This window comes from Sciurus vulgaris (genome assembly GCF_902686455.1).
Source record: "Sciurus vulgaris genome assembly, chromosome: 8".
Lineage (NCBI taxonomy): Eukaryota > Metazoa > Chordata > Mammalia > Rodentia > Sciuridae > Sciurus > Sciurus vulgaris.
Window position 1 is genome coordinate 86,517,424 of NC_136468.1, and position 72,089 is coordinate 86,589,512.

The 72,089-nt window shown below is 36.9% G+C and overlaps 3 protein-coding genes across 3 annotated transcripts; 1 reads left to right on the forward strand and 2 right to left on the reverse strand.

Moving 5' to 3' along the window:
* Positions 1–1,416: 1,416 nt before the first annotated feature.
* LOC306668601 (sperm-associated microtubule inner protein 4-like) lies at positions 1,417–32,076 on the reverse strand. The gene is given in 11 exon segments (XM_079152117.1): positions 1,417–2,217; positions 2,220–2,421; positions 2,423–2,542; positions 5,679–5,770; positions 6,064–6,238; positions 9,099–9,187; positions 12,253–12,434; positions 16,249–16,278; positions 18,891–18,962; positions 23,643–23,819; positions 31,309–32,076. Coding segments are annotated over 11 exon segments (1,770 nt in total). The 5' UTR covers positions 31,443–32,076; the 3' UTR covers positions 1,417–1,720.
* Positions 32,077–53,355: 21,279 nt separating this feature from the next.
* NPVF (neuropeptide VF precursor) lies at positions 53,356–55,951 on the reverse strand. The gene is made up of 2 exons (XM_079149770.1): positions 55,568–55,951; positions 53,356–54,074 (listed from the first exon to the last, which is right to left on the reverse strand). Exons 1-2 carry the CDS (start codon positions 55,703–55,705, stop codon positions 53,670–53,672), a joined length of 543 nt encoding a protein of 180 aa, XP_079005896.1. The 5' UTR covers positions 55,706–55,951; the 3' UTR covers positions 53,356–53,669.
* Positions 55,952–60,969: 5,018 nt separating this feature from the next.
* LOC306667927 (ER membrane protein complex subunit 5-like) lies at positions 60,970–61,427 on the forward strand. The gene has a single exon (XM_079150829.1). The coding sequence runs from the start codon at positions 60,985–60,987 to the stop codon at positions 61,378–61,380; it is 396 nt and encodes a 131-aa protein (XP_079006955.1). The 5' UTR covers positions 60,970–60,984; the 3' UTR covers positions 61,381–61,427.
* Positions 61,428–72,089: the final 10,662 nt, after the last annotated feature.

The following is a 72,089-nucleotide window of genomic DNA, read 5'->3' on the forward strand; positions in this document are numbered from 1 at the left end:
TCACCTCATACCTCTCGGAACAGGTAATGTCAAAAAGCAAAAGTTAACCAGTGTGGCAAGAATGTGGAGAAAATAAACAGTAACAAAACACGTGTGTTTATTTAGAGTAAGTGAAATTAGATGCATAGATTCAATCTACCTTAACCTGGAAGCCTCCATTAATACTTTCAAGATGGAACTTTGATGAGCTTACTTGGGGGAGTGTGGGTATTCTGTCAACAATAAGGCCAAATCCATTAGTTTTGACAATCAGTGGAGACAGGAATAGGGCTGACTTCCTCTTAAGAGAGTTGAAGAGGATGGCAGTCACAACATCTGAAGAGAAGACTGCCACCCTGTATGTTGACGGGGTGGGTGATGAACACCGAAGTTACAAAACAAATCTACACCCCTGCGACCCAAAGAAATGTACAAAACTCCAAGTTCCTATTCTTCAGAGTTGCATCTTCCAAAGTTTGGGAAATCAGCATTAAGACATGTGTTTACTATATCCCCTTATTGTAGACGTCTTGTTTTTTCTTGTTGCTTTTTTGTTTTCTTTCTTTTTTTGCAGTGCAGGGGATGGAACCCAGGGCCTCAGGCATGCCAGGCAAGGGCTATACCACTAAACTACACTCCCAGCCCTGTATTACATATTGAAAATGATGGAGAACCCAGGGAATAAGTTATGTGATTGACTTACTTCCAGTTTTCATCATTATTATATTACCTTGCACATTTTTACCTCCCATAATACCTAATATAGCTATTTTGTATAGTGTAGAGTTTGGAAAAAATTTCCTAATTATAGCCCAGAATAATTTTAAGGAGGTGTAACTGAATGACATGTGGGTGATAAAAAATTAAATTTATACAAAATACTTACATTCCTCATGAACTTTTCATGATAAACTATGTTTAAAATGTACCTGTTGGTATTGTCTTGCCTTTGGAAGATATTTTAAAAAATGATGTTGGGCTCTAGAATAACATATCAAGCTGTTCTTTCTTGCCACAATTAGAAAACACCAGTAACTAATTAAAGCCATCGGTAGATCTTCATAATATAATTTTATCTGCATAAAAAGTAGTTATCAGAATGTGAAAGGGAAGGAAACATGCAACTTGTATGCATGTAGAACATTTGGGTTTCATCTTTTCCATTGACTTATTTTGTCCACATGCTTACATACATAAGCAAGGTTCATATATTGACTTTATTACAGTAATATGGTTTGTAGAGATGTCCATTCCTCAGTTAACCAGGGATTTGAGTTTCGTCTTTTTCTACTTGTTATTTTGTGCAAACATTTCATAAAAGGACAGGATTCATATATTTATTTTATTAAGGTACAACAGATTGAATCATCTCTCAATTCTTGAGCATTTTCAGTTTTTTTCAAATTTGTACTTTCTGGAAAATGATGATGTAACTTTGTTGAACACATTGCTTTTCATGAAATTTTGGAAAACTTCTTTATAATTTGAAGATAAGACTAGAGTATACATTTTTCTGGTAGTAATATTTTATTGCCAAATTATTCAAAACTTTTCAAGAAGTCAGAACATCACCTTTTGCTGGTTCCCCTTCTAGGTCCTAACTTAAATTCCTGAAAACATAAACCTCATTAATGAGGTCATTATGGCTTACTCTAGAAACATGCCAGCAAAATGAAGGAAATTCTGTAATATTTTTTCTTTTCTTGCAAGAAGCTGGGTTTTGAAGGGAAGAAGGAATACTTCAATTATAGAAATAATAGGAATTATGGCCATAGAATTGGTGTTTCATCCCTGAATTCAACTTATCCCTGAGGTCTTTATGGTCTTCTAGAATTGATTTATAGAAACGTTTTCGTGCACCAGTTTTTGAGAAAGAGTTCTTAAGATCCAGCAGGTTGGTCTGAGGCTTGGCCACTCCAGCTCTAGGAATCCAACCCAGAATAGGTCTTATTTCTTCGTTGTTTTCCATGTTCAAGCCCAGCTGTTCTTCTGGTTTACTTAAATAATGTTCTAAATTGAATGCTTCCATGTCTGGTTTATTTTGTAAAATACTAGGTTTAGTAAGGCTAACCCGGTTTTGACACATACTATATGGATCATGTAAGGCAGATTTAGAATGTTCATAGGGAATGTATTCACTTGATTTACAGTAAGATATAGGTCGGGGTTTTAATGACAGCTGTCTCCAGTACAAATCTTCTGTCTTTTTAGTATCTGTGATTTTTGGAAATGATTTATGTCATAAATACTCGTCAAATCCTTTGTTGAATAAGAAGGACGGAGTGGGTAGTTAGATAGTAATCTTTGTTCTTCCTTCAGCTTCTCTTCAATATCCTGGTTTTTATGGGTCATGCCAGCTGGTATATTATCACTTAGTGCCATCATTTCTGTAGAACTGGGTACAAAGGTATGAAAAGTACACAAAACATTAGGGGTACAATCTTGGACAGGAACGTGGTCTTTGCTGGATAATAGCCTCCAGGGGACGTCGGTTCTGAGTAAGTCGGGCGATTCGCCCTTCCAAGGGTCTGGAGGGTTTTAAGACGGGGTGGAATTTTTCTTGCTGTAGTGATGGAAGAGAAAGGAGAAAATTAATTGCTTAGTATTAATAAATGGCAGAACAACAGTCATATCCCATTTCCACTGAGTAAAAGTGAGATGGGTGTAGGAATGCACATGGCAAAAATATTTAAGATTTATTTAAAGATATTTCAGTAGCTGTTGCTAGCAAAACAATAAAACTTCTTTTTCCTTTTTCTCAAAAAGGACATTGAAATAAACACATTTTTCTCCTTTACTGACTTTAGATAATATAGAAAGGACATATTTTTATTTGGCTGTACAGAAACACTTCTGTGTGGGAACTCTGCTTTCCAACTTTCAAAAATATAAAGGAATCACTGGAATATAACTTCTGACCATTACCAACAGATGGCATTAGTAGTTGTGTGTAGCTATTAAAATATCAGTTAAAATCTTCTTTATTTAGTCTAAGATAAGGATTTCTTAAACCTTGACTGAATCAGAATCACCTTCAAAGGTGGCAGAAAGTGAAATTCCTAACCTGGGCCTTCTAAAATTGTGATTCAGAAGGTCTACTCAGGAATCTAAATTTTTTGTGGGGGAGGTGCTGGGTATTGAACCCAGGGCCTCAGGGATGCTAAGTACATGCTCTTACCATTGAGCTGTACACCCGTGTATGAATCTAGATTTTAAACAAGCATCTCCAGTGCTGCTAAGGCTGGTAACATGCCATGCTTTGAGAAGCACTGGTCTGAGGTGTTATGTCTGTGCCTGGTTATTTATTTATTGATTGATTGATTGATTGATTGGTGCTGGGGGTCTGAACCCAGGCTCTTGTCCATGCTCTGTCACTGTACACCTGAGTCTATCTGTGCTTATTTTTGAAATGTGTTAAGAAGTCTATGATTCTTTTTGAGATGTGTTATAAATACTATGAACTCAGTCATGACTAGAAACTTCAAAAGTAGGGAGTATATTCAAAGTGCTATTAATAGAGATGTGTCTGGTGGCATGAAGGAACTTTCTGGGATGTTGATAGTTTTCTATATTGTGATAGGAGTCTGGATTACAAAGGTATATACATTCATCAAAACTCAAATGTGTAGATTTGTGCAATTTCAACTAATATATTTCACTTTCAAAGAAAAAAATCTGCAAACAAATACTGAAATCTGGTTAATGAAATGCCTGTCAAATGTTTAGGGGTGAAATATACTATACTAATATCTACAATTTTCTCTAAAACATGTTAAAAATAATAAAGTATATTGATGGATGGCTAGAGGTATGGAAAGATGGGTAGATTATATAATAGAGCAAGTATAGTAAAGTGTTAATGGTAGACTCTGCATGGTTAAGTATATGGCTGTTAACTAAATTTTTAAACTTTTCTGTATGTTTTAAAAATTTATAGTAATATACTGAAGAAAAAGTAAAGACTATATATGATGATGGAATTGACAAGAGAATAAAAATGAGAATGTTGAGAAAATAATAACTGTAGCTTGGACTTAAAAGAATGGGCTTAGGATCATCCTTTTGAAACTAATCTGTTTATAGTTGGAGAATTTCCATACTGAGTTACTAACAATTTTTTTTTTTTTTTAACTTTTAACTAATCAACTTTGAGTAAATATACTATGGGTTTTTTTTGGTGGAGGGAGGAGTATACCAGGGATTGAACTCAGGGGCACTTGACCACTGAGCCACATCCTCAGCCCTATTTTGCATTTCATTTAGAAACAGGGTCTCAGCGAGTTGCTTAGTGCCTCACTTTTATTGAGATCCTCTGCCTCAGCCTCCTGAGCCACTGGGATTACAGGCATGCTCCACTGTGCCTGGCTTGAGTAAATACACTACAAAGAAAAATTCCAGCTGACATGCTTTCTTAAATTTGTCATTAAAAAGCAGGCTTATATGAGACTGACAGTATCCCTTATGCCACAAGCAGTTTTTAATACCTTTATTTTATTCTATACAAAAAAAGTTCATACCATATCTAAAACATGCTTTCCCAGAGTCTATTGTTTATATTTTAGTTATAAGCCAGTAAGATTTCACTGAAACTTTCTTTTAAATTTCCAATGACTTTATATATATATTTTATCTTGTTATTGATATTTGTTGATTTACTTGCACATTTTGTGCTCAGTATACTTCACAAGCATCCTTTGTATAACTGTACATGTGTTTCTCTGTAAAAATGATAAAGTTGCTTGTTGAGGGGCTAAACCCAACAGGGTCACATGGAAATCTGGACAGTTGTTGAACACACCTGATAGTGTCAGCGTATACGTATATTGTCTAGCTATAGAGAATCCACGTTGCAAGAGAAAAATCAAGACAATTAAAAGCTATTTGGTGAATGATAGAAGTGTACAGACCCATTTCTAGTGTTATGATTCTGTATCACTTCCGTAAATGCTGAAGCTAATGTAAAGTGAATGTGCATCTTAGTCTAGAGTTCATTCTGAAACAATCTAATAGTCATCTTGTATGCGTCTTCCATAGTTGACATCTTTGATAATATTAATTTTGTTTTTAAAATTTCTAGCTGTAGAGGAAAAAAATTAAGTTCTCAAATAAAATCACATATGCATACTAATAGGTCATTTCATTTTTTAATGTAATGAAGTCAATGGATTATACCTCCTATTATGAAAGAACTTGATCTTTTCTTCCAGGCCATTTCACATAATCAACTAAGAAGTCTCTATTGATATAGGTAGAGAATTTATTGGCTTTTGATTGTAATTCAGCCAACTCTCAATTATTGTGGATATCAGGAAGAAGTCTTTACTTCCTTAAAAGCAATGATAATGTACAAGATATACAAATGTACAAAGATCCAGAATTTACTAAGAATCTCATTGAATTACTAGCTAAACTCTATTCTTTTGTAAACCAATTGCTTTGTAAGTAATATTTTAGCAATAGTAGCACAGTAGAAAGTCTGTTAAAAAAAATAGCAATGTGAAGAAAAGAAACTTTGTTTTTCCACATAGGGTATTCAAATCAGTTCCAAACAGTTCAGAATTAACTTCTAAAATTACTTAAATTTTCTCTTTGCTAGGTTGGCCACTAGTACTCATGACAGAAATAAAAGGTGGGCAAAGCAGGAAGTCCAACACTAGATGTTCTCCCTTTAAATAACAGAGTTGACTGCAATTACTTACAGGCTGTGGGTCAAATCCTGTCTGTCCCGTTAATTCTGCTACTTCCTTTTCATGGTAATCATCCAGTTCAAGGGGGTTTGTGGGCCCCAGACCTTAAAGGAAACACTGGCTTATTATTTTGGTAGAGTAAATGAAGAATGATAATTAAATTACTCTAGGTAGTTACATACCCATCTCCTTCATAATATAATTAAAACCAATTAAATGGAAGAAACCAACCCTACCTCTCCCAGCTACCCCTTAGGAGAAACTTACCACCCTTCTTAATTAATATTAGTACTTAGATTGAGAAACAGGGAAAATATAAGATGAAAATGTATAAAAAGCATTTGTTGAATACCCCATTTTTGTTCTCATTTTTACCTGAATTAATGAGAACTCATACCTGTGAAATCATGATTGTATGAAGAGAGCCAATGGGACCTTTCAAGATTTCTTCGTATGTTGGCTTCTCTTATGGACTTAAGAGCATCCCATGAGTTTAATGAAGTGTTGGGAGCAAAAGTTTTAGGAGGTTTTGGGTAGAATGTTGGCTTATTTTTCTCAACACATTTAGGAAACTAGAATATGAACATAAAGATTATTGCTATTAATGTCATCTAGGAGAGTAAGGGCAGACTCACTATTTCTGCAGGAAAGGGACAAAGGAAATTCTAGGCTGAAGCCAGATACTTAAAAAAAAAATCATTAATTACTAATACTCAAGGCTAGGCAAGGTGGCTGTAACTGTAACTATATTTAGACTTAAACATTTTATCAAAAAATGGGAAGGTCTTTTCTAAAAGCCTCTGATAACGTATATTAGGGACATATTCCTGGATACTCTACCACCAAGGAAATTTTGTTAGATACAAAAGGTTCTGAGGTACTCTTTTGGCTGAGATTAGGTAAAATTGTGTGCCTTCTACTTTCTTCCTTGCTTGACATGAAACCATATGATGACTTTTATGACTTTTTGAAGAAGGTAAGTCATTCAAATGCAAATACAATTTTTATTCTTTGGACACATGAGTTTTTGTATTTTAAAAAAGAGGTATGCATGTAAACATAATAGAACGAGTTTCATTGCAGTGTTTCTGGTTACTTAGAAATTCATCTTTTCTAAGATTGATGACACTCTGTAAACATTTTTTGAGCACCTATGTGTACACAGTAGTGGAAAGAAACAAGGACAGGTCAGAAATAAATCCAGCCATCCAGGAGTATATTGGCTACTAGAGGATAACAAATGAGTGTAAGTAGCTCTTTGCTATAAAATAAGTTAAAACAAAATGACTTTGAAGTTCAGAAGAGGAAGGGATTGAATCTAGCTGAATCAAGAAGCAGGGTAGGGAGTGGGAATGGAAGGAGGAGACCAAGGGCCATGTTCTGTCATACCATAGGAACTGGACCTTGAATGACAATACAGAACTGGAATAGCAGGAACAGAGGTCTGGATGTGGCAACAGTATGAAACTAACATTTCTTGAACATTATGCCACTCACTGCCCTCACAGCCAAGCCCACCCTTAACATTTGCAGAGTCTGGAGCTAAAGTACAAATGGAAGTCCATATTCCATTTGTCTAAATAGTTTAAGTCACGTAAGTAAACTGATATATAAACTATGTTCCATTCTCCTGTTCAAACAAAATATCTTTTTAACCTTAGAAGAACAGGTTCAAATTTAGACCACTAAATGGTGATCCAGGAAGAGCCAACTGCAGCCTCTGGCCTCAGTACCCCTCACTGCTCTTTTCTACCCTCCCATCATCCCTACTTCCAGACAACAACCATCTCTGGTTACCCCTCTGGCCTTGATAAATATACTAGCTCAGGAACACTGTTAACCCTTGGGAGGATGTGTCTGAGGAAGAGTCAGGCCAAAGGGCAATTCTGGGTCTGGGTGGGAAAGAGGTACTTAGAGATCTGTCAATCCTGAATGCACAGGCTTCATACATATATAATGCAGAAGGATGAAGCCAAGATAGCATTTAAAAATATTTTGTTAAAATTAAGCCACTGGGGACTGAAATGGAGCAAATTAAATTTCATGCATGTATGATCATGTCAAAATGAACCCTACTATTATGTATAATTATAATTCACTCATAAAAAGTATTAAATAAAGCATTAAATAAATAAAAACTAAGCCCAGTACTTAAATTTTTTTTTTTTTTCCTGTGGTGCTGGGGTTTGAACCCAGGGCCTTGTGCTTGTGAGGCAAGCACTCTACCAACTGAGCTATATCCCCAGCCTCCAGTAATTAAATTTTAAAAGGTTAAACCATCTTATTTGGAACATTCTTCTTTCCAGGGTTATCTATTTCTTAATGTTGCTAGGTCAACCAAGTATTATAATCATTGAAATAATAATGCTGATAGCAGTTAAAATTTATTATGAGCTTACTATGTAATAATCTGCTGCTAGGTACTTTTATATGGATTTCATTCCTAGGACAACAGTTTTACTACCAATCCTGTTTTATCTACTAGGAAACTGAGGTATTAAATGATTAAATATATTACCCAGTTCACAGAATTGATAAGGCTGAACCACTTTAAAATTCACACTTTACTAATACGTTATACATATTTTCTTATTGATTTGGATGGAAAAAAATACTAAAGTACAGTTTCTAGAGTTTTCTCTTTTGTAGCCAGGTGACACATGTTAGGGATTGCTTATCAGGTTATCTGTCTTTTCTCTTCCCCTGGGCATAGGATGGAGAAGGAGAGACAAGACTATTTGTCCACAAATATGAGTTACAAATCTTCGAACAGGAATTCTTGCTATGCATTCTACTCTCAGAGGAATTATCTAATGGATGTGGGTTGAAGCTAGTTAGGGTACAGAGGTTAACAGCATAGATTAGAGTCTCACAAACATGAATTATGTGATCATGACATAATCACAAACTCTCTGAGCCTCAGTTTCCTTATCTATAAAATGGAATTGATTATACTAATCTTATGAGATTTTTATAAGAAGTAAATGACATATCTAAAACACTTAGTGTATAGCAATTTCTCAGTAAATGGTAGCTCTTGTTTTAGTTTATTTTAAGTGTACTAATAATGAGGGGACAATAATAGTTCATAAATCGTTCTGAAAATCTCCCATTTACTCTGCATATTTTGAATAGCTTGATATATTATGAATTGTAAGAACAGGTTTAAGGGTGTGAAACATAATGTGTGTGAAACACAGTTCTTCCCCACCATCTTTCTGGGGAGAACCTTTTTTGTTTTATAACCAAGGATATGTTCCATAACAAAAGTATGTGAAATCAGCTAATAAAATTGGAAAACGTGAGCCATAGTCAAAATCTCAAAATTTTCACACAAACAGCAAATAAATTCATCTTTTGGAGTTTTTGAAACTATTGGGTAAAAATATATTGTACTTTCTCTTAAAACACACATTTTGAAAGATAACTTACATCATAATACACACCCTGACCTGGCCACGTCAATGCTTTCTTCTTTGAATCCGTGGGAAAATCAAGCAGTTCATATCTGTAAGGATTACCTGAAATTTTCAAGAAAAACACCGTTAAAATACTTAAGAACAGTCTTTTAACAAATGGGTTTATGGATGAAGCAAATAAAAATAGTACAGGTTAGAGATGATTTCTGGTGTACAATACAGCTATACAGTATAGCTTTTTAGAATTTTGGTACTGGGGATTGAACTCAGGGCCTTGCATATGTTGAGGGTCTACACTCCTATCCCTTCCTTGTAACTTTCAAGATGCAGCCTACTCTTTAATTCTTGAGCCCTAATATGAGCAGCATGTGGGCCAGAGTGAGAATGAGTCTCTAACCTTAGTGTTCTCAGCAAGGATAGAGGGCATGCCTACGTAATAATTCTTCCTGGATCTTCTTTCTCGTCTCTGGAGGCTCAGCAAATACATTTCTTTACTACCTGTTTTGGCTTTTCTCAATCCAAATATCAAAAGTTTTAAAAAAATGGAATTGTACTTGCTAACCAAAGAGGTAGTGAAAGAGAACATTTTATTTATTTATTTATTCATTCGTTTATTTATTTTTATGTGGTGCCGAGGATCGAACCCAGTGCCTCACACATGCTAGGCAAGTCTCTACCACTGAGCCACAACCCCAGCCCGAAAGAGAACATTTGAAAGAATACAGCTTCTTAGGTTTTGTTTTGTATTTAATAAGCATTACCAATTACAGCATGGCTGCCTCTGGTCTCATCCTAAATTTCAAGCTAAAGAATGCTCTGAACACCCATTATTATTATTTTTTTCCTGTGGTATTGGGGATTGAACTCACAGTCTTGCACATGCTAGGCAAGCACTCTACCATTGAGCTACATCCCCAGTCTGTTTTATTTTGAGATGGTCTAATTGCCCAGGCTTGCTGTGAACTTGTGATCCTCTTGCCTCAGCTTCCTGAATAGCTGGGGTTATAGGCATGCACCCAATTCCCAGCTCCATTCTCATATATAATAAGAACAAAGGCTGGCATTTATTGAACACTTATTATGTGCCAGCCACTGGACTGTTTTTTTTAATATATTGTCACATGCATTTTTATAACATTATTATGAGAAAGATACTTTTATTCCCACTTCAGTGAATAAAAGAAACTGAGGCACAGAAAGAATAGGCAATTTATGCAAATTCACATAGTAGGTGGAATTCAAACTCAGGCAATCTGATTATAGAATACACACTCTTACCTCACATGCTATTTTTTCCTAATAAGAAGGGATTAAAATGAGTGTAAGATCAGAAACCCAATACAGTACTAGTTCACAGAAATATCTTCCAATATTTATTAAAGCGTATTCATCTTAAAGTCCCCTAAGAGAGTGACTGGTCAGAAAGAGGCAGATGCTTGCAAGAGCAGAAAATGAAGAAGGCAACTTGTTTCTTCAGTCCCTGAAAGGTGTTTTATGAGTTCAACACATGTTTCTGTGACTTCTTGCTAACTATGCACAAAATATAATTTCAGAAATTATCTAATTCAGGATTGAAAATAATTAATTTTGATAATTTCCCTAATAAGATCATAAAATTTCTATTGTTTAGACACATATCTTGGGTTAGTTTTACACAGCACTCATTCTTTTCACTCCCCCAGTATAACTAAGCATAGCCTCAACACTAAACAGACAATGTTCTAGAGACAGCCTGCACTGCCTGTTATCAATACTGACTGGTCTAGAGGTATTGGAAAAGTTCATCATGGTGTACACATATTGGAGTCATTGTATGACAGCAAACAATAAAGATCATAACTTATCACTTATCTCTGCTATCTATGAAGTTGGCACTAAGACTCCCATTTTAGAGATTAGGCAGTGAATTTTCAGAAGTTAAGAAACATCACTATGGTTCACAGTAAGTGGCAAGGCCAGAATTCTACACTTCTACTCTGACTCCAGAGTCCTTGCCTCTGGACTTGGGGTGTGGTTCAGTGGCAGAGCACTTGCCTAGTATGTGTGAGTTTCTGGATTTAATCCTTAGCACTGACTTAAAAAAAAATCCATGCACTTAAGTCCTCTGCTACACATTTTTTCAAAACTCAAAACATAACTGCCTGCTAACAAGGTGCTGAGGTTGTTATTGATGATCCTTGCATTTTGGTACAAATATTCATTTACAGAAGACAGTTGTTATAGGACAATTCTTGAGTCTTATTTACCTCACAGCTTAAATTAACTCACCAAATATTTACTTTTTCTTGTCATGTACCTTTTCTGTCACCTTCAGTTACCCCCTCTTTAGCATCTTCAGTCTTTCTGCAGAGGTCTTGTCTGTTTTCACACATGTGAAACTCCTCAGCAAAGACTGGGGTGTCTAATGTGGGTGAGACTCAATGAGGGGTCCAGAGGATACTGCCCTCTCTAATAAAATACATCCACACAGATGCCCCAGGGTGTCAAGAGGATGTGAATAAACTGCTCCCATTAGTTTCTGAGACTTATTCTAAATGTTAAGCTTTCAAATTAATCACCACTGCTGCCTTGCCCCTTGTGGTCATCATCTAAGCGAGGATGAAATTTTTTTTTTTTTTTTGTACCAGAGATTGAACTCGGGGGCACTTGACCTCTGAGCCACATCCCCAGCCCTATTTTGTATTTTATTTAGAGAAAGGGTTTCAGTGAGTTGCTTAGCTCCTCACTTTTGCTGAGGCTGTCTTTGAACTCATGATCCTCCTGCCTCAGCCTCCTGAGCCACTGGGATTACAGGCATGTGCCATGGAACTCAGCTAGGATGGAATTTTTAAAAGCTGAACCATAAGAGAGAGTGGGAAGGAAATAAAAACAAAATAAGTAGAACAAAGATAATCAATTCTATAGTTCCGGTTTCTGATTCTACCATGGGAGGCCGTGTGTGAAGTAGAAGGATCAGAAGCACCTGAAGAGTCTGGTTTAATTGGTCTGCAGTGGGGTCCCTGCTGAATGTGGGGCACGGCCACAGTCAGGAACAACTTTCTTAATCCACTGAAGGGTCACATATCTGTGTTTTCAGTCCTTCATGTTCCTTGCTTTCTTTAATTTGTTATTGAATAAATTCCAATAATAACAACAATTAATAGTTTTGATTTTAAGTCACATTTTACCTCTTGTCTTCAAAACTGTTGAATCATAGGTCTTGGTTGGCACTGTGGGAGCAAATGGCTGTTGGGTGCAGGCTTTAATGCCATTGTAGAGCTCCTTAGGTGACGTAAAGGTCGGGAACATGGCTCCACGAGAGATGTGTGTATGGTAGGGGTGTTCAATTGGATATGGTAAGCAGATTTCGCTAAGATTTATCGAGCAAATAAAACAGAAGAAAAAGAAGTGCAATGAAAAAATTAATCATCAAATATTATTGGGACTCTTTGTAATGGCAGTTAGTGTTCTAATCTCTGAAGGTAAGACAGTAACTCAGAGCAAATAATCATGGAGTTGGCATTCTGTGGAATATCTACCATAACATATATGAAATTTTCTTAATTTTGCTAGACAAAACTAAATTTAATTTTAAAAAATAAATCATACCTAATTATCATGAATAACTTCCATAGCTGGTATCATATAAAGTAGACAATATATGAATCTTTTAGTTTTCAGACTATGTAGGAAGAATTTCTAGTTGCTTTTAATTCCTGCTTCTTGTTTAAAAAAGGTTATTTTATGAGATAATTTTGGATATTTAGCTCAGCACTACACTTATCTTGGATTGAACTTTCAACCCAGGTATCTGTTTTCTTTAACAAAATATACTGCCTGTTTATGTATACGATGTTTTGAAATAAAAGAGCCAAAAATAGACCACTGAAGGAAAAAATAAATGAAAAAGGCCACAATGATATAATTTTCCTATCATATGGAGAACTGGCAGAGGTTAAGGGAAAATAAAAAAAAAAAAAAACTGTCTAAACCAGAAGAAAATTGAGATCAGAAAGTTCACAGAATAGAAAAATGGTATTTATAATTAGAAAATTAGGTAGAAAAAGTCCAGTGACAGGGGTTGAATTATGTCTCTCCCCCAAATCCATACATTAAAGTCCTAATTCCAAAGGCATTATGTTATGTCCTAATTTGGAAGTAGGGTTGTTCACACATAACTGGATAAGAGGGGTCATACTGAAGAAGGGTGGGTCCTTAATCCAATGAACCTGATATATCCGTATAAAAAAGGGAAACTTGGACTCAGATGAGCACACGAGAATGCTGTGTGAAGATGAAGGCAGAGATCAGGGTGACATATCTGCAAGCCAAGGAATGCCAAGGACTCGAGCAAGCCACCAGAAGCCAGGTGCTGGGCAGGGAGTAGGTTTTCTCACAGTCTCCAGAAGGAACCAAGCCCACCAACACCTTGTTCTTGGACTTCTAGCCTCCCACTTTGAAATGTATCAAGCTATAAATAGAACCATGAATCCAATAAATGGAGCCCAGACAAAAGGGCTTTTCTTGTCATACTTCTTATGAAGAAAACTAGAAAAGTCCAAAACAAGGGTTCTATACATAATTTGTTTTTTAAACAAAGTCCCTTAAAACCTAAACCTTGATTTATTTATTTAAAAAATTAAAAAAAAATTTTTTTGGTACTGGGAATTTAACCCGGGGCACTTTAACCACTGAACTACATCCCAGCCCTTTTTTATATTTTATTTAGAGACAGGGTCTTGTGAGTTGTTTAAAGCTAAGTTGCTGAAGCTGGCTTTGAACTCACAATCCTCTTGCCTCAGCCTCCGGAGCTGCTGGGATTACAGGCATGTGCCACCATGCCTAGCTAAATCTTGATTTTAATAGCTTTTTGAGTAGTTCTTTGCGGAAACACAGTTTTACAATGTCTGCTTAGTATTTTCAGTAAAGATAGATAGGGGCTTTGTATCATACTCATACCAAAACTACCAAAGGACACGTCAAGGAAAGAAAACTACAGACCAGTATACCTGATGAACATAGATGCAAATATACTTTGTAAAATATTAGCAAATCATGTTCAACAACCTATTAAGACTGTACATCACAACCAAGTTGGTTTTATTACAGAGATGAAAGGATGGTTTAGCATATGTAAATCAATAAATGTAATTCGTCATATAAACAGAATTAAGGACAAAAATCACTTGGTTATCTCAGTAGATGCAGAGAAGGCCTTTGACAAAACTCGGCCCCCATTCATGATAAAAACAGATGAAATCTACCTCAACGACAAAGACTGAAAAAACCAAAGCCAACATCATAGTAAATGGGGAAAAATTGGAAATATTTTCTTTAAAATCTGGAACAAGATAAGGATGTCTACTCTCATCACTCCTATTTAATTCAGTTGTAGAAATCCTAAGCAGAGCAATTAGGATGAATGGATAAAGAAAATGTGGTGTGTATACACAATGGAATTTCATTCAGCCATACAGAAAAATGAAATTATGTCATTTGTAGGAAAGCGGATGGAATCAGAGATGACTATGTTAAGCAAAATAAATCAAGTCCAGAAGGTCAAGGGTTGTATGTTTTCTCTCATTTGTGGAAGCTAGAAAGGAAAAGGAAAAGAAAAGGGGGGATTTCATGAAAATCAAAGGGAGATCAGTAGAGGAAAGGGATGGGGTGGGGGTGAGGAGGGATGGATAAAGTGCTGGGGAGTGATATTGCTAAATTATATTGTTATATTGTGTGCATGTATGAATATGAAACAACAAATCCCATTATTATGTACAAATATAATGCATGAATAAAAAAGTATAGAAAAAAAAGGGAGGGGGTGCAAATTGTTTCTTATACCAGTGACCAATAAAAGGAAAAAAGGGTTCCTTGGAGTTCTGGCTCATTCTAGGAGTGGGGCAGGAAATATACAAGATAATCCAGAAGCATCTTATAGTGCCCAAAAGTAAGGAACTGCTAAAAGAAAGAAAGAAAAAAAAAGCACCCTCCAAATCCCCACAAGAATGAGGAAAATGTCAAAAGAATACAGAAGAGAATTAGAAGAATTTCTTATGGCCAATGTGAGTAATAAAATAAAGGGGTACTATATTACTGCCTAAGACCAAAAAATCAAATATCCCCAAGTCAATACTGAAAATAAGTGGTTCCATAAATAAATGGAAAGGAATAACCATGCAGAAGAATGCCAAAAGTTTAAGCAGGTGCTTTGCTCTTGGAAGGTGGAGCCTGATGCCAGATGCCTACCATGCACAGTGACTTTCTTTTTAAGGGAACAGTGTGGATGGGAGGAGAATAAAAGAAAGTAACTGTACAGTAATGAATCCTGAAAATCGCTGCCTCTGCCAGGTGATCAAGGCCAACATCAGAGAAATCAGGTATACAGCATGCACCCTTCATAGGCAGTGATGAAAGTGGTGATTTACCTCTGTGGTCCTTCTCCCCAAAACAATGCCCCAGTTTAATCATTGAAAAACACTAGCTAAAATCCATTTGGGAGCATTCTACAAAATATCATCTATAATTCTCAAAATAGTCAAGGTCAAGGAAAGCCTGTGAAAATGTCATAACAAAAAGGCATCTAAGGAGACATGAAGACTAAATGTAATGTAGTATCCTGGATAGGATCCTGAAACAGAAAAAGGACAGTAGGTAAAAACTAAGGAAATTTGAATAAAGTACAGACTTCAGTTAAACTAATGCATTGATACTTGTTCATTAATTGTGACAAATGTGCTATATTAATGTGGTCATATTAATATGGCAATAGTAGGGGAAACTGGTTGGAGGGTATGTAAGAACTTGCTGTACTAACTTCCTTATAATTCTATAAATCTAAAACTATACTAAAATAAAACTTATTTAAAAAGAGATTGGCAATGGGCTGGAGATTGAACTCAGTGTAGAGGGCTTGCCTAGCATGTGCAAGGCCCTGGGTTCAATCCTTAGGACTACCAAACAAACAGAGGGGGGTGGGGGAGGAGAGAGAGGGGCAGGGGATATAACTGGGGAGAAAAAAAAATAATGGCACCTGGATTGAACCTGCCTCTCCTTCCATTTGTTAAAAAATAGCTTTCATCAAAAGTCTCACTTCTCTCACCTGTCTTAAGTGGTATGTATAGAATGCCAGTATTTTTTTTTTTTCTGATTATAACAAGGGAGGAAAATATAAGTTTTGTACTTACTCTAATGTTGAATTAGATGGTTTGGGCAACCTAGAATTAAAACAGAAAACAAGTCCTAATTTAAATTAAGGGCTTTTAAAGGCTTGTATTATTATTAGAAACTTGCTTAAGACTAAAGATATACACCATTTTCAAACTATATTGTCACTGAGATACTTTTTATTAACTTTCTGGAACTGGGCATATTGACAGGATAGAGAAATATATTTTCATATCTGTTGTCTATTGATCAGTTTTTCCATTCCATGTATTCTTACTTCAGTCCTAATCACCCTTTTGCATTTCTTATTTGCAGTAAAGGTACAGGGGCTGATGGGCAGCTTCTAATAAGAGAGCTCTGGTTCTTATTGACCTTGACTCTCATAATCAGGTAGTAGCCAAAGAGCCCTCAGGAAGCCTGACATCACATATGTGGTGCAATTACATGACCTGAAGCAACCCAAATATGGCCTTGTTGGGAGGATATGTAGGTTATGGGTATACTTTGTTCCTTTACCCAGAGTTGCTGATCTCTCATGATAGTAAATGTTGCTATGAGAGGACAGAACAAAACTGATCAAGTTCCTGGAGGTTTGCCTTTCCATACCAGTTCATTGCAAGGTTGTATGTTTAATTATTTGGAACCCTGATTTCCAAGAAATAATACTATAGTCCGATTTCAGACATGAAAAATAAACAGAATGCCATCAATTTGATAGTAAAAGTTGGTAAAACTGAATACACTTCAAATTTTCAGATGTTTTTACATATTCACTAGAAAGTGGCATATAAGTCATAGAATTTTATTACTCTAGCATATGTTATAAATACACAATTCTCATGAACCATAAATGTTTATATCTTAAGTATGTGGGCGTGGAACTAAAAAAAATATTTCCTCTTTTCTAGTTATATTGTTGAGTTGGAGATGGGGGTGAACAATGAATATATGAATCCAAGGGATCTGGAGTTACAATTTCCTACGTACAAAATGTTAAGTTGGCATCTAAAATTGCTCTCATGTGACAAATTTTTCTGTGATGTTGATAAGTATATGACTAAAATTGATTTGATTCAAAATGAAAAAAATAAATTTTAAACTAAAAGGAAATCTTTTTAAAAAATTCAAAATTAAAGAAAATGAAAGTAAAATGAAATTCGCAGAGATGCCACTTGCTTGATCCAAACCAGTTAATTAATCCTATGGCCATATTCCATATCTGCTTTGCAAAGTTAAACCCAAAGGGTTAAAACCCAAGCAAACACCAATTTTATCTTTTTGGCTCCCTCTAGTGGCTAAAATCTATACTGCACCATCTTTTGGGCTTTTTTGTTCTATTTAGTCATACATGACAGCAGAATGCATTCTGATTCATTGTACACAAATGGAGTACAACTTTTCATTTCTCTGGCTGTACATCTTCTTAATCTATAAACAACTAACAAATCTTAATAAAGGTCAAGAAATAGTATGCTAACTTTAAGTCCTTTGGATATAAACCGAGGAGTGGGATAACTGGATCAAATGGTGGGTCCATTCCAAGTTTTCTGAGGATTCTCCACACTGCTTTCCAGAGTGGCTGCACCAATTTGCAACTCCACCAGCAATGTATATGTGTGCCTTTCCCCCCACATCCACGCCAACATCTACTATTGTTTGTGCTCTTGATAATAGTCATTCTAATTGGAGTAAGATGAAATCTTAAGAGTTGTTTTAATTTGCATTTCTCTAATTACTAGAGATGTTGAACACTTTTTCATATATTTATTAATTGCCTGTATGTCTCCTTCTGTAAAGTGTCTGTCCACTTCCTTGGTTACTCTTCCAGCACTTGTTCCTATTCCTGTGATAGACTTATCACATGGATTATGACTATTTGTCTTTCTCCCCCAATAGATTATACCTATGGACCTGGACAATATATACTCCATGATAAGTCCTTAACTTCTTGCATAATGACTGACAAATTATAGGAGGGCAATTCAGAAATATTTGCCCCATTAAACAGAATGAAGAAGTCTGATGTTCTAAAAACTGTAAATAAAGAACAGGTGGTAAAACAAAAAAAAAAAAAAATATATTTTCATTGTTACTTCAGTACTGTCAATATTTTATTCTTATTTGACAAAAAATAAAAATGTATGAATTTAATATACATGACAAACCATTTTAAAGAGTGAAGATAATTTAATATACTAGAACATAATACCTTTAAGCAAAGGGTAAATTAATAAATATTAATTATCCAATTATTTAGTAATTTTTTAAAGAGTTACTTGTAGATAACCATAAGAAACCTCTCATGAAATATCAATTCAAAAATCTGTTGAGGGCCACTATGGCATTTTCTGTCTATTTTTCATCAAATATAATTAGATTGAGTAAGTAGGTCTAAGGTAGGGATGACCTGTAAGAATCCCTTTGAACTTCACTATTCATTACTTCTTACTCTTTGTTGACTTGTTTAAATGCTACAAACCATTGCTTTTGGTTTATTTGCTTCTAGGATTTCTAGTATTAATGATGTCTATTTTAATAAAAAGGAAGAATTTTTTTTTCTCTAAAAGGCTCCCTGTGAGGACTTTTTTATTTCTCATATGACTCATTTCTACTTAAAATATTATTTGATCCCATGTAAGGGGAAGGGGGACCTCAGACTTACAAGGAATCATTTCCATAGATGTCACTTTTTTTGTTCCGTGTCAAATAATAGAATTGTTCAATAGGAAGTTTTCTAAAAAGAAAGAAAATATTAAATTGAACATCTTTTTAAATTAACATAGTATAATGGGGAGATTGTAAAAGACAAGTAGATTAAGACAAACAATATATAGAAATTCAGTATATAAAAAGGTGATACTTTAAATTAGTATAAAAGTATGTATATTTCAATAAACAGTACAGGAAAAATTCACTACCCATTTGGAAAATAGTACATCTCTTCACTAGTCAAAAAGATAATTCAGATAGATTAAAAATCTAAAGAATTGAGGATAAGTCTACAAATATTAAAAAAGAAAATGTATAGGTATATGTTTTTTTCTTAGCTGATAAAGAGGGCCTTTTAAATAAGATTTTTCTTTCAAAAGTTAAAAGCCAAAAGAACATTTGATAAGACAAAGGACATTACAAAAAGCCTAATAAAACAAAAGTTGGAAGAAATAAAGATAACATATAAGGGATTGTTGATACCTAGGACATCTACTAATTCTACTAAATTAAAAAATTTGTATTTTGAATATTTTATATTATGACCCAGAACTTCCACTTAGGATATGCCCTAGAGAAACATTTGTGCATGAGTCCAAAGCCCTCTACAAGGAGGTTCATAGGTTCATTACAGTAAGTTAAAAAAACAAAAAGGATCAAAGAACTATGAGTGGCTAATTCACACTGAATTATCCATATTGTGGAATATTATGAGAAATTAAAAATAATAAAGTAAGTCTGTATTTACTGACATAGGACTAGATTGTAGGGGGAAAAAACACCCAAGTTTCTTAGCACTGTGTATCAAATGATTTCACACATAAACAAAATTTCCCATAAAATTTCAGTGGGCACATGTATAACTGTGTAAATAGATAACAGAAGGTATGGAAGGAGACACACCAAATTGGTAACTGTGGTTCCTTCTAGGAAGGGAAGTGGGGTTAGGAAGTGGTGGTCAAAGGAGGCTGGCCTCATCTGGAATGTTTTCAGACGTGTTGTAGTGCTCACTTGTCACTGTGGTTGCCCTGTATCTTTTGAATGCCCTCTCTGTTTTTATAGTGAGTTGGTACTGTGAATCTCATCTACCCAACATAGTTACTCACCGGCAAATCAGTATCTACTGCAGATGTGGGTGATCGGCAGAACTTTTGTGCACACATTTGCACCCTGGATGCTAGGGAGGCTGTGAAGTGGATTTCTGGATCTTACTTGGTCAAGTGGGATGTTCCAAATGTGGGAAACTAGCAAAACACAGAGACGGTATTGCACCTTTCACGTACCTCAGTGCCAATACCTATGACTACATTTTTAAAATGAAGAAAATAAAGGGATGCTGGTGAGCACTGAATCCATTCAGATGATTGGGAAAATTATTGATCTGCAATAGAACAATAATGTACAACAATAATTTTTCCAGTCACTGTCTGCCCTTTTGTCTGTCTCAAGATTTTTCCCCCTACTAACAGGATGATCTACTCTTTTAATCTCTTTAAAGTAAAGTAGAGAATTGCAGAGTTTTGTAGGCTCACCTTGTCTTAGTTGGAATGTAGGGGTTGGGTTAGGTATAATGATTCTCTAACAATCATGCTGTTTCCCCTTGGGCCCCAACAGGGAGAGTATGGGAATATATGGGGTGGTTTTATTTTAGTTGTCACAATGAATTCAGGATGCTACTAGTATTTCCAGGTCAAGAGCCAAAGATGCTAAACACCTTGCAATATATGGGACAAAGAACTGTTCTGCTCCAAATGCATTCTTGGGAAACAATGTTAGGGCCTGGAATAATCTCCATAAAGTTTTCTTTCCTCGTCTGCCACTTACTAAAATGAATGGCATAGGTTGTTTGCCTTTCATTGGTGACTGACTGCTGATAAAATTTGTACTTGTCTAATCTTTTATGAAGGAGAGATTTTGCTTTGTGAAGTCATTTATAATACCTTTCAGTATTATTAAAGATTACTAGAAAAATCAGAGTACCCAGGAAATTCAAAGTACTTTTAGTTCACAGAGCACTACAGCTGTATTTTAAGAGCTTTTAACCAGTAGCTTAAAGGAAGAATTTCCTTTTCCAAAATGAACAATTTTACCACTTTACCAAACTTTAAGCAATGTTTATGGAAGTGAAAACTAAGTTATACACTTTCATTACTTTGTGATTTGATTCTGTCAGTAACTGATGCCAAATTAGGTGATAACTGATCTCACTTAGAATTTCTGAAACTTGCATATTGTGAGTAAGTATTACTAAAGCTCCTTTATGATACTTTGCTATGCTATTTTATGTCAGGAAAACTCCGAGGGGCAGTGATGCTCCATGTGGCATAACATGGATGTTGCACTGGAACATGTGTACAGAAACATTTTCTGTAGTAAGAAATGCTCTTTTTTATTTCTTAACCCCAGATGACATACTTTAGGATGTCTCATCTTAACCTTCCAAAGGAGTAGGTACTTTAAGTTTCCAAAGGCACAGGACAGAGGATTTGGTGAGGCAAAAGAGTGATCCTGTTTCCCACAAAACCCCCACTGAAACACCTCCTGCCAAAGGAGGTGGCAGGGTGTGGTTGCCAGAGAAAACCTTTTTTTTTAAATTTTATTTTTTATGAACTAAATGAGGCTTCACCCATGAGAAAGCTGTAAAACTGTTATTCTGTATAAAAGGCTCTTTTTAGGGAGAAAGAAAAATATTGTAATAGAAGTTATTCCTTGTTAGGAAACAAGGTAAATTCTATTCTGTAGTTGTTTGCCAAGCAATTTGCATTAAACATGAAGACAGGACTTTGTCCTAAATATATTTTTAAGAGATGAACATGCTAAAGTGATAATATTTGACATAAAGGGACATGAAGGGACCTTAACCTACATTTGTGAGTCAGAGATGACAAATAAGTGAAACAAATATTTCTTCTCCCAGTATCTTGGGGCTGCATTCAGTAAGACCAACACAAACCTTTCACTTCAACTAGATTCTCTCAAGAAACGAGTATTTGTCTTTCTTTTTTACACACTGAAATTATATGCAAACACTTCTAATTATTTTAGAATTCTGTGCATTTTTTAATATTCAAATTTTGGAGGACAATAGCTATAACTCCATAAAGAGTTGTAACTCCCAGGTCTGCAAAACCATACTTTCTATACTTAAATTACTGAATAGATAAATGAATAAATGGATGAGTTTTATGGTTTATATATTAGGTGCCCCAAAACCTCATGTGTGAGACCATGCAAGAAAGTCTTAACTTAATCAGTGCATTATCCCCCAGAGGGATTAACTGGGTAGTAACTGTGGGCAGGAAAGGTGTGGCTGGAGGTGGTGGGTCACTAAGGGCATGCCTTTGGGTTTTTGTCCCTGGTGAGTGGAGTGCTCTCTCTGCTTTCTGGTGCCATGTGCCTATCTGCTTTCCTTGGTCACACTCTTCCCCATGATATCCTGCCTCACCTTGGGCCTTGAGGAATGCAGCTGGCCATTTATGGACTGAGATCTCTGAAACTGTAAGCCCCCAAATAAACTTTTCCTCATCTAAAAAGGTTCTTGTCAGGTCTTTTGGTCATAGCAGCAAAAAAGTTGACTAAAACAATGAGTGAATAAAATGAACAGGTGAAAACAACTTGGATTTTGTAGTCAAACAAACCTGAACTCAATATCCTTGTTCTACTACTTTATAACTGACCCAATGGAAGGTAATGAAACTCCTGGTTCTCTGTCTATTCATGGTAAAACCAGGATGATACCATCCATTTTACAAAGATATAATTCTCTATTACATTAAAAAGTTAAACTTAAAAACCTGTTGAATGAGTGAGTGAACTTGAGGTCCTTACTTCTACAATGTGCTGATCTCTAGATCTTCCCAATTGGCTCTGACTATTGGCCTTTTCATCTGTCAGTTTTTTACAGTTTTACTGAGGTATTGATAAGATTATCAGCTGCACAGGTCACTATTTTAATGTTTCTCTTTGCTATGGCTTGTCTTACCTATTTATTTCTTTTGCATGTTATATAACAAAACCACTAGCTAACTAGATTGTCAGTGCAGGTAATCAAAATTGTTAGATAAATAAGAAGAAAAGTAATCTTTGTGCCATGGTTTGGTGGATTCTTCTCTGAATTTCATAACTAAAATTAATCTTTAGTAAATATTTAATTTGAAATTTAATTTATTCTTCAAAGTTTTTGCTTTATATTGTTTTAACTTGTGTTTTGAATAGAGTTGCTGAAAGTGACTTTAACGTTTATAAGTTATTATTGAAGTACGTAAATATTTGAAAACATTGCCTGCAAATTTTAATGACTATAAAGATTGGTGAAAAAATTACAAATCAAAAGTTCCAAAAACCAAGAACATCTGTACAAATTAGGCCAAATCTTTGCTCAGACAAAAACATGTTTAATTTAATATCCTTTTTTCCTCTCTCATATTCTCATTTAACTTTAAATAAGATGTGGTAAGTGAGGGAATTAAGTTAATCAGAATTTTTTTAGAATACTTTATCATCTCTAAGGACATAAAAATATTTAATAAACAGGCTTTTTTTATTTCATGATTAGAAATCATATAATGAGTTTTTCTATCTGTGTCTTTTTATACATAGTAAAAGAAATTAGTTTGGAGGCATATTTAAGTTAACAAAAGGTTCAACAGAAATAGAGAAAATGGATAACAACAATCTTTATGTGACTAGCATCAAGTTTAGTTACCTTGGCCAGGTTTCTCCACCAAATCCATAATGCTGATGTCCTTTGCCCATGACACGAGAAGGTTCATATTTTGGCCTGTGTTCCTCAGGCAGTGAAAGCGGTATAATCCCACCATATTCCCTTTCAGCGCCCCATGGAAGCTTACACTGTTGGAGTGACTTCCTTAATTCCTGATACCTGTGGGAATAGAAAGACTTTTGAAATTGTTCAGCAACAACTAAAATTCCTATTGCTTCATAAGTATTTTTAGATAGAATAGAGAATTCTTGGTAATGGATATATTATGATAGTTTCTGGGTAGATAGGCATCATGGTACTGCTGAAGAACTGCAGTTTGATTCCTAAATTCCGACAGATTATCTACCCGCCCCCAAACAGTGGTAGTATATTTATCTAAAATAACATTGAGAAATAACTCACAAGATATAGAATTCATCAACTTACAGTATAATTCAATGGCTTTTTAGTTTATTCACAGATATGAATGTTCAACTTTAGAACATTATCATCTAAAAAAAAAAATCCTGTACTCTTTAAATCTTCACCCACTATACACTTCACCCTTTCAGCCCTGAGCAACTATTAATCTACTTTCTTGTGCTATAGGTTTGCCTATTTTGGACATCTCATATGAACTGAATTATATATACTGAATTATATAATTACATGTTAAATTATACAATATGTGGTCTTCTCTGATGGGCTTTTTTTTCTCTTTTGGTCCTGGGGATTAAACTCAGGGGTGCTTAACCACTGAGCCACATCCACAGCTCTTTTTTTTTTCTTTGTATTTTATTTAGAGACAGGGTTTCACTGAGTTGCCTAGGGCCTTGCTAAGTTGCTGAGGCTGGCTTTGAACTTGCAATCCTCTTGCTTCAGCCTCTGAACCCACTGGGATTACAGGTGTGTATTACTGCACCCAGCTTCTGATGGGCTTTTTAACATAACAGTTTCAAGGTTCATCCGTGTTGCAGCACGTGTCTGTACTTTGTTCTTTTTAATAGCCACATAACACTCTAATATGTGGATAATACCACATTTTGTTTAGCTGTTCATCAGTTGCTGGATAATTCACTCTTAGGAACAATGCTGCTGTGAATACTCATGTCCAAGTTTTTGTGTGAATACTTTTTTTTAATTTAATTGGGAATACATAAGGGAGCTAAATGGCTGAGTTATATGGTAATTCTGTGTTTGTTAAGGAACTGCCAAACTGTTTTCAATTGCAGGTGCTTTATTTTTACATTTCCACCAGTACTGTATAAGGGTTTCAATTTTTCCACATTCTTGCCAACAGTTGTTATTGTGTTTAAAAAGAACAATATTATTATAGCCCATTTAATGAGTGTGGTGTTATTTTGGTTTTGATTTGTTTTTCCAAATGATTAATGATATTGGGAGTTTTTTCATGTTACTAATGGCCATTTGAATATCTTCTTTGGAGAAATGTCTATTTGGATCCTTTGCATTTTTTTTTTTTTTTTTTTTTTTTTTGTAGTGCTGGGGATTGAACCCAGGGCCTTGTGCTTGCGAGGCCAGCACAGTACCAACTGAGCTATATCCCCAGCCCTCCTTTGTATTTTTTAATCAGGTCATTTGCTTTATTTTTGAGTTATAAGAGTTTTTTTTTTTTTTTTTTTTACAAAGTTAAATTGTCTTTATTTGCAGTTGCTATGATTTTTTTTTTTTTTTTTTTTTTTTTACTTTGTATTTTTATTGCCTTGGTCTACTGGTAAGTCCTCTCGTGCCTTGTGCATTTTTTTTTTTTTATTGTAAACAAATGGGATACATGTTGTTTCTGTTTGTACATGGCATAAAGGCATACCATTTGTGTAATCATAAATTTACATAGGGTAATGTTGTTTGATTCATTCTGTTATTTTTTCCCTTCCCCCCACCCCTCCCCTCCCACCCCTCTTTTCCCTCTATATAGTCCTTCCTTCCTCCATTCTTGCCCCCCTCCCTAACCCTAACTCTAACCCTAACATTAACCCCTTCCTCCCTCCATAAGAGTTCTTTATATGTCCTAGATACAAGTCTTGATTACATATGATGTGCAAATATTTTCTCCTGGTATGCATTTCCTTTTTGCTTACCTGCTAGTGTCCTATGAAACACAAAAATTTTTAATTATCACAATATTCAATTTATGTTTCCCTGTTTTGCTTGGCTTTGGATGTAATACCTAAGAATACATTGCCAAATCCAAGATCATGATTTATTCCTGTTTTCTTCTAAGGGTTTTATAGATTTAGCTCTTAAATTTAGGTTGATTTGATTCATGACAAGTTAATTTTTATACATGGTATGAAATAAAGATCCAATTTATTCTTTTGCCTGTAGAAACCCAGTTGTTCCAGCACCATTTGTGGAAGAGAGTTCATTGTCTTGTCTACAGATTATCTTTTTTTTTTTTTAAATGGAGAATACTGTAAAATAATAGTACAAATATTTATAAAGGATATATTTGTTACTCAACAATTCAGTGAAGTTCACCACGCTCACAAATGCTCTGTCTGGATGAGGATTTGGAGGAAACTGAGGAATGATTTTCGAGAAAATTGAGGAATTAAGTTTTGCCCCTGGGTCAATATGTTGCTGAATAGGAATAGCCCAAGTGGAACCAGGAACCAAAAGTTAGATGGGACAAGACTCTAACATGCTACCCCATCTTCATCCTAGGAATCTGGATAAAGTTTGAGGAATTCCCCAAGGCTTCAATTTGTAAAGACTTGAGCAGAACTCATTCAGATCTCGAGGGCTGTGAAACTAGGGTTGAATTTTGGACTATATTGAGCTAATGTGAAGTTCAGGAACTTAGGGCACAGTAGAGAAGAGCCATGGTGAGAGGTGAAGCACGAGAGGGTAATATCCTATGGGGCCTCATAAGCCTTTGGACTGCCCTGTAAGATCTATGGAGAGCCAGTCAGAGACACGGAAGGGGAGTTCAGAGAGTCAGGGTTGTGCCATGTTTTTCTTTGTGCCAGTACAGTGCTTGGCTTAATGCAATCTCCCTATAAAAAAGTACTGAATGGAATAAAGAAATAACATGTAGCACTGCATTGTTTTAAGAAGTCACTGGATCAAAGACTGTTGAACTATGGTCTATAGGGTAAATCCAGCCCACTACCTGTTTTTATAAGTAAGTATTTTATTGGAATGCAACCAAAGCCATTCTTTTATGCACTATCTATGGTGTTCGGCTGCTTTTGCACTATAATGGTAGAGTTGAGTAGTTGTGCCAGTAGTCGTAAAGGCTAAAATATCTTTCTGGTTCTTTGGTTCTTTAAAGAAAAAGTTTACCTACCCCTACTACTAGCTAGTCAGGGAGAGTCTTGGTGACTATGGATTTTGGGTGCTGTAGAAGGGATGCTGGCATTCAGCTGTCAGACCTCAAAGGCCCCATCAGCTCTCTGACTATGATCAACAGACATGGTTTGGGGGACATGACAAGTGAAAAATATTTAAATACATGTGATTAATGACAATCTAAGCTTTAATATTTAGCTCTGTAAAAGTTAAATTTAAATCATAAAATGAATTCATTTCTCAACATTTGACCCCCATATATTACATTGTCCCAGAGGATGAGCCAGGGGAAAATGTTAATCAATCATGTGGGCTGGCATCCACCTAAAGGTGATAAGTTGCAAATAACCATTTAAAAATAAAGGACAGGGCTGGGAACATAGCTCAGTTGGTAGAGTGCTTCCTATCATGCACAAGTTCCTAGGTTCAATCCCCAGCACCACCAAAAAAATAAAAATAAAAATAAAAGGACAATGCCCAATAAGTCATGTTTCTCTTTTATTTTAGGGTCTCATGGTCTCCCACCCCACCCTATAATGCTTTAACATTATATAGGAGGAACCAATTAAAAGTAAAAAATGAGGTTTTCAGATGAAAATAATTTCAAAGTTTACACAAAACACATCTCCATAACAAAAATGATAATGATCAAATAACGGATACTGTAATCTACAGCCAAATAAAATTGTGTTTACTTATTTTGAGGAAAGATGCATTCTCTGTTGATGAACCAGTGTTTCATTCTGAAGTACTGTATAGCATTTTAAGTAACATATTCCATATCAAAAGGGCTAAATTTAGTCACAAATTAATGGAAGGCAGGATTAAAGGAAAACTCAGAACAAAGTAACTCTCATTTTTTTTTTTTTGTTAGCAGAGTGCTAATCATAAAAAAAAAAAACAGTTAAAGAATCAGAAAACAAAGTAAATTCAGAACCTATAATGAAAAACTAAGCAAATTTCAAGGCACTTCTTTAAGTAATATGTTTGTTTGCCTGATGAGCTTGATAACTTGTAAGAGGTAAGAAGTCAGGTGAATGGAAAACGGGATAGGAATCTGTGATGATTTTTGGTAGCTGTCCCTGCCACTGTTAAATTTTCAATGGAAGAAATACAAAATACACTACCTGCTTATTTACTTAATATTCTTTAGGGAGATCAAGTGAGGCTGTATGAAATAGTGTCTACTATAATTGTTCTAAAATATACAAGTGAGTAAATTAATTGAAGTACTGGTATAAAGATTAGCTTGCTCTTGGTCTTGGGTAAGCCAGAAACAGAATCCAAACAGAATCTTGGTTTTCTTGCTGTCTTCAGTGTTTTCTGCTAGCCCAGTCATTCTCAAAATAAGCTAAAACTTTTAAAAAATACGGACCACCTTGCTCTACCTCAGACCTAGTGAGCCAGAATACATGTAGATCAAGCCTGGGAATGAGTATTTTTAGAAAGATCCTTGGGTGATTTTGAGGTGCCCTTGTTTGCAAACCAGTCCTGGGTAACAACACAGCTAGATGGTATTGTCTATTATAAAAAGAAAGAGGTGGCTAATGTGAAAACCATTTTACATAACTATTAGAATTGCCAAGTTTGTTCAAAATACACATTTTAAAAGGGTTAATAAGTTTACCTGTTTAGAAAATTGAGCTGCTGAGAGCTAATGTAGGCTAGGACTAAGGTTCACCCTTATCATTAGGAAGGGTATTCCAGGAGCTTTTTGCTTTGTATTGTTTTGCTTACAAGAAATCCTGTGGTTTGAGTTGGGAGCCACAGACCCAGAATTTGGTCTGAAGAAATAAACCACAGCAATGAGAGAGCAGGTGCCACTGTTACACTGATGATACTTTCCAGAGAAGTTCAGAAGTAACATTTAGGGAAAAGAGAATCTTATGTAAGCTGTCTGGCTGCCTTTTAAGAGGGAGTTAAGATAGTTTCTGGGAATACATGATCATCCTGGCTTTCTCAATCACGGGACTGTGAAAGGAAAGAATTCGCATGAAAAAGGAAAATAAGTTTTAGTTATTAGGAGCCAAGCAGATAGTTAATATCTAGATATTGTTTCAAATAATCTTTAATTGCAGTTTATAAGTAGTTGACTATATGTGTATTAAATTTTATAGTCGGTTAATGAAAAGCAGTGGTTTGCAAACAAGGGCACCTCAAAATCACCCAAGGATCTTTCTAAAAATACTCATTCCCAGGCTTGATCTACATGTATTCTGGCTCACTAGGTCTGAGGTAGAGCAAGGCGGTCCGTATTTTTTAAAAGTTTTTAGCTTATTTTGAGAATGACTGGGCTAGCAGAAAACACTGAAGACAGCAAGAAAACCAAGAATCTCACACTTTTGAATCTCACACTAGTTAAGGAATTTTAGAGTCAAACCTTGACCAACCCAGGCCATTTAGCTAAATTAATCAATATTTCAGTGAAAAGTTGCTGCTTTTGCTTTTTAATTTTTGTTTGTTTTAGGTACTGGGGATCGAACCCAAAAGTACTTAACCATTGAGCCACATCCCCAGCCCCTTTCTATTTTTTAAAATTTTGAGACAGGGTCTCACCAAGTTGCTCAGGGCCTCACTAAGTTCTGAGGCTGGCTTTGAACTTGGGATTCTCCTGCCTCAGCCTCCCAAGCCACTGGAATTACAGGTGTGTGCCACTGTACCTAGCTAATAGTGCTTTTTGAAGGCACAGTGAATTCAGTCAGACATGTCAGCCCTAAATTTTTACTCAGGTCTCTTTTTGGCCAAATACACGTTGCTATTTTTGAACCAGGAACAATTGCCCATCCCCAGGTCAACATGATCTGCTACAGGTTTCCTCTGACTCAAGGGAAGTGCTCCCTAATCTGATGGCCCTTGGAGTGGAAAAAAGCTGGAATTTTGAGCAGAAAGCCATTCTTATGAATTAGGTTACAGCAGTAGAGTAGGAACAGCAAGGACTGATGCAGAAGGAGAAGTGAACTGAGCCCTTTCCTCTCCAAATATAAAAATACTCCTTTTCATTAATAGTATCAGTTCACAAAAATTTTTGTTGAATATGATTTTACATTTAAAAAAATTGATAGGACACAATGGTATATTAATTCAGTGATTACTGTTTCTGGATAAAAGATGTAAAGGAGTTTTCTTCCTTGTTCTTTAATTTCATATTTTTTTCTGTTGGATAAATGAAGAATTTGTTTTCCCTGGATTTCTTCAGTTTCCAAATTATTTATAAAGAGCACATTAGCTTTGTAATTAAGGAAAAAGCTTTTCATTTTCTTCATGTAAATAGTATTTCTGTAAACTGGAATTGATCCAGGAAGTCTGATCACCAAGTATGGTGAAAACTTCTATGCAAGCTGGGAGAACAGTATTGCATCTGGCAAAGAGAACCTGTACAGAGGCCAAAAGAGTTTTCAAACTCTTCAAGGGCTTATTAGTCTGGGGATGCTGAGTTATTATTTTCATAGCTTCAGAGTTCATAGATACTACCTACCAGAATCAGCAGGTAGAAATTACGAGGAAGAAAAGTGTTCTCACTAGAAATAATTATCTAACAATCAGGAACATTCAAATATGGAGTAAACTACTTCCATGGTAGTGATGTCCCATTTTGGAAGTTTTCAAACTGAGGGTAGGTGACTTCCTGTCTGAGTTCCTAAAAATAATTCTTAAATAAGAAACCCGGCCAAGTAAAATTTCAAAAATCACAAAACAAAAACATGACTACACAGGCTATGTTTTCACCAAGTGTTTTGAGATTTTTTTCCCTCCCTTAAAATAATTCAAATAAATCAGATATAGAAAAGGCGAACACTAAGTTCTTGGCAAATTACTTGTCTGTATCTGTTCATATATAAAATGGGGATGATAAGAGTTTATTTCATAAGGTTATCATGAGGATTAAAAGAATTACACATATAAAGCATTCAGTACAGTGCTGACACACAGTAATTACTCCATATGTTAGATTTTAATCATAATGAGTAATGTGTTACAGTAAATTTAGTAAAGCAAAAATTAAGACAGTAACTATGAGCAACAGGTCCTGGGAGTATTTCTGAGCAGATGGTGTTAAAGGATGATAGTGAACCACCACAAATACTCTTAATAAAATAAAAAAAATCTTTGATTAAAACAAATTAAGTGACCACTCTAGAGTTCTACAATGTAGTGGAAGAATTTTATGTTTGCCTTTTTATAGTACACAGTAACTTACTTTCATCACGTTCCTAACAAATATGGACACTGCATTGTCATGTTTTTCCTTCCCTATGGTGTGATAAACAGAAGAGCCCCAAAGCAAATGTTTCTCATAAAAAATACACCAATGTATTAAAACCTTTTTAAAATTTGCGGCTTCTAGTTTTTGTTTTACCTGTCTTCTGAGGCAGTTGGGCGAGTGGTTGTTCGCAGAGGAGTGTGTAGTTCATTAGAGTACAAAGTGTCTGAGAGGATGTCAGCTCTGTCAAGCTCCCTGCAACAGTAGGGCCTGCCATGAATCACCTCCATACTTTTTGGCTAAAAAGGCACAATCTGGAAGAGAAAAAAGAGGACAGATTGATTTGGGAAACTGTCTTGGTCAATGCCACTCTGTCCCTGCCTCTGGGTAGGCAGGAAACATATTTTGTACCACCAACTCCTTTAACCCACAGCTGCAACCCAGGAAAGTCTAGATCCTCTGATGTCAAATCAGTTATAAATAGCACTTTAATTAAGTTCTGTGGAAATTTCAAGTGAAACAAATCCACAAAGTGAAACATGTTTCTAAGAAGAGTCTACACTACCGGCTTGCAGGTTCATACAAATCCACTAGACAACAACTGAAATTCAGTATTTGCCTCAAATTTAATCATAACAATTTAAGAAAACTCGGCTTTTACCCCCGTGGTCTTTCGGAAAACCAGAGAGACTCATCATTCAACAAAACCAAGAGCTGTCCTTCTACAGGATTCACGGTTCTGGACAAGAATCCCATTGAAAAAAAGGTGGAGACTCAGTTGTACTGTACGCATGAATGGGGCCCCAAAAGTGATTCCGGGTTCCAGACAGCGTGGATAAGAATCCCACCCCTCCCTCGGACTCGGGAGAAACCAAAGGGGCGCAGTGGCTAGGACGGCGGGTCCTGGGAGGGGAGGCCGAGCCTGCTGAGCGGTTCGAACGCACCTGGGATACCTGCCTGGGAGCGCCACGGGATCGCGCGCCCCTTTCCCCTCCCCAGAGCTGGCGGGTCTCCGCGGGGCGTGGAATTTCGCGGTCGCCCGCACCTGCGGTCCCCGGGAGCTTGCAAACAGGTGCGGGTGAGGGAGAGAGAGGGACCGGGGACAGGCCGGGGGCGGGGTTGAGGGTGCCTGTGACGGTGACCGTGACCGCGGCACTAGGTAATGCATCCTTGGGGGCGGGGGGCTTCCGCGTGCGGGGCGAGGAGCGGCGGGCGGCTCTTAGCGGTCTCTGAGACAGCCAGCCTTGGAGGCCAAGAATCCCAAGATTTGGAACCGGGATCGGAAGTAAGGAGAGAGGACGAGCCGCACAGAGGGCAGATGAGAAGGGCTTTTCCGCCGCCCCAGTCCCTGGCCCCGCCTCAGCCCCTGGCCCCGCCTCTCATGCTTCGGTCCCCGCCTCCTACTCGGCCCTGGCTCCGCCTTCTGCCGCGTTCGGCCGGGCGCCGCCCGCAGGTGCCCTCTGGTGGCTGCTGCGGAGGAATCGTTTTCTCTTTCGAGGGCGGCCCAGTCTAAGGATGGCTAGTATAACACCTCTGACTGGGGCATTATCTCCCGAGGTCTGGGCGAAGGAAGAGAGCGGGTCGTGAGGAGGAAAACAGGGGAGGTCCTAGTGGCTCCTGGGTTCCTGGGTTCCGCAAGGGCAGCCCCTGCAGATAGCATCCTGATTCTCTGCCCTTCCTTCCCTTGGTGGGCACTGATGAAGTGGCAAAGGGGCAGGTCGGCCTGCAGATGCAGTCCTTTATCTACTCCGTCCCCAAAGGCTTAGCTCCACCCAATTACCGCGGGTACCTCCCTCCATTCCCAAAGACACTAATGAGAACCATGTTTCTACACCAACAGATTGTTGAGTACAGAATCCCACCACCTGTTAAGGAACATGATGTGGAAAGGTTACCTTTTCGTAGTGAAAAGCCAACACGTCCTGCAGGAGCCCAGGAAATGCTGTGAGAGTGACCTCACACTGAGAAGGGAGGTGCGACAGGTGCCTTTGCTATTCTCTATTTTACACCTCTTCATCAACCAGCAGGTATTCTGTTTGTGTTCTGCCTTCTAAAGAAGTGTTAGCTGACATGGGGGAAGGAAGGTGCATTGGTATTGGCAAAGGAGTAATTGTGTAGTCCTGGCACTCTCCCCACCTGCCTGTAGTTGCTACTCTAAACCTGGAAGAGTAGGCCATGTTGGAGATAGAGTGGTGAGTAAGGTGAAGTTGGCTTTTGATCCACTTACCCATTTCTTTTTCAATTTCTGATAAAAGGCCATCATAGCCTTTTGTTGTTTTGCTGCTCTTGTGCTCAGAATCTCCCATTAAATTCCCTCTCAGCCTAGCTCATATCACATCCCCAGCCTTCCAATGCTCTCCACATTCCTCCTTTTCTCTGTGCTACACCTTAGTCTCACGTTCTCTTGGCCTGAGTCTTCCTGGGAGAAAACAACAGTATAATAGGTGAATCAGAGCTGTCTTGGTGTTGACATCAGGAAGGTTGTGGCAGTCGCAGGCTGAATGACCAGGATATACAGTGCTAATTGCCACGTTGTAGGTTTGAAATTTTATTTTAGTTCAAATGAGTATAAGGGGTAGGAAAATGTAATTATTTCTTACCTATGAATTTTTCAAATAAAATTTGTAAGTAAGAAAGAGTGTCAGATCTTTGTACAGTTGTTCTCTTTGGAAATATTTCTCTATCTGAAAGGTTCTCAGGGATGGTCAGGATTGAATCTTATGTGTTTGACAAATGATATATTCCTAGAATTTGTGATTTAACTCATTTGCCTCAGCCAGCAGATTATGTGGAGCTTATCTCCAACAACAAAAAGTGATCTTTGACTCATGGATACTCAAAGTGATGACTTCTTAGGCAAATCATGGTCAGTTGGGTCAGTAGATCACCTCAGATTACCTTCCTTCTGCTTCTGACATTTTGATCTCTTTTTCACTTTCTCATTTCCCAGTAATCCAGGGAAGAGGAAACTTGGGAATGAAAAGAAGTATATGTCACTAATACTGTGTCTGGATTGACAAAAATTCCAACTCATGCCTAGACCTTTCCTCTTCATTTAAAGAATATGCAGAAAGTAGATAATAATGTAAAGCTTGAATTATAGTCTATAACCTTTCTTTTAAGTCCGTTACAGAGACCTTTAACAAAATGGTATTTGAAAATGAATTAAATAAGTTTTTGAGGGACTCAGTACTTCTTGGCAGATAAGAATATTTTTTTAAATGAAAACATTTTGGATCTGTTCCTTGCCTAGAAGATGTATTGGAAAACCTCTCAGTGATTAAAAATAAATATTTTTAAAGTATGAGACTTTAAACCTTATTGGCTCCAGTATATCTTATCAACTCACTAGGATGGAAATTAAAATACACACACATGCATATACATACACATTCCACTGTCTTTAAAGTACAAATGAGTTAAATAATGTTTTAATGTTAAAATGTCCTCCTTGAGTAGCTGTCTCAGTCCATTTTCTGTTGTAGTTGAATACCACAGACTGGATAATTTAAAAAGAATAGAAGTTTATTTAATTCACCATTCTGAAGGCTGGGAAGTCTATGAGCATGATGCTTGCATCTGCTCAGCATCTAGTAAGGCCTTGCTGCATTAAAACATTTTGTATCTTTGATTTTTAATTTTTTTTTTTTTTTTTTTTTACTGCTGAGGATCAAACCCAGGGCCTTGCAAATGCTTAGACGAATGCTCTACCATTGAGCACCACCTTCAACTCAATCTTTGACTTTTTAATAAAAGTCCTAATGGGAGTGAGGTGGCATCATGTAGTGGTTTTGATTTGTATTTATCTGATAATTAATGATGTGAAGAATCTTTTCATATATGTGCTGGCCATTTTTATGTCTTCAAAGTAATGTATATTCAGATCTTTTGCCCACTTTAATAGGATTATATGTCTTTTCACTCTTGAGTTGTTTAAACTCTTTATAAATTTTGGGTTTGTCAGATGTGGTTTGCAATTTTTTTTCTTTTCAATCTGCTGTTTCATTTTGTTGATTGTTTCCTTTGCTGTGAAGAAGGGTTTTACTTTGAGCTAGTTCTATTTATTTTTGCTTTTGTGACCGGAGCTTTTGGTGTGATATTCAAAAACAAAGCAAAAGATTGCTGAGGTCAATATAATAGGGGCTTTCTCCCCTCTTTTCTAAACATTTTGTAGTTTCTGGTCTTATATTAAGGTCTTTTATCTATTTTGAGTTTTTTTTTGCATATGATATAAAGGTCCAATTTTATTATTTCACATGTGGAAATCTTTCCTAGCACCATTTATTGAGGTGAACCTCCTTCCCCTTTGAGTCTCCTTCATTCTCTTGTCAAAAATTAGCTGATTGTATAAATCTCGATGTATTTCTGGGCTATTTTGTTCTACTCTGTCTATTTTTATTATAGTTCTATACTGTTTTGCTTTTGTAGCTTTATAATACAGTATTAAATCAGGAAGTGTGGTGCTTCCAACTTTATCTGTCTCAGAATTGTTTTCGCTATTAGTGTTCTTTTATGATTCGTATTAATTTTAGGATTGCTTTTTCTATTTCTATGAAGAATGCCATTGAGATTTTGATAGGGATTGCATTGAATACAGATTCATATATTCAAATATATTGATTTGGATAGTATGCACACTTTAACAATATTATTTATTCCAAACCATGAACACAGAATATCTTTGCATGTGTTTCTTTCCATTTTTTCATCACTGTTTTATAATTTTCATTGTATAGATCTTTTACCTCCTTGGTTAAATTTGTTCCTAGAGAGTTAATTATTATTTTTGATGCTATGGTAAATGAGATTGTTTTCTTGATTTCTTTTCCAGTTAGATCATTATTTGTGTAAAAATACTAATGTTTTTATGTCGATTTTATACCTTGCAGCTTCACTTAATTTATTTATTAGTTTTAACAGGCGTGCGTGTGTGTGTGTGTGTGTGTGTGTGATCTTTAAAGAATTTTACAGATAGAATCATGTCAGCTGCAAGGAGAGAGTATTTGACTTCTTCCTTTGCCATTTAGATGTGTTTTATTTCCTTGCTGTTATTCCTAATACTTCCAGTACTTTGTTGAATAGAAGTGTTTTGTGCCAGATTCTTGTTTTGTGCCAGATCTTAGTGGAAAAGCTTCCGGTTCTGTCCCATTGACTGTATGTTCACTGTAGTTTTTCATAAATAGCCTTATTTTATCAAGGAACTTTTCTCCTATATATAGGCTGTTGAGAGTTTTTACTAAAAACAAATATTGGACTTTGTTGAATGCTTTTTCTGACTCAAATTTGAGATGATCATGTGGTGTTATCTTTCATTTTGTTAATGTGATACATTACATTGATTTGAATATGACAAAACGGCCTTTCATGCCAGGGATACATCTCACTTGGTTGTGATATATAATCTTTTTCGTGTGTTGTTGGATTTGTTTTGCTAATATTTTATTGAGGATTTTTGGATCAATATGTATCAAAGAAATTGGCCTGTAGTTTTCTTTTCTTGTGGTATCATTGGCTTAGATATCAATACAATCTTGGCCTCATAAAATGCTTGGACGTATTCCCTCTATTTTTTGGTTGAAACAAGTATTCATATTAATTCTTTTTTGAATGCTTTGTAGAATTCAGCTGTGAAGCCATCTGGTCCTACTTTATTGGGAGATTTTTTAAATTACTTTTTTCTATCTCTATATTTGTTGTTGGTGTGCTCAATCTATTTCTTTCTAATTCAATCTTGGTGGGGTGTATTTTTCTAGGAATTTATCCATTTCCTCTAGGTTATTCAATTTGTTGGTGTATAATTTTTCATAATAGTCACTTATGACCCTATTTATTTCTGAGTCATCTGTTTTAAATTTTTCATTTTTATTTTTGATTTTATTTTGATCTTCTCTTTCTCGCTTTAAAGTTAGACTAGCTAAGGGTTGTCAATTTCTTTTTAAACCAACTCAGTTTCTTTGTATGTCTTTTCTGTATTTGATTTATTTCTTTTCTGATTTTTTTAGTAGCATTTTTTTAATTAAAAATCATAAATATACATAGGGCAATGTTGTTTGATTAATTGTTATTTTTTTCCCTTCCCCCCACCCCACCCACCCCTCTTCCCTCTATACAGTCCTTCCTTTCTCCATTCTTACCACCCTCCTTATCCCTAACCCTAACGCTAACCCCCCCTACCCCCCATTATATGTCCTCATCTACTTATCAGCGAGATCATTCGTCCTTTAGTTTTTTTTTTTTTTTTTTCGTCCTTTAGTTTTTTGAGATTGGCTTATCTCACTTAGCATGATATTCTCCAATTTCATCCATTTGCCTGCAAATGCCATAATTTTATCATTCTTCATGGCGGAGTAATATTCCATTGTATATATATGCCACAGTTTCTTTATCCATTCATCAACTGAAGGGCATCTAGGTTGGTTCCACAATCTGGCTATGGTGAATGGAGCAGCTATGAACATTGATGTGGCTGTATCTCTGTAGTATGCTGATTTTAAGTCCTTTGGGTATAGGCCAAGAGGTGGGATAGCTGGGTCAAATGATGGTTCCATTCCAAGCTTTCTGAGGAATCTCCATACTGCTTTCCAGAGTGGCTGCACTAATTTGCAACCCCACCAGCAATGTATGAGTGTACCTTTTTCCCCACATCCTCGCCAACTCCTCTTGTTGCTTGTGTTCTTGATAATCGCCATTCTAATTGGGGTGAGATGAAATCTTAGGGTAGTTTTGATTTGCATTTCTCTTATTACTAGAGATGTTGAACATTTTTTCATTTATCTGTTGATTGCTTGTAGATCTTCTTCTGTGAAGTGTCTGTTCATTTCCTTAGCCCATTTGTTGATTGGATTATTCGTATTCTTGGTGTAGAGTTTTTTGAGTTCTTTATAGATTCTGGAAATTAGCGCTCTATCTGAAGTACGAGTGGCAAAGATATTCTCCCACTCTGTAGGCTCTCTCTTCACATTACTGATAGTTTCCTTTGCTGAGAGAAAGCTTTTTAGTTTGAATCTATTCCAGTTGTTGATTCTTGCTTTTATTTCTTGTGCTATGGGAGTCCTGTTAAGGAAGTCTGATTCTAAACCAACAAGTTGAAGGTTTGGACCTACTTTTTCTTCTATAAGATGCAGGGTCTCTGGTCTGATTCCGAGGTCCTTGATCCATTTTGAGTTGATTTTTGTGCAGGGTGAGAGATAGGGATTTATTTTCATTCTGTTGCATATGGTTTTCCAGTTTTCCCAGCATCATTTGTTGAAGAGGCTATCTTTTCTCCATTGCATATTTTTGGCCCCTTTGTCTAGTATGAGAAAATTGTATTTATATGGATTTGTGTCCATGTCCTCTGTTCTGTACCATTGATCTACCTGTCTATTTTGGTACCAGTACCATGCCGTTTTTGTTATTATTGCTTTGTAATAGAGTTGAAGTTCTGGTATTGCGATATCCCTTGCTTTCTTTTCTGATTTTTATTATTTACTTTATTCTCCTAATTTTGGGTTAGGTTTTTTGTTGTTGTTCCTTGCAGCATAATGTTAGACTATTTATTTGGGTTCTTTCTACTTTTTTAATGTAGATACTTATTAAATCAACTTCCCGCATAGTGCTTTTGTTACATCCCATAGATATTTTTTTAATGTACTGATTGGAAACCTCCACATTTTTTCAAGGGCAAAAAAAAAAATCAAGTTATAGAACAGTTGTAAAGTATACGACCGTTTGGTGACAAGTGAAAGAAAATTGTATATTTTCTTATAAATAATATATACACATAATTTCTTAAATACCCATAGAAATTTTCTGGAAATATGCATAAGAACCTGATCACATTGGTTGACTTTGGCCAGGGAACTGGTAACTGGAATTGAGTGGAGGGAGGGGGATGCTTCAGCATATTCCTTTTTGCACCTTTTGAAATTTAAACCATATTATCTATTTGGGGCAGTTTGCATTTTCTGGAAACAAATGTTAAGATAGAGTTTGGGGTAAAGATGTTTATTGAAGATCCACACCTGTAGTGGAAGGGAAGGAAGCAGGACTGTCCTAGTGTGATGAGGTCCTAACAAAACCTCGGCTCACCCTCTGGGGAGTTCTGCAGCACACGTGGCCTGTGGGAGCTGTTCCAGTGGGGTGGAAATGACCTTTATACCCCTCTCTTGATCAGGTATTAACTGCAGGAAGGCATCTAGGAAGGCTTAAGGTGGGCCAGCTAGTGGAGGCAGTCCCTGCCAAAGTTGGCCATTTGGGCAGCAAATTCTACTTTGAAGGGAGATTTTTTTTTGTCTTAACAATGAAACTTTCCTACTTGTGTACTTTGTTGAGAATTTGGATGGGTATGAAATTCCATCAATGTTGAGATGTAGGAAAATTCTTTTTCAGAGAAATAAATCTTTAGGCAGCTTACTTTGTAGGCACACTTTCTATTTTCTGAAATCAGTGATTTTTTTCCCTCTAGTCTCTAAATTAGTATCCATACTCAATTTATAACTGATGTAAGTGGTATAATAATGTTTTTCTTTTTTAGACAGTTGGAGCCAAATAGAAGAAATCCTAAACAAGTCAAAAGTAGTTGTTGTGGGAAAAAGAGATTGAAAATGAATGAGGTTGGGGCATGGGATGGTGTTTTTCATCCAGCTGGACACTTCTGAGAGTAGAAAAGGGGCAGTGTTAATAATTGCACTGGGATAATAGGTATGAATTGTGATATGAACTGAACTGTGTTCTCCCTCCCCAATAACTTCATATGTTGAAGCCCTAATTCCTAGTGTGTAATGTGAGTATTATCTGGAGACAGGGTCTTTGGGAATTAATTAAGTTAAATAAATGGGACCCTAAATCTACTGAAGAAGAAGAATAGGTGGTGGGGGAGTTGGGGTAAGAGGGGGGTGATATTGAGAGAGATAGGGATTGAGAGAGAAGAGAGGAGAAGAGATATGTCTTTCCATGTGCATACACCAAGGAATGGACATGCAAACCTAGGGTGCAGAGGCAGCTGTCCACAAGCCAGGAAGAGAGTCCTCCCCAGAACTTGACCATCCTGGCATCCTGATCTCAGACTTTCTGTCTCCAGAACTGAGAGAAAATAAATTTCTATTGTTTAATCCTCCTAGTTTATAGTATTTTGTCATGGCAGCCCCAGCAGACTAATACAAATTGGAACTGTGCCAGAAAACTTGGATGATTAGTCATCCTTGAACACCTTTCTATGGCTGATGTTAACCTAAAAGCCCTGCCTTTAGAAGTGCATTGCTTTCATTTGTCCCCAAGAACAGACAACCTTACCCTGTCCCACCCCCAGCTTTTCTGTACCACTACACTGTATTTATTAGCATCAGGATGAGCCTTGCACACGGACTTGAGAATTGGGGAAAGCAGACTTGTTTAGGAAAGAAACAAGACTTCAGAAATGATTTAGTGTCGTGGGCAAAGTCACGCAAGGTAAGTCGTATCAGGTTTGATTGGCAAGTGAGAGCCTCATGCATCAGAGTAGTCACCTACTTCAGTGATGTACAACCCTGGCTCCCTGCTGGCTCCATTCCTCCATCAGCCTGCCACCATTGCCCTCTTGCTGTCCTGTGATGTAGGGTATGACCAGGATTGACAGAGAGAGGAGGTTGAAGGGGCAGTAGTTAAAATGTCACCCACCCAGACTGAAACCCAAATGGCTTAATTTACCATGATGTGTTTTAATTAATGAGAGTGAAAAAGGGAAGAGGTTGTGGTTTCTAATCAAAGAAAGTAATGTGTTACTTACTGAAATGCAAATGGCTTCATTGAGAGGTAAACAAAAGTTAATTAGGTCACGAAGATAAATTAGGACAAAACTAAAAACATCTTTACCTCAATTAGATCTGCTGTTGCCTTGTGCTCAAAGAAAGAACATATAGACATTAAAGATATCAATGTAAATATTTTAGCATTTGATAACTTTGTGAATTCAGTGACTACTTCAATTTTATAATAAATGCCACTTTTGCCTCTCATTGCAGATATTTTAATGTAAAAAGAATCTTGCTTATTCTCAAAGGGTGCTGTCAGTTTTAAGTACTCTGCCTTTCTTTGAGGATGTGCTGATTCCCTGGTGCAAATAAATGGTCTTTAGTTCATAGCTAGACTCAAGAAGTAAAAATGATGTTTATTTTTGCCTTCTGTAAACTGTTGAATTGAGGTAATTGTATATTAGTTTAAAATTTTTAAAAATGTTTAAGGTTGTTAACTGAACCCTACATATATAACTTTTGAATAAAACAAGAAGCTCCTAAAGACTTTGCTGTAGTGGTGTTTGGTGCACATTATTGTTGTTTTGGCCTAAGAATTTAAAATTAGTTATGTATAGATATGTGACATTTTCTGCCCTCTTGTGGTTAAAAGTAATTTTGCAATACTTGTTATATTTCAGTGCTTTAAATTACAAGGGACAAGCTATATGGTATTTTTAAAAAAGTGTGACAATTATGTTGGTGCATTCCTCTAGCTAATTAATTTTATTGCATTTTTTAAAAGAAAGAGAAACACTAGTTTTATGTTTTATTAACCACAATACACCAATGCCTAGAAATCTGGCAATACATAAAATAAATTTCATAATTTTTCTTCAAGATTAAAATAAAATTTCTCTTTCCACACAGTCTTAATTTGACATTAATCTGGTTATAATTTAATTCCACTCCTGTTCTAATAGTGCTTTTCCTGTTTGGCTCCTTTCATACTTAATTCCTATATTTAGGATGAGAATATGGATAATAATTCATTTCATTTTTTAAGCTACATATAGGATTATATGTATTACATTAGTTTATATCATGAGAGGAAAATGCCATGATATTCTATGAGCAGCTATTTTTATTAGCTTTGGGCATCTTTTTGACTAATTATTATTATATATTCTAAGACATTAAGTGCAAAATTTCTAAATTTTATTAGCAGTAATATAAAAAGATGAGGGAAACAGATGAGACATAAAGTAAAAATAGGCTATTAGGAAGAACGTGAGAAGCTCTGCAGTTCAAAGAAAAGTGCTATAAAATAGCATATGAATAATTGTTGCCCTTTTTTATTTCTAGGGAAAATTAAACTCATCAAACTCTTCATTTTCATTACTATTTTGAGACAAATGTCTCACCATATCTAACTGCTGACAGAAACCTTTGTCCTCCCAGGTATTTCCAAAGAAGCACTAGTCCTGGCTCCAGATGAATCCAGTATATCTGAACTGGTGAGATGATAAAAGAGTGCAGGAGAGAAAAGATTAGCACCAACACCCCCTTTGAGACATGCCTAAAGAGTATAGATAATATTTAATGTTTTGGTGAAAGAAACTCAACACTCCTAAATGATAGGAGAGTCTGAGAGTCAGGACATCTCTAAAAATCATCAACCTTATTGTTCTCATGGGAATTGTTTTCCCCTCAGGAATTAAAAAAAAAATCGTTTATTCTATTTAGTTACACATGACAGCAGAATGCATTTTGATTCATTGTATACAAATGGAGTACAACTTTTCATTTCTCTGGTTTGCACATGATGTAGAGTCACACCATTTGTGTAATCATACAAGTACATAGGGTAATGATGCCTGTCTCAGTCCACCATCTTTCCTCCCTGCCCTCTACCCTCCCCTCATTTCCCTCTATACAATCTGTCTATCCTCCATCTTCCCTTACACCCCTCCCCTGTTATGTATCAGTATCCACTTATCAGAGAAAACATTTGGCCTTTAGTTTTTTTTGGAGGAATTGTTTCTTAATTAAAAAATTTTTTGTTCTAATTAGTTATATATGACAGTAGAATGCACTTATGCACTTTGATGTATCATGAGATATAAGTTCTCATTTTTCTGATTGTACATGTTGTAGAATCACATCAGTCATGCAGTCATGTATGTACATAAGGTAATAGTGTCTGTTTCATTCTAATCTCTTTCCTATCTCTATATCCCCCTCCCCTCTTTTCACTCCTCTCTACCTAAAGTAACTATTCTTCCCTAGTGCCCTGTTCCCTTACTGTGAATTAGCATCCACATATCAGAGAAAATATTTAGCCTTTGGTTTTGGGGGATTGGCTTATTTTGCTTAGCATGATATTATCCAGCTTCATCCATTTACCTGCAAATGCCATACTTTCATTCTTCTTTATGTCTGAGTAATATCCATCAAATATATATATACCACATTTGCTTTATCCATTCATCTATTGAAGGGCACCTAGGTTGGTTCCATAGTTTAGCTACTATGAGTTGAGCTGCTTATTGGTGTGGCCAAATCACTGTAGAATGCTGATTTTAAGTCCTTTGGGTAAAAACCAAGGAGTGGGATAGCTGGGTCAAATGATGGTTCCATTCCAAGTTTTCTGAGGAATCTCCATACCACTTTCCATAGTAATTGCACCAATTTGCATTCCCACCAGCAATGTATGAGTGTGCCTTTTTGCCCACATCCTTGCCAACATTTATTATTGCTGATATTCTTAATGATTGCCATTCTGACGGAGTGAGATGAAATCTTAGAGTAGTTTTGATTTACATTTCTAATTGATAGAGATGTTGAACATTTTTTCATATATTTGTTGATCAATTGTATTTCTTCTGTGAAGGGTCTGTTCAGTTCCTCTTATTCATTGGATCATTCATTGGATTTTATTCATTGGATTATTTGTTTTGTGGTTTAAGTTTTTTTGAGTTTTTTATATATCCTAGAGATTAATGCTTTATCTGAGGTGAATGTGGTAAAGATTTTCTCCCAATCTGTAGGCTCTCTCTTCACATTATTGATTGTTCATTTGCCAAGAAGCTTTTTAGTTTGAATTCATTCCATTTATTGATTCTTGATTTTACTTCTTGCAGTTTAGGGGTCTTGTTAAGGAAGTGAGTCCCAGGCCAACATGGTGAAGATCTGGGCCTACTTTTTCTTCTAGTAGGCTCAGGGTCTCTGATCAAGTCTTTGATTCACTTTGAGTTGAGTTTTGTGTAGGTTGAGAGATAGAGGTTTAATTTCATTTTGTTACATGTGGCTTTCCATTTTTCCCAGCACCATTCCTCGAATGGGTTTTCTTTTCTCCAGAGAATGTTTTTGTTGCCTTTGTCTAGTATGGGATAACTGTATCTGTGTGGGTTTGTCTCTGTGTCTTCTGTTCTGTACCGTTGATCTATGTGTCTGTTTTGGTGCCAATACCATGCTGTTTTTGTTAGTATAGCTTTGTAGTAGAGTTTAAGTTCTGGTATTGTGATACTTCCCGTTTCACTTTTCTTGCTAAGAATTGCTTTGGCTATTCTGGGTCTCTTATTTTTCCAAATGAATTTTGTGATTGCTTTTTCTAGTTCTATGAAGAATATCATTGAGATTTTAATAGGAATTGCATTAAACCTGTATAATGCTTTTGGTAGTATGGCCATTTTGACAATATTAATTCTGCCTATCCAGGAGCATGGGAGGTCTTTCCCTCTTCTAAAGTCTTCTTCATTTTCTTTGTTTAGTGTTCTGTAGTTTTCACTGTAGAGGTCTTTCACCTCTTTTGTTAGATTGATTCCCAAGTTTTTTTTTTTTTTTTTTTGAGGCTATTGTGAATGGGGTAGTTTTCCTAATTTCTCTTTCAGTGGATTCGTTGCTGATGTATAGGAATACATTTGATTGATTTTATATCCTGCTACTTTGCTGAATTCATTTATTAGTTCTAGAAGATTTCTAGTGGAAATTTTTGAATCTTCTAAATATAGAATCTTGTTATTGATAAGTAGTGATAGTTTGAATTCTTCTTTTCCTATTTGTATCCCTTTAATTTCTTTCTTCTGTCAAATTGCCCTGGCAAGAGTTTCAAGGAAGATGTTGAATAAAAGTGGTGAAAGAGGGCATCCTTATCTGGTTCCAGTTTTTTTTTTAGAGGGAATGTTTTCAATTTGTCTCCTTTTAGAATTATACTAGCCTTGGTTTTAGAATATATAGCTTTTACGATGTTGTCATAGGAATTTTTTTATAGCCAAATAAAGCTAAAGTTTTGGGGGGTAGTTATACAGGTATTAATGTGAGTATAATTAATAGTGCCAGGCTATGTAAAAAATCAAGTGAAATGTCCTTAATGCTGCTGAATTTTAAACTTAATCATGATTACAATGGTAAATTTTATATGTATTTTATCATAATAAAAATATTTTAAACAGGACAAGTGAAATTTCCCTGATTTTTAAATTCTTCTAATAGTGAACAAGATATGCTACATCCAATAAACATTTTGTGAACTCAGGGTCACAAAATAAATAGTAAGTTCAAATAAACATTGGAAATAATAAAAAGATATGAATGCCTACCAGGTAGGATTTTCCTAATAGAATCCTGACTTGTAGGTGACCAATAATTGTATTTTCCATTAAGCATTTAGCTATATCTGTCCATGTAGGTGAGAGGGAGAGAGAAGCTATCTACTGCACTGCTGGTGGGCCCAGCCACACTTTCTTCCTTCAGTGCTTTGTCCCAATTTCTGAATGAGATCTGTAACAGACTACAGATTACTCAGGGAATGCAAGACCTATTCAGGCATAAGTGTATCTACTGTCCACCTTTCCCCTATCCACTTGCCAATGACTGCGTTTCCTGTGGCTCTCTGGACCAGTTCAGAGCTGCCACTGAAGCAGAAATGGGGGATTTGACTTTCACCATCAACAATAACACTTTACTACCGGGGGGAAAATCATTAATTTCTTCTTGACAGTCTAAGGTAAAGGTAGTGCATCGTCTATTCTATGACACCTTCATCGTTTATGATCACTCATTACTGATAAGGTAGTCACCTGCTCTTAAGGCAAATACCTTAAGGAATGACTATGTTAAAGTTCTCCAGAAATCTGTGGTCCTTTTTTCTTTCTATCCTCCTCCATTCTTCTTTCCCGCTTTCTTTCTAAAATCTGTATGTAGTATTTTAAAACATCAAGGCTTTATTCCCAGACCCCAGTGTGTTCATTTTTCTGATATAAGCTTAATTCAGCAGATGTTTCTTGAATGCTTAATGTATTAGAGGGCCAAAGGGCAGGTTGTGCTGGTGGTCAGGGCAGTGGATAGAGGAAGAAGAGCATAAATTTCGAAGTCAGGCTAACCTTGGTAGAACCTGTTAACTCTGATTTAGAAAGTTCTTGATGAGCTCAGTTCCCCCTTATAGAAATGAGTTTAAAATATAATTGTCTGTTTTAAGATTTAATGCTAACAATAAGTGTTAGGTATTATTATTAAGCTAGAGAGGTGATATGAAGATGATAAAGATAGTGCAGTGGTTCCTAATAAGGGACTACTTTGACAGGGTCTGGAGACATTTTTGGTTGTCACAATTGCAGAGTGATCCTATTGGCATCTAGCAGGTAGAGGCTATAGTAGTCCCCCAACAACAAAAGCTTATCCAGCCTCGAATGCCAAAACCACTATTGTCTAGCGAAGGAAAAAAATTATATATTTTATATAACGAGAGTGAGCTTTTTTTTTTTTTTTTACTAGTTATAGTGGTTGAGGCAATCTGCCCAAGGTAGGAATTGAATTTTCCAGTGTCATTTGCAGATTGGAGTAACCAGTTACATGAAAGAGAAAATAGCTGGATAGCACTCTTTAAAGGTTTTTCTTTTGTTTTGTTTTTTGTTTTTAACTGAATCCCTTTGTTTTTTTACCTGAAAAGGGACATGATGGGGGCTCAGGATAGTGGAAGAGAAAGATGGCAGGAGAATGGCTCCCTGATGACTATATGGAATTCTTATACCAGGTCACAACTACTTCCTTCCAGAAGGTTTTATGTAAGGAAGAAAATACCTCTTGGTTGAAACAATATTATTTAGACTTTCTGTTATATGCAGCTGCATCCAAATTTGACCCGTGTCTCAAAGAATTTTGAATGGTAAAGAATTTTGAATGGAGCTGAAGGAATTAACAAGAATAGAAGCACAGAAGTGTAAAGCACACGTTTTCAGGAAAGAACATGCAGTTTTGTATGTTCCTTAAGTAATCTGACGACTTCTGCAGGAAGATTGTCCCGGGATGTCTGCAGGAAGACCTTTAGGAAGGAGGAAGAGCAAACACCAGGGGATGAGGTGGACGCCAGCACTCCCACCTCTCTCGCCTATTTCATTTTGTTGGTCACAGTTAGGTGAACATTGACCTTTCATTTTTCTCACTGAGAAATTTCTCAGAATCAGTACATTTTTTTCCTTCTTATATTTCTCAAGGTCACCGTCACAGCCTGATGTATGAAATGTGGAGCTGAAATCACATGAAAGTCACCTTTCACGAAAATCATTGCTGTATCAAGACCTGTATGATCCCAGCTCTTCCCCAGTGCCCATTCCCTCTGCTCTTTCATGGACTCACTGAGTTTTAGGGTGGGACCAATCCAAATGGAATTTCCTTGGGGGCAGGAAGCATTAGCAGAGAAGAGAAGGAGTATAGAGTGGAATACTCGGGGATCTGTGCCTGGGAAAGCACATGGAGAAGAGCACCGTTACCGCTGCCACTTTATGTGCTGTAAGAAGCTAGGATTTTGAGCAAGTTCAGGCCAAATAACTTGAGGGATTGTGATTGTTTTGGCATTATCTTCTCAGCACTTAAATGGCCAGGCAGATGGCAATATTCATCTGAAATTGAATTAGATATTAACTTAAAATAATTCTAGAAATAATCTTCTTTTGCCATAATTCTTAAGCTTTATGGGATCACAGACTTCTCTGAGAGTCTGAGACCTATGAAATTTCTTCCCAGAAAAATGTAATGCTTCAGAAAAAAAATCATTTTAGCAGCTATGAGCATTCCTCTCAAATCCATCTTTGTTGTAAATAATGTAATTTTTTTTTTGAAGTTTAATCCAAAACACCAAAATCTAATAGACCTAAAGTTCAAAAAACAGATCACCAATTGTAGACTTTTTGAAGGAATTGAGGACTTGGTGGGAAACCGGTTCTCTTAATGATCCAAGACCTCACCCATTTGGAGACTATGAAGGGATAGGGGTTGGGTTTGTGAAGAGATTTCTTTGGAGAGAGTTGTTACTTGCTATGAATGCCCCTTACCCTGCCCAGGTATGAGGGATTGCAGTGTCATTTACCCTTTCCTATGATGAAGTAATGTGATCCATATGGTTGAAAGAAACAAAGGCCAAAAATGCTAGAGATTGGGACAGCAGTATAGAGGAGTGTACTGGGCCTGTGACGGGAGGGTAGCCTCAAAGACTTGAGATGCCCTTGAGGCCTTTTATACTTGTTCTGATAAAAAGTGCCTGACTCCCTTTTTCTGAGCCAATGTCTTTAGCATGCATGTTTTCTTCAATCCATCCCTGGCTAGGCTGTAGGTTTTCCTGATCTTTCCCCTCTGCTTCTTTTTGCTCCTGAGTCTCACTATAAATTTGACTAAAGGTGGCTGGTAGCATTTGTGCCACAGTTGAATGTTTTGTTGTTTTGATATTTCTACCAAATAAACTAATTCATCACTTAAAATTTTGGCTTTACTGTAATGTCTTTGGACATGGGTAAAATGTATCCAAGTTCTTTACCACAGTGTAACAAAGGTGGCCTTCAGTCTAATTTCCAATAGAATCCTTCTTGCCATCTGAGACTTGTTTTGGAGTTCCCTCAACTCATGAGCCCTCACCAGAATCATCCATGACACTCCACAGGCAGAATTCAAGCCTTTTTCTACCCTGCTCCTCCAAACTCTCCCAACCTCTGCTCATCACCCGATTCCAAACTGCTTCCACATTTTCACCTCCAGTTATAGTAATGATTTCATTCCATGTTTGTCTTTTTGGTGGTGCTGGAAATCGAACCCACAGCCTTGTGCTTGCAAGGCAAGCACTTTACCGACTGAGCTATCTCCCCAGCCCCACGATTTCATTCTTGGTACTGTTTTCTGTTGATACACACACAGACACACGCACACACACATATGACAGATATCTGGGGCTGGCTACTTTATAAAGGAAAGAGATTTTTAAAATCACAGTTCTGAGGGTCACCGGCACTGGCACCAGCCTGGTTTTGGTGAGAGCCTGTTGGTGAGAGCGTGTGCAGGAGTGAGAGATCGCACCACAGGAAGCCAACGGGCAAATAGGAGGTCAAGCTGAGGCCTTTATAACAATCTGCTTGAATTTAGGGGTCCCAGGAAGATGGCCTTAATCACTTTTGACAATGGCACCCCTAGTGACCTTTGCACCTCCCAGTAGGCTCCACTTCTCAAAGGTCTCACAACTCTACACTTCCGCACTGAGGATCAAGCCTCCAGCACATGACTCTTTGGGGGACACACTCAAGCCTTTTCCAAACCATAGCTTCAAGCACAGGGTCCTGTGGGACTGCATGGGTCACAGGCCCATGAGGCCACCCTGAGGTGAGCAACAAAAGTACAAAGAGGGGGGGACACTGCTAGTGGTTCTGTTAACGAGGGGCTTGGAACAAGTTTCTAGTGGAAATGTTTTCCACCGAAACGCTGTATAATGTGAGTCCCTCTTCATGATTCTGCAGATCCTCAGCAAAAATCACAAACTCCCCATACACTTATGGGAATGAATTTCTTATGGAACCTGGTAAAGGAACTGGCATGGGGCCAGAAAGAGCAAGATGAACAGATAAGGGGAAGTTGACATCTGGTCATTCATCTGACATTTTTCATAAATTCAGGGGTTTGGGTAAAGAACTCATGTTCTATGACAAGAAATTTCCCTCTCTTATAGAGAGACCAAGTGACCTTTTGTTTATCTGTGTAACAGGATATTGCACAGTTTTTTTCTCTATTGCTCAGAATTGGTGACTAGGGACTAAATCTGGAGGTATAGAGCTCTAATTTCCTGATGGTATAAAGAAAATCATAGATAGCCAGAGCCAGACACTCTTGTGGTTTGCAGAAGATGGCAGAATCACATCTGCCTTGACTTGGCTCCTAGAAATCGAGTTTTGAGAGTTTGACCTGAAGAAGGGGTGAGCTGCTACATGCCTCTTTTCCTGGAAGCCAAGTGCTATGGTTTGGATATTGTTTAGGTGCATCCCCCAAAAGTTCATGTGCCAGAAGCTTGGTTCCAATGTGGCAGTGTTGAGATGGTGGAATCTTTAAGAGTGGGTCCTAGTGGGAGATAATTAGGACACAAGGACATGATCCTTTGCAAAGGATTAATGAAATCTTATGGGACTAGATGAGCTCCTGTCAGAACGAGTCATCAAAAGGGAGCCTGGCACCTCTCCTGAATTCTTTTGCGTATACTGCTTGACCTTCTCATATGTGCTGCCACAACTGCAATGCCATCTGTTCTGAGCCCCTCACCAGAGCTGAACAGATGGTAACACCATGCTCTTGAACCTCCAAAGTTCTCAGCTAAATAGACCTCTTTTCTTTATAAAGTATTCAACTTCACGTATCTTGTTATAGCAGCAAAAAAGTGGACTTTCTGCTGCTCTAACAGTTCTCTGCACTCATGGGGAGTGGGGTCAATACTCTCATTTGAACATGCTGTTCTGTTTGCTTAGGCAGTAGACTCACTCACTAGTCTGCCCCTCCTAAACAGGGCAATGAGGGTTGGATACAATGGGGCAGCAGTGGGGCAGCTGGAAGGCAGTCTGTAGTTCTACCCTTGGCATGGCTAGGATGTCTGCTTTTTTTATGCATCAAGTGGCTACTGGCAAAGTAGCTGCCTTGAGTCTCTCTTTCTGGCAATAAAAGGCTATGGGTTGTGAAGATGAGATAAGGGTAGTGGAAAGTGATCAGATAGCATCTCGGCCATCAGGTTGGTGACCTGGGCAATGTGAAGTCCCCTGTAAATCTTCCTAAAGAATTCACTTATAGAAATATCAACTTTATATAGAAAGTCTGAGACAGCTATTCTTGACTCTGCATCTCTCTCTCCCTTGACCACCTGAACACCCTGAAGAAGACAGGAGGGGGTGATTGTTTTTCAGAAGCCCACCATTTCTTCTACCACCACCCGCCTCAGAGGAGAGATGGGGAGGCTGAAAGAAAGAGCAGAGCTTGCCCCTTTTCCCAGTTGAGGACCGTCAGGCCCCCTGCCCAGCCAATGATGGAGGAGGAGACTCTGCCTTGGATATGAAGTTGGTGTCTTCAAATGGACTTGACAGAGTTTTTTAATATCAAGAAGTGACCGAGGAAGTTATGGAATCTGTCCAGGGTATCATTAAGGGATCTCTACCCAGCAGGAGTGGGAGATTCACATGGCTCAGCTGGGGACATAGTGGGAGAAAAATAAAACCATTTCCTGTGTGTCCCCTATGGAGTTGAGAGGGTTCAATAAACCCTTTATGTCTGATTGAGGACTTCATATTCTTAGGTCTAAAGTTGATCACTATGCATTTGTGTAGTGGAGAAACGTTGTCGAAGAATGGCCAGATTTTTTTTTCTGTGAAAAAAAACTCAAAATGTTTAATGAGAAAAGAGACACACCAGAGGCAAACTTCTGGATGGAGAGGAGACACTAAAAGAGGTAATTGAGAGTTGCCTTTTTACTTGCAGCTTCCTAAAATTTGGGTGTTCCTTCATTTTGTAACATTACACAGAAAGATGTCAGGTTTTAAATTCAGTTTATCATAGATTCACTAACAGTGAAAACCTAGCAACGATATAAGGAGAAGTGGGTGTTTAAAAACATGTTTGTGAATCGTTTATCCTTGTTCATTTACTTGTCAACCATGTTATTATGTCAAATTATTTAATTTTCATCAATATTTATCAGGTTCTTTTTTTTTTTTTTAATTAAGTGTAACTGTGCCCATGATTTTCACATAGGGTAGTGATGTCGTTTCACTTTGTTTTTTTTTTTTTCCTCTTTCCCCATTACCAGAAAATTCTTAAGTATTTACAATGCTCATTTTATTCAGACTAAAATTATTTAAACTTTACATTACAAATACCCTTTTAATTTTTTTTATAGCTTCCAAGATAACTTGTACTGGACAAGGGAAAACTGCCATCAACAATACATAAATCATCAAAGCGGTTCCGCCATTCTTGTTGTCTTCACCATTGAGCTGTTTGCAGATTACAGGTCATAGCTTCATACCATCTTTATGGACAAGCTCCAGATTTCTTATTTTTATTGTTTTACTTCTATATCATCTATTTTCTTGAATACCAGTCTCCTAAAATATAAGCAGTATAAAGTGTTCTTATTCGTCAGAGAAATAACACACAAAAGCTTATAAAAATGTGATAATCCCCATAATCCTAATTGCCTAATTATGCTTCAGTTGAATTGTTTCAAGCTTGAAATGAGACCTTGATGCAGTCTGAGCACTCAGGTTCAAGAACTTACCATTGACTCATCTCCCTTACCACCACCCTATTTGCAACATCTGGTTAGTGGCTGGTCCCACCCCTATATAATACCCAGGACCTCAGCAGACATAGTGGTGGTTCTCCATTTCCTGATGAATAAATGCCCCGGTCCTTGTCTGGGCTCTGCATGACACTCTGCACTCTGCTCTTCCTTTCTCTCCTCACCTTCTGTCTGTTCTTCTTCACATACTCCTTGCTCTTACCAGAATGAACTTCAGCCCTTCTTCGTTCACCTTGATTTAGATAGAGCCTTTGCTCATGTTCCCCCTTTTGCCTGAAAATGACCTCTCACCTGCCAGTCTCTGAATGTTCACAGTAGACCTCCTTCTTCAAGCACAACTTAAGAAATGTCCCTGGATTTCCCCACACAGAAACATCCTCTGTAGGATCCTATCAGTGCCTCTCTTATTTCATTCCTGCTATTGAATACTGGGGGCCTACTGTGTGGCAGACACAAGTAGGCACTGGGGATATGGCAGTAGACAAAAATTATGGAATTTATGGAACTGAAATTCTGTTAATGTTGGTGGACCTTAAACATATGATAAGTCAGATGGGGATAAGAACCATGGAAACAATACAACAGGAGTGTTCTGAGAAGGTCTGTCTGATGACACAGCTTTCTACCTTCCTTCCTTTGGGCATTAATGAAAGCATTGTGTTCTACTTTACATAAAATTTTTTAACATATTTCTACTAGGAAAAAAAAGACTTTTAAAATCATTTGTAGTAACATTCTGATTTATATATAGTAGATAATAAATACTTAAATACAAAGAATAATTATAACAGATTTATAAAACGAGATCCAGAAAAAAAAAAAAAACCAAAAAAAACTTTGATTCAAAGGTGGGGAAGAAAACCTCTGCAGTTGGGATCTGGGTTATTTGAGATGGTGTCCTTTGACCTGAGGCCAAGTCTCCTACATGGGACTTTTTGTTAGAGAAGGCAAGTGTCAGATAATATGTCATAGGCTTCAATCCCCAATCTTGGTCATTGCTTGGACTTAGTGTGTGACTTACAGTATAGAGAGATTGATTAGGGAAGCCATCTCCTTACTTTGAACCAATAATCATGCTTATTATACCAGGTCATCTATAATTCTTTATTTATAGGTGTTTATTTTCCTGTGTCTTTACCCTTTTCACTCTTAGAAACTGATTTTGAAAAAAAAATAGGTCCTTTCTGAACCAGCCAGCTCTATATAACTGCCCATGTACTTGGATTCTTGGGTACTTACCTTGGTTGTTTTTGATCGGGATTCTGGATTTCTTGGTTCGGGCAGGTGTTGGAGTACAGTAGCTCACTGGCACAGAGTGAATGCATGGATTGTTGAAACGAATCACTGAGTGTCTTCATGACACTTTTGGCTGTTGTCATTCTCCCAAACCTTTGGGGTAGGTTAGGAATGTGTCTGGAGATGCTAGCTTCCATATTTCTTCCAAATCTCAGAGGCAGGTTGGCCGTACTTCCTGGGCTCCTTTCTTCTTTCATGGTCCTTCCAAATCTCAGAGGCAAGTTGGCTGCTGAGTGTGGTATTTTATTGACTGGGGGTGTACTCATGACATTTTTTGGTCCCCAATCTTTTAACTCTTGAAAATTGAGACCTCTTTCCTTCTCCCCTTTTGGGGATCCCCTGTGCTATAATTAGAAATGACATTAAAATAATTTATTATTGTGATAAATCATAGATTTAAATCCTGACTTTAATCTGAAGAATTGTTAAACCTATAAAGTTTGTGTTCTTATGTGCTGAATTTTTAAAATAAATAATCTATATTAAGCTTCTTGAATATATCTACTTCCTTTGTCCCTAGACTACAGTAAGATAACTATAAAATATTAATAAAATATATATAGTGAATAAAACAATATGTTTGAGCAGCAGGAACATAATGAAGTATTGAAACACACAAAGTTTATTTTATAGTTCTTCTCTTTCAATGTTATGATTCATGTTGCTTATGAAATGTTTTGTGTACTTTTGTATTTTGACTTTAGAGAAACCTCTCATTTCCTTTCCTGGTCTCATGTTTTGCTTTTTTTTAAAGGCTAGGTGCTACATGGAAGCGTAGTACATGGAAACCCAGACACTAGCCAAGTTTTGGGCTATGACTGACGTTTTTGCCACTTTTCACCCAGTATTCACCCTAAAAACATGTCTCAAAAAACCAATTATATTTTAATTAGAATATTAATTACATTTTTAGTAAAGAACCATTGGTTGGTGGGTTATAGCAATACAAATGTGCCACCTTTATAGGAACCACTTAAAATACAAGTCACTGTTTTTCTTTTTAAATATTTTTTAGATGTTGATGGACCTTTATTTTATTTATTTATATTCAGTGCTGAGAATTGAACCCAGTGCTTCACACATGCTAGGCAAGTGCTCTACCACTGAGCCACAACACCAGCCCACAGTAAATGTTTAATTAGATTTAATTTTACCATGAAAGTTGGTCCATATGAAGATTTTTAAATGATTGTTTTCTGATTGTAACTTGAGTAAAGTGAATACTACATACTCGTTTCAGCAAATTTGGAAAATATACAAAAACAAGAAAATAGCTTGAATTTCTACCATCTAGAGGTAAATATTTTACTCAGATTTACTACAAATTTTACCAACTTGTAAGAAACTATAAATGCTGTATTTGTTCATTTGTAGTTTAAGGCAATTCAAATGTCCAACTGAAAAGTATCCAGATATTATTTCTATAACTGTTAATTACAAATGTAAATTCTGAGTCAATTGAAAATGTCCTAATGTACTTTATGCCTGCTAAATATCATAGTCTAAGTATTATACTCTACTTGTCATTAAGGAGCCAGAGTATGGGGTTATGGGTATAGTCCAGCATGCACAAGGTCCTGGGTTCAATCTTCAGCACCACAAAATGGAAGAGGCGGGGGGTTGGTGCGGGGAGGGGGAGGAAGGAGAGAGAGACAGCCAAGTCGTTTGCTGTTGTTATAAATAATACAAATCACATCAATATACAGTCTTAGGAAGGCTGAAATTTGACCAAAAACACACTAGCCCAAACTAACTTATTCCTTACTATTTACAAAGCCATAAGACTCAAGACAAATATTATATGTATCCTGCTGGTCATATAGATTTAAAAACTTACCTCAGAATATTTGCCATAATTTTCTTTGCTGTGAAGATTGGGCAGCAATAATTCATCTTCGCAAAAGATGTTTGATGTTAACAGGCTTGAAGTGGCTAAAGTCAATAAAATGAATTGTTTTGAGGAAATGATTTTCATTTTGTCCAAATCTAAAATTAAGTTAATATGCACAGTCCAGTGTCCACAAGAAGGAAAATTGTGGTGTTTTTATACTGTCTACAAACAAAGGGAAGTTTCCTGTAAGAGCAAAGTCAATCCCACACATTTTAAGTACTAATATTAATTAGAGTGTCTAACTAAAATATGCATGTAAGGAATGTGTGTAATTCATTCTGGGGTGACAGCAATGTTTGTGCTTGCAAATTCATTAACTTTGAAAATAATTTTCCTCATTATGAAAGCTCTACTAATTAGGTAAGATCAGGGCAATAGTAATTGAGATTCCAAATAAACAGGATGCTTCATTTCTGTAAGCTTAAACGAAAAGTATTTTGTTTTTGGTGTTTACGTCATTTTTCGATGAATAGAAACAAAAAGAATTCAATACATGCTAGGTATATTTTTTTAAAAAGTTCACATGAAAGAGTGAGGTATTTTCAAAATATCAAACAGAATTGAGAATGCAAAGAGAATTAAAAGTCATACAATACCAATAAAATGCCGTGAATTAATTTTTTTATAAAATTCTGTTTAGTTTTTAAAATGCTTCAAGAGTAAATGTCAGCTATAATGTGAAGGATGAGTAGAACTGCAAATATTCAATAGGCATTTTGACAAACTGGCCATCTCGGGAGAAGCTGCGGGTAGTCAAGGTCCTTTGTATTTGCTCTGTGAGTCTTATTTGGTAAAACTGCATAAATCACCAGGATTTTATTTCTATCAGGATACTGCACCCTACCTTCCTGTTCCAAGTCCTTAAGAACTCTAGCTCAGACTTGGGTAAATCACACACATGCTAATTTTGTTGCTCCCATGGCCCATATTATTTAGGTAATCTCGTTTTACCACAGGCATGCTGACATCATGGCATTAAAAGAGAATTTCCAGAAATAAATGTGTATTTACTGAAATGCCACAGTGAGTCTCTTGGAGCAGCTAACTGGTATTTTTAAAGTCTTGCCTTATCACTAGACTACTCTGGTTCCAGAGAAGCTATTACCAGGTCTCCTTGGTCCCGTCAGCTCTCACAGGGGAAGAGGCCTTAAATGGATTTCTAACATTAAACTACCTCTAGAGGACCTCCTGGAGGTGAATTAACAAAAACATACAATCTCTCTGTAGTCTCAAGAATTGTGCCACCTTTAGCCTCTCTCACTGCCCCTCTGTACACAATTTGAGGTGTGAGACAGCAGAAGCAAAGACCCTTCTCTATATTGAAGATCTCCAGAATAAGCCAGAAAGCTAGAAAACAGTGGCAAGTAAACCCTTGTGATGCTTTAGCAGCACACTTGCCTGTGTCATGTCTTAGGGCATTTGACTTCATTGGCTTCATTTGTTTTGATCTGTGATTGCCCCAAATCCCCACAGTAGGAGGCAATTAATTCAATTCATAGCCTAGTGTTAATTTTGTAATGCTGTTATTGGATTATTTGAGTTTAATTTCCCTGAGGATTTAATATACTTCTCTTTCAAATTGTTCTTTTACAAACTGCTGATGGAATTTCCTTTTTTTTTTTTTTGTGGTCAGTAGATCCAAACTTTTGAGAAATGGATGGTGCAAGGGGCAAGTTTTTTGTTGACCATGTTCACACCCTGGAAAAAACAGAAGGCATCAGCCTAGGTCTCTCTCAAAATGTTTGTATCTAGTTGTCCTTTTCCAAATAACATGGAACGTAAGCACTTCAGTTTTTTTTTTTTTTTTCCTACTTAGGGTATTGGCACATCTGTTAGAGTTTTTCTGATTCTAATCAACATCCAAAGTAGCCCATATGACTAATTGCTTTCCTGCCTCTACCAGGTTAGGCTTCCAAGTTCAAAGTACAATTAAAATGATCTCATTAATACAGGGCTTGGCTGTTTTCAATCATATCTGCATTTTGCTTTGAAAATGTTAGTAGACAGAGAACAACCTTAGCTAACAAACAGTCTGAAAGCACCATAAATTACACCTGCGCATGCATGTGTATACACAGGGTATACACACACACACACACACTACACACTATTGGTTTGGGGCTTCTTGAATTGACATATGCATACTTTTTAAAAAATTTATCTTTCTAACTTTGGTATTTAAATACATGTTTTATTTGATAAGATTTTAGAAGGCTTAAGGCTTGCATCTAAGTCTCTATCTCCAGTTTGAACACTTTTGAGCTTTAGGCCCCCCAGATACTCAGTTTCTTACCAGATGGTGCTTTTTGGATGTCCCACAAGCATCTTGAGTTTATTATATTCAAAATGCAATTTATCTTTTCAATACCTTTTCCTCCTCCTCTGTTTCCTACTTCAATGAGTAGTACTGCATCAGTCAGGGTCTAATCAGGAAGCAGAAAACATAGTAATTTGATCAAGGAATGATTAATTTTTAATTATAACAGGGGATTTAACTCTAAAGGGGTAAAGAATACACTAGGAACGGGGGTGGGATAAGTATACACGGAAAGAACAAACTGGCCAGAATTCAGTCAATTTCGGAAAAGGTCTGGATGGCAAGGAGTTTTGCTGTGTTGCCCCAGGCCAGAGCTTGACCACAGCAGAAACAACTTCTAGGGTGCAGGTGAAAGACTGGGCAGTAAGATTCTGGGACATCTGTGAGAATTCTAGGAATCTTTCACTGAAACATGATGGGGTGAGCCCCATTTATGTCCCCCATGTGCACTGCTGGCAGCCAGGTATAGGAGCACAAAGAAGCAAAAAAAGTTCATTTTTAGCCAGGAGAAGTCTTGTTGTAGTGTCCCTCCAGTGCCTTTTACTAATAAAGTATAAAACTCTTTCAGCTGCAAAGGAGACATGCTCACTGGATCCATCTCATGATCTCGAAGCATGTATTGAAGGGTAAATTTGGAACCAAGAAAGAAATAGATAATGGCTATGGTCACTATCATCCATCCATTTATCCAAACCAATGTCCTTTGTGAGATCCTTGACTATTTCCTCCCCTTTCTCCCACATCTTATTAAATAATTGTGTCATTTCTGGTTTTGAATTGTTACACTAAATAACAGCCAATATTTTTGAATATTTATCAGGTACAAAGACTGTTCTAAGTGATTTGTGAATTAACTTGTCTTTCACAATAAACCCATGAGCAGGTTTTAGTTTTGTTCTTACTCTACAGAAAGAGAAATAGGTTCAGAAAAGGAAATTAGGTCACTTTTCTTATAAGTGGCAGTCAGTACTTGAACCCAAGGAGTCTGAATACTAATGATTATGCTGGTGTGCTCAATTAAGTCTAGTCTCATAACTTCTAAGTACCTCTTAAATCTGCTCACTTTTCTTCATCCCGTGCAATTACCCAATTCATCATTTACTCTTGTCTAGACCCTTTGTTGGTCTTCTCTAATTCTTTCCCCACAGCTCTTTTGACCTGATCTCTGGCACTAACTCTCTGACAATTCTCTATTACAGATTTCCTTCTGCTCTTCCAGATGGGTGTGCTTTTTCCTGTAACCAGCCCACTGCCCATGATATTTCTGCCCATTGAACATTTGACCACTTGCCTCTCTCCTTACACATATCCAATGTTGGAGTCTCAGCTGAGGCATTGCATGCTGGGGAAAAATCTCTCCTGGGCTTCCACCTCTACTCCTTCTGTTTTCTTCACTGATCATGCTTCTTGTCAATCTGCCTTGTCCTGTCCCCTCTACTGCTCCATAAACTCTGTGAGGGCAGAAGCTTATTTGTGCAGACCAATGGTATTTCCATTTCCTATTGCAAGAATGCTCAGGAAATTTTATTTCTGAATGGATTTAGTACATTTTCCATTTGTATTGGGAATAGGAATTAAATCCAAGTTGGTTGTTAGTTATTTCTTCCAGTTTGGACCACATTCTAGAGATTTTTTTTTCTTTCCTTTCTTTTTCCCTCTCTTTCTTTCTCTTTCTTTCTTTCTCTTCTTTCTTTCTCTTTCTTTCTTTCTTTCTTTCTTTCTTTCTTTCTTTCTCTTTCTTTCTTTCTTTCTTTCTTTCTCTTTTTTTCTCTTTCTCTTTCTTTCTCTTTCTCTTTCTTTTTCTTTTTTTCTCTTTCTTTCTCTTTCTTTCTCTCTTTCTCTTTCTTTCTCTTTCTTTTTCTCTTTCTCTCTTTCTCTCTTTCTTTCTCTCTCTCTCTTTCTCTCTCTCTTTCTCTCTCTCTTTCTCTCTCTCTCTCTCTCTCTCTCTTTTTTTCTTTCTTTCTTTCTTTCTTTCTTTCCTGTGACTTATACATTATTAAAACTTAGACACATCCTGAAATTGAAATGTCTTAGCATTATCCTGTTGAGGATTCACCTTTGAGACTTTCCCAGACTGAGACCCATACCTGAGCAGTCAGGTATAAGCAGGTGGAGTGTGAGTTTAGGTATATTCTCAGTTAATCATGCAGCTTAGTAAATTGAGTGTATTCTGCTGGGTCTTGCTGTATTATGGGCATCAATTGTACCCAGACACTAGGAAGGCTGTCTGCACAGCCCTGAGAAGGACTCTGGATGATGACTCAGTCTTCCAGGCAGATTTTGGGATGGAAAAGAGTTCCAGATTGCTTATTTCTCTGCCCATTAGCTGTGCCCTAAATCCTGGCAGGCAGTAAGCATGAGGCCCAAATCATTTCCACAAATCAGGAACTAGAGTGACTTGAGTTTGAATTTAGGACTTTGTAAGGCTCTAGTCTATCTGCAGTTCTAGTGAAATACTTAAAGTAAGAGGTTGTTTTTGTACCATGGGCTGCAAGTTTCTGTTTAAATCTTTGTGTCTAAGGGGTAGCTTGCTCCCCACATTGATCCATGCTTCCAGAGGCCATGGTGAGGTCCACTATTAGTTTCATAGCCCAGAGGAACCTGGTTATAGAGCCCTTCTCACCCTCGATCTGGCCATTTGCTTCCAGCCTTTACAATGTTTATTTCTTCCTTTCCATCCAAGCACAATCCAATTGTTGCGTTATGTGGAAGAATTTATGGTCAGAGTCTTATTTTCCATTTCATGTTTGCAAAGTATTTTACAACCATTTGTTAACTAATTTCAGGCCTTTTTGTAGGAGCTGGGTGGTGATATTAATATATAATTCATTTTAGCATTAAGTGTGACAGAAAGACATACCTCCTTTCTTCCAAATAAAAGCATTGCATGAGAATTGTATAAAATTATCATTTAAAGAATGTATGGAAGTACCTTTGCTTTAAAGTCGCGCGGACACCCGCCAGTGAAAAAAGGAACAGCTCCACCGCACCGCACCCCCCCACCCCCCCTTTTTTTTTTTGGTTGGGCTGTTGCTCTTTCAGAATCATGGCGCCGCCGTTATGGAAGGGGTTGGTAGGAATCGGCCTCTTTGCCCTAGCCCAAGCCGCCTTTTCTGCTGCGCAGCATCGTTCTTATATGCGATTAACAGAAAAAGAAGATGAATCACTGCCAATAGATATAGTTCTTCAGACACTTCTGGCCTTTGCAGTTACCTGTTATGGTATAGTTCATATTGCAGGGGAGTTTAAAGACATGGATGCCACTTCAGAACTAAAAATTAAGACATTTGATACCTTAAAGAACCACCCATCATTTTATGTATTTAATCATCGCGGTCGAGGACTGTTCCGGCCTTCGCATACAACAAATACTTCAAATCAAGAGGTGTTGTCCTCTAACACATCATCCAAGTCACGAAAACTCGAATCACTGCACCACTAAGGTTTTTACAACAACGGGACACAGTTGAATCTTGGAGTTTGGGGTATAAAACACTCCCCCACCCCATCAGTATTTATATTGATCTTTCAGACCTAATTAAAAAAAAATCTATGCCCCTTGTTTGTACACTGTTAAAAAATCATAGATGCAGTGTAAATTATCTACAAAATAATGTAGATTATTAAAAATAATGTAGATTATTAAAATAATAATTATCTACAAAATGAGTCTGATATTTCATATATATTTTCATCTGAAATAAATTTGCATCTTTTGTAAAAGTCACTGTTTTGAACACATTTCCTTGAAAAATGTTGGTTTTTGTGTTAGAAAAAAGATTTATGAGTGGCTTATAATAATGAACTTGTCATATTTTGATGGCAGGATTGTATTCACTTCTCTACTTTTTACCATGACAGGTTACAGTGGCAGGCCCTGGGAAGGTACTGATGTGAATGTGAGACAAAGAGTATCCCTCTGTGTAGTAAAAGTAGTTGAAATTCAACTCTAGTCCAAGTAACTGTTAGGTTTTAGATATTAGGTGTCCCCCAAAAGCTCATGTGTGAGACAAAATGCAAGAAAATTCAGAGGTGAAATGATTGGGTTTTGAGAACCTTAACCCAATTAGTGAATTAATCCCGGTGGGGGTGGGGTGGGGGGGGTTATCTGAAGGTAGTAGGGAGTGGCTGGAGGAGGTGGGTATTAGGGTGTGCCTTGGGGTATGTTATTTTGTACCTGGCAAGTGGAGTTAGTCTCCCTCTCCCTCCCTCTCTCTCCTCTCTCTCTCTCTCTCTCTCTCTCTGCTTTCTGATTATCATGTGAGCCTCTCCTCTCCCCGACACTTTCACCTTGAGGCTTGAAGAATGGAACCATGCTCTATGGATTGATACCTCTGAAACCGTGAGCCCACAAATAAATTTTCCTTCTCTAAAATTGTTCTTGTCAGATCTTTTAGTCACAGCAACAAAAAGCTGACTAAAACAGTAACTTAAAGAATAAATATATACAAGAGTAAACATTAAATGTTTATAAAAATTAATTCACATGATTTATTCTAGAAGGTTGACTCAACTGCAAGATCTGTATGTTTTAGAGCAATATATTAACCATCTGTATCAGTATTAGATCTTTCAAATGATATGAAGTGGTGGTATTTAAAAACTTTTTTATAGCAATAGTCGCTAAGACTGAGAAGGAAGCAGCCTCTCTAGCAATAGCTTTCCAATTTGAGCTTTTATGTTTTTTAATGTTTCATTTTATTGACATTTTTTCCTCTCAGGAAGAATGTGTGATTTTTACTGGCCTGGCAGGGGGTTGTGGTACCTCTTGCCAAAGAGTCAAGAAAACTCAGAATTTTGTACATGAGGGACGAAGACCAGATGTTTAGTTAAAATGACACATAGCTTTTATACAAATGTAGGAAATGGAAACCAAGACCTTTATTGGGAGTTTTCTCTTTATTTGGCCTATCTTGGTTTTGATATTTTTAAAATAAGCCAGCAGCCATCTTCTCATTCAGACCTGCTCAAAATAATGTAATGGCTTATTTTTTGGGATTTTGTTTTTTTGTGTGTTTTGAAGAATTCTACTCTAAGATGTAGAATGTGCTTTTCAAATAATAATTTGCTCTCATAAAAAAGAAAATTTAAGAGTTTAGAGCTTAGGAAGGCCCTAGCCTAATCCTTAGGCTACTTGTTTCCACTGCTTGGCTACATTTTCCCTGGGGAGGAAATCTGTTGCTGAAATCTACACTGATGTGGTTTGTGGTTTATCTTCTCAAACATAGGCACGAGGGCAGAGAGGTAATCAGAAAGCACATCATGACTAATGCATACTTCCCACATGCTTTTTCATATCCATGGAAGGGTGACTAATTGGAATATACATATGAATAGGTGATTTTTTTTTTTTTTTAATAAAAAGTCATGTCATTCCTGTGCTCCTGTGTGTTGCTTGTAGGAGTTTCTGCAAAGGTCCCCAGCAGCCGTGCACTTGCCTAGGTTCTGAGTAGGACCTGGCCCCCTTCTGACCACTCTGCATCAACACAATGGCACTGTGACCTTTTTCAACCAATTCCAAGCAAGAAAGCAGAAAACCCCTCAACCAGATTGTCACTGTTGTCTTTGAAGGTGCACTTAGAAACATACTTTGAAACCTGCAGCCATTTTGGGCATAAATTTAATTAAAGGAGATTTTCTTGCAATCTTCTGATTCTAAAAGGCAAAATATAGACCGAAAGTTTCTGTACTAATTGAGGTTAAATGAGCTAAATAAATGTTAATGTTATCCTCATTAAATACCTAATGAATTTAATTCCATATTGGGTTTTAAAACTTACCAGGTTTTAAATTGGTGAGTTTAAGAGATCAGATATTTCCCCTTGGAGAGCCTATAATAAAAAGAAAATAGATAAAGTTGGTAGAGGTTTTAGAGTATATTTAGATGTACAATCAGGCATTCAAGCTGAAGGGACAATAGTCTTTTTATAAACACAGATACAAATGACCCAGAATATCTTAGAATGGTGGACTTTGATCAGCCCTTCCAGAGCTATCCCAGTTCTGATTCATTCATTGATAGGGACAACCAACGATCCATGATGGAGAAGTGTCCAACTAGGAGAGTGATGTGAATATTTAGTGAATCACCCATTATGCCTCCTCCTCCAAACTCTAGGTCAAGAGCTGGAAAATAGCCCTTCCTATATTTTCATTTACTTTAGGCTGATTTGCTTATTTATATTTATCACTTTAAGATACCTTAATATATATCCTAATATGACCTTAGTGGGATAGAATATCAAGGGAGAAGGAGCCCCAGGGAGCCCTAATGTACAGGTTAAGCATGATGTGGTAAGAGGTAAAATAGAAGAAAAATCACAGTGGGCTCATGATGGACCTTCCTGCCTATTAAGCAGTTTCCTATCCTTGAAATGTTTTGTAGTTGAAGCTTTCCTATTGACACAGCTGCAAAACGAGGCTCTCCTTTACCTGGTAAATTCCTCAGGACTCTCTTTGGATACATGTTACTGCAATTTCCAATATGTTCAAGTAAAATGGAGTACTTATAAGAGGTTTTGGGATGTCTTATGAATGGGGCCTATAGAACATCTGTAGCCAAGGACTCAAATCACCATCATGACTTTCTTTTGGATTCTCATTTCTTCACTCTTCATCTATTTTATTACCCTCTCCTACTACTGTCTAGATTTTTAAACTTCTCTATCCATTTGTCAGCACCTTTTGAGTATACATGCCCTTAGCTGAAAAGCTGCCTCATCTTTCTCAGTACCAGATTCAAAGTACGAGGGAGGGACTGTAATTGCCCCAGTGTAGATAAGGTGCCCCATCCTGAACCAATCAGTGGCTGGGTGTACATCACATCACGCTTAGAAGATCCTGTTGTAAAGCTGTGAGAGGAGATGAGATGTGTGGCACTACTGGGAAGACAATACAAGAGGTGTCCAATTCAGTTAGCTGGATAGAGTATAAGAGATAAGCTGGACTCTTCCTGACTTCAATTTCCTACACAGGGAGAACTGTTTCCCTACCTGGTGAAAACCCATGTTCTAACCTGCAGTCAGAGGGCGACTTAGCCATTTTGTGATGGTGCATTTTTTTCTGTAAAGATGCTGAGGAGGTCTCCAACCTAGCAGGGTGATACCTGTAGACCATGCTTTCAGCTGTGCCATCTGGGTCTTTGTTTTTGCAAGCAGGTGTTCTTGTGTGATATTTTTGTAGCTGGTGTGGGGTTGATGGTTAAAAAAAAAAAAAAAAATCAAAAAACAAGACCCAAAACAAAACAATTCTTTCTTCCCACGGGGCAGCTGAGGGCAAAATTCCCAGCTATTTCTCCATATATCCATCAAAAGCAGTGCCAATGGTAAAAGGCTGTAAGTTCCCTTTCTCCCCTGGCAGGTGAAAGTCTTGGCTCAGGTGTTTCTCTCTGGCATTTAGAGGTTCTCCTGTTTCCAGCATTATGCTCACACCAGATAGGAAGCACCGTCCTGAGGATTTCAAGACCAGATGGTTCAGTCCCTAAATGATCCTTAAACTCTTTTCAACTTGGGCCTCTTTCCCTTTATTTTCACACCCTTTATTTTGCAATGGCAACACACATATTTTGCTTGCCTCACTTCTTCTTACTGAGTTTCCTAAGGTCAAGTAAGTTCTATGAATTAGAGTAGAGAGTTTCACTGATTTTTGAGCAAGAAAGTTGGCAGATTTGAAATTCTCCACCTGATACTTGGGTTGTCTTCCTTGGAAACACAAAATTTCCTTTCTTTTTATAATGAACTGTGTTGAGATCCCTAAGGAGTGTTTATTTTGGAGTTAGTAAAAAATAAGACATGTATAATTCCAAATGTAAGTGTATATTCTTTTGAAAATTAGCTTCATTGCTCTGTCATTTTTTGACAGTATTTATACTAAATTAGAAGTAGTAATAGTTCAGTCCTACAAGCATATTTGTCTACAATAAAATATTTGCTTCCATTGACAGAAAGTATTTTAGAAGTGTTCATTAGAACAATTTGATAACTGTGTATCTATTATTAATGTCCCAAGACAGGGAATTACATGTTACGTGGCTCATGTGACCAATAAGGAAGCTACCATTTCCATAATTATAAAGAATTCATATCACATCCATTTTACTATTTGGTATCATTCGACCCTTTATGGCTCATTTTGAAAAAGTGAGATTTAAAAATTTATAAAGTTTTTGAATGAAAAGTCTGTCAGGTAATTTCTCCCTTGCTTTGCTGGCAGTAACTCTCCATCTGAGAGGTGAGGGCCCTTTTGTCCTATACCCTTCTCTGACAGCAGACTAACAAAGGGAGTCTGGAATGCTCCGAGAGAACCTGAGCAGAGGACCCACATGCCCACCCTGGGAGGCCTTCTGAGAAGAGCCAATTGTTAAGAGCTGGAGTTGGGGAGGGTGATGTGGGTCAGCCACATTCTGGAACAAAATAGAGCTACGAGGTGAAGTGCAGCACTCTGTGTCCATGTGTTCTTTATTCAGTGGCCCATACAAAGTTTCTCAGCTGCCCATCTGGAGAAGATGTGAGCAAATGCTCAGCACGGATGGTGGAGTCCTCAGCCCAGGAAGCTCCCAGTGGATGTTGGTTACCAGTTGCTGCTCCTGCAATTTTCTAGAGTTAATGAATGTGTGCATGTATGGGTGGGTGCGATGCAGGCTGGGAGGGAGAAGAGAATCATTTGGAAGGCTGGTAGATTCTGTGCCAGAAAGATTAAATGTGCCAGAACTATTAAATGATTCTTAGTTTGTTATTCTTTCTCCATCCTCAAATCTCAAAAGTGTTAAATTTGGAGCCTCTTAACTTTGGAGAGCTCCACATTGTCACACTGGAGAACCAGGGGCAGTGTTGTTCTTACTACATGGTAAATTAGTACCCAGAGACTTGACCTCCTGTCCCACGTGATCCCATTGCATCATTCTCTCTCCCTCTCTCTGGACTTGCCTGTGAACAACAGTTGCTGAAGTGATTTTGATGAAATGTGACATTTGCAGACTGTGGCCACCGACCAAAGAATCTGAGCTACGGTATCCAGCGTTTTACGGGCTACAAAATAGAAGCTGGCCAGCATTTATTGCTTGTACTAACAGCTTGAGCCAAGTTTCCTAAACTGACAAAGAGTAGACTTCTTAGTGCTGCTAATTTTACTATGAGCAAACAAAAGGGAAAAGGGGAAATAATGCCGAACAGCTGAAGGAGAGTGTTGGCAAGTGTAATGTGAACACTTATCCGAAGAGAGGATGACTTTCTGTTTTCTAAAATGAAAAAGCATAATGGAAAAAAGGTGGAATTTAGAAAAGGTTACGAACAGAGATTCTACACTGGCCTCTCAGGATGGCAGTGATTTACATATTAAGGTAGCTACCAGGGACATGTTAAAAACTCTTGAGGGAAATTTTCAATATGATGGATAGAACTTTAATATTAATAGAGGATTCATCATGAGAATGTAAGTCATAGATCTAAATCTTCCTTCATTAATTGAACCTTTCTTTTCCAGATTATTATACAGGTAGTACATGTTTTAAATAGAGTCCTCTAGCAGGTTTGAAATCTTCCTTTATCTGTAATTTCTGGAGTACTGCTCATAGGAACAGTGGCTGAGTCATTCATCTTTCACTATGTTATCCAGGCCATCTGCATTTCCCTTCTTAGCTTTTATTAATATTTAGTGATTCTTAAAATATACTTGTATTGTACTTTTTTTAATGAATAGAAAAAAAGCTTAATTCAACACATAATATTTCATATACATGAAGTGGGTATAAAAGGAAAATGAATTATTAATCTATTTGCTGATCATTATACAAAGAATGAAAGTAATTTCTGGGTTTTTGTTTGGTATAGTTATCTAGCCTGTAATTACCAATTGCAATCAGGTGCATTGCTCAGTCATTTTCCTCTAGGTTTTCCCATCTTCCTACAACACTGAAAGCCAGAAAGAGGGGTGGCATATCCTCTAGAATCCTGCAAGACAACCACAGCCATTTTGGAAGTGAGCATGATGTCAGTGCTGATAGTAACAATACATGTTAAGAATAACCTGCTACTTTTTTTTTTTTTTTTTTTTTTTTTTTTTTTAAGAGATACTCCAACATTCGTTAGTGGAGTACATGATCACCTTTTCTCATCTTGGTCTAAAACATGCAGGAGAGTAAGTCTATGAATACAGACGAAAATATAGATGCAAAGTGTATACTTGGAAAAGTAGACCATCAACTTCTATTGAGAAAAGGGAGGTTTCCCACTATTGTGTATAATTACAATACACCAATAAAACAAAGAAAAAAAAAAGTTTTGAACCCAGGAATTACTGCATAATGTGTTTCTCTTTTGTAGATTTATACTCCCATTAGCTCCACTCCTCTGCAATTGTATGTCTGTGGAATATCCAATGTAACCTTGGGTGTATCATTTCATGTATTTGGCAGGCATAAGTTTTGTGAGATGTAAAGGTGCTGAGAAGTCCTGCTGTAAAGGAAACTGTTTAATTTAGAATTCACATTTCCTAAACTTTCTTTTGACCATAAAATCCTTTCTACTCTACCAAGTAAGGTCTATAAGCAATTAGGAAATGTTGGTCTAATGGAGGTATTCCTAAACTTGGCCTCTTCCTTTTTTATTTTTGGGATTTGCTTTTCATTAGAAACTCTGTGGTGAACCCCTATTCATCTTCAAAGTCCCCACTCAGATGTTACTTCCTTTTTGAAGATTCCTCCACTTGCCCTAGAATAGATGTGTCCTTTTCCTTTTATCTCCTACCCCCACGGCATTTTTTTCCTTTGGCAAATCTTTGTTAATGTTCAGATCATGAGCTAGATTATTGTTCTTTTTCCACTCTTATGGTTAATCTCCTTTCTTTTAAAGAGTGTGTTTTATTGCCAGTGCCCTACAAAATGCCTGTCTTCTTGTAAAATCAACAAATACCCGTGGAATGAACGAATGAATCAATAAGTGGAATCTGGGGGCTTTGGCAGAAAGATTATCTTTCTGGTGTGTTCATGTGTGATAAATGAATGAACCCTTTTGAGTTAAGTACTTTTTCTATTATACTGACTAATTTCCATACAGTTGATTGAATTTAGATCAACTCTGATTTGAAATGGTTAATCATTTATTCTGTGAAAAATACAAGATGGACTGTTATTCAGACTGTTTCCCCTTTGTAAAGACATGAATGGTATATATAAAACATTTCAGTACTCATTCATAACAGACTTTTTAAAAATCTATACTATCAGTCCATAATTCAGAATTACCTTTTTTAAAAACTGCTATGGGAGAAACTGGAATTTATAGGTCCTTTTATTTTCATTGAAAACCTAGCATTATAGACTTACAGATCTGACTCTTATGTTTTTTAACCTCTTTATTTGTAATTTTAAGTTTTTTCCTGGTAGACCCCAGGTCTGAGGCTTATAACTTTCATTATGGTTTGTGCATATTTTCTCATCATTTTCCTTCCTCCCTCTTTTCCTCTTTCCTTCCCTCTCTTCCTTCATTAAAAAAGTCTTTTAAAAGTTGTACCAAATAAAGATAGTTGTCTCCCTCCCTGTCTCTAATGCCCGTGGAATGGTCAGTGTTAACACTGGTATATCACTTTCCATATTTGGTTGGAAAAAACTTGGGGTAATGTAAATGTTCCTAGACAAGATGGAGGCTTGGCTAGCAAGTTACATTTATAACATCTTTTCTGCATTTTCCTAGTCTCTTGAACATGGTTCACAAACCCACAACCTGGTAAAGAACATTAGGAGGAATTAATATGCCCAAGAAATTTAATTATGTTTCTGTCTTAAAGACTAGACTGGCAAATTAGGTAGGGCAAAGCCAACTCTTTTTGGGAGGTAGGATCCCTGATTGGAAAAGGAGGACAAAAAGGGTTAAGCCAGAGAGGTTGTTCACTAGGGGACAGGAACACCTGTCCCCACCGCCCCACTCCCCCATTTAATTCTTTTTAGCAATGAAGGCTATTGCTAAAGCTTAGTGACTCCTCATGGGTACCCCTGGCACCATGGGAAGGTCTAAAACAATCAAATGAACAAAAACAAATCACCAAAACAAAACTAGTTGGGAATGGGAGGGAGGGACACAGGAAGAAGAGAGTGAGACCAGATGATATAATAGGGAAAACACTTGATTTGGAAATCAGAGAGTCTGCATTCTAGTTTCCAGCCTTTGTGAAACCTTGGGCAACTTACCTAGATCATAATTTTTTCATGCCCAAAATTGGTGGGTTCTCTGCTTCTAAAAGTTTGTATTGGTGTTATAAAATAAAGGATTCAAGAGACCTGAAAGGAAGAAAGGTGTATGTGACTGCAATCAGTAAAGGTAGGTCACCCAACTCAGGTGCCCCTGAGTAATTCCTTCTTTCTCAAATGTGAGGGACAATTGACTAGACTTGGAGGTTTCTGTTCATTAACTAGGGTAGAGATGAAAATCTGGTTAATAGAGAAAGGAATTGTTACAGAAAACCCCTACCAGGAAGCCAGAAGATCATGAGAGATAGAATCCTTGTTAACCAGTTAAATCTTGCACCTGCAGGTTCACTCTGGGAAACCAAGCCTGGAAATGCACTTGGAGCCTCAAACTTTGATCTTTAGATGGGGTAATTTTGACAGGGCACAAATGCCTTGGCTAAGTACCCAAGAGTTTCTGGGAGCCAATCCTCTGGAGTAGGGTTTAGACTTAACACTATTTGAAAGCCAAAACAAAGAAAATGAGTTTCACATTCTCAAACAACTACTCTGACGTCTGAATTCCGAAGGCGTTCCAGAAACAGAGCTCACAGACTTGGAGTCCTTACCATCAGAGTTTTCCCTATAGCCCATTTCAGGGTAAGCTTGGGGACAGTCAGCTGTGGAATGTTAGACAAGTAGAAGAGTTTCCAGAGCAGCAGATTGTTAGCTGATTCCCCAGAAAGCAGTTCTGTGAAGCCATTCTTATTTTTACACATGGTGTATCTGAGAAAGGGATTATTTGGTGATTGCAACATTTTTTGTTTTATGTGCCTCTGAAGGCAAGATATGTTTTGTCCTCCATCAAGTCTTAAAAAAAATATTTGTCCTGGCATCTTCCCATTTTTCTTTCCACATGGAAACTCTGATATTTTTAAGACTACTTGTGAAATCATTCCTAGGTATGCACATCATATGGAGATCCTAGAAAAACTTGAAAGGAAAATGAATATAAAATGATGATTCTTTTATGTATCAGAAATTACAAACCATTCTTTTTTTTGGGGATTTTCTTGATTAGTTAAAAAAAAAAAGGGGGGATTTTTTTTCCTAGTGGTACAGAAGATTGAAAACAGTATGAAAGATAAGGAAAAAAATGAGAATTTGAAAAATAATATTCTCCTGACGGCATCATGAATGCAAAGCTATCTTATAGTTAAATAAAGCATGAACAATAATTTTGGGTTAGGTATGTTTTTCAATTATGCATTTGATTTTGGTAATAAAAAGGCACACGCTTTTCAATAACGTTTGGAATTTAAATATACTGTTTCTTTTTCCCACTCTTCAGGAGAGCACTTATAATGCAGAAGTTACCTCTAACCCATTCTTGTCCATTAAAAATTAAATGCTTTTACAGTAAATTATTAAAAGTGCTAGGTTGGCTGCAAATCATCAAAGGTACCATAAACCATTATGCAAGCAAGCAAGTGAGAAGTCTGATTAAATCTAAGGGATCAGAAGGCACATACATCCCCAGATATCCATCGCGAATTCGAAACTACAAAAGCAACCATAAAATGCTACATTAAATTACTTTTAAAACTCTTCCAGGATTTTCAAAATTCAACAGTGACTTGCCTTTTCAATTAAGTATGAACTAAGAAGCTTCTACCATCAAAGCATAGACACACCACCGTTTAGAAATGATTTCCACTTTAAATCTGCAGCAAAATTAACCCCATTTTCCAACTGATATTGTGCACTTAATGAAACAGGCACTCTGACAGAGTTTGTTGAAAATCTAGTTATTAACTAAGTCCTGTTTTTCTCCCAGTGTCTATGCTATTATTTAATTACAATGAAAAAAAAATATGATGTGTCCTGGACACATCAAAACAATTTTGAAAATGTTAGAAGTATTTAAATATGCTTAAAGAAAAAAAGATCATTGCTTTGGCTTTAATGAGACATTTTCTACTGCTATGGTTTGA

Coding starts and splice junctions, on each gene's coding strand:
- NPVF (XM_079149770.1), bottom strand. CDS start 55,705: ATGAAAATCATTTCCTCAAAACAATTCATTTTATTGACTTTAGCCACT. Junction 54,075..55,567: donor ATTATGGCAAATATTCTGAG/GTAAGTTTTTAA, acceptor TTCTAATTATAG/CACAGGGGATCCCCAAAAGG.
- LOC306667927 (XM_079150829.1), top strand. CDS start 60,985: ATGGCGCCGCCGTTATGGAAGGGGTTGGTAGGAATCGGCCTCTTTGCC.